Source organism: Amblyomma americanum, chromosome 3, assembly GCF_052857255.1.
Source record: "Amblyomma americanum isolate KBUSLIRL-KWMA chromosome 3, ASM5285725v1, whole genome shotgun sequence".
In the NCBI taxonomy this organism is placed as follows: domain Eukaryota; kingdom Metazoa; phylum Arthropoda; class Arachnida; order Ixodida; family Ixodidae; genus Amblyomma; species Amblyomma americanum.
In genome coordinates, this window is record NC_135499.1 from 187,006,454 (window position 1) to 187,078,280 (window position 71,827).

Genomic DNA, 71,827 nt, shown 5'->3' on the forward strand with positions numbered 1-71,827 from the left:
TAGCGTAACCCGTCAGCACGCAAATATCATGTTGTCTACATTCATGTATTTTGAATTTTTTTTTTGCGTTGTCGATGTGTTTCCTACAGTAAAATTGAGCGCTATAATCTCTGTATACAGAATGTTTAAATAACGCTTTCAGTGCATGCTTTGAATTTTGTATGCTACTTGTCCTTTGTGTTACATCGCGCGCTTACTTTGTGTTTCCGCTGTTCACCCATAGATTGTGAATTATGCCCTAGGTTTATGCATGCCTTTCTTGTTTGCATGCGACCAATGGCGCCAATGTTGGTGGATGTTGTGGGCCTCGGGAGCTTGTCAAGCTGCGGCTTTTTTTCCCGGGGCCCACTGGTCTCTGTAGCAAGAAATAAATAAACTGAAACTGAAACAACGAAAAAAAGTTAACCAGATTCAACCCGCTGCAAGAAATTAAACTCGTGCGTTGTGTGTACATCTTCGTTAATAAAAGGGGCTAAAGAAACGGAAGGGTAAAGCAGGAAGGTTCGACCGGGGTAACGTTAACGGTCACGGCGAATGCGCCTTCTCGCCTAATCGTCTCGTTGGCAATTCGCGTCCGTCCGTCTAATGCCCCCCCCCCCCCCCCCCCCCCTTCGTTCCGAGGCGCGAGCATAAAAACAAGCGCGCTCACTCCGACCTTCGAATCAGCGGCGCCTTCGGAATCACAGACTCGCTCATTCGCCCAGCGAGGCAGCATAGTGCGGGCTGAGGACCACTTTATTAAACTCTGGCCGGCGGCAATTAGCGGCGCCCAATGCGCCGCCGTTGCTAACGTCGGCAAGCTGGCCTTGCCTCGGAGTTTCCCTCACCGCCTACGGTAGGGTATGCGCGCACAGCTGGTAAACAAACACGCGGATTCGCAAAGCACGTGCCTCAGGCGCGCGCACTGCGCAGGGCTCCGAGATGAGAAGTCGTTGTGAGTCGAGCGCTCTTAATTAAAACGCCTACCCGTCAACATGGTGCTCTGCTGGCGGCTGCCGCCTCGGGTAGAGTACATAGCGCAGCACATACGTACTACGTGCTCGCGGTGTATGCGCCGTCGTGGACGGGAACAGATGGAGGCCTTTTTGTAGAATGATTTATGCCGAGCGGACTGCATCCGCCGGCCAGAACGTCTGTGCTCTCCTCTTCCTCCCATGGCTTTACAACAGCTCTAGCGCGGAGTAAATGCCTACGCGTGTGTCGAAAGACGCAGAGGGTGTTTCCTGTTGCGGATCGGTGCGGTCGCTGTCCGTTATTGTGCGGATGCATGATGCAAAGTTGGAAACGTCTCCTATCGAATGCTAATTTTGGGTTGTCTTCGGATTTTGAGTTCATCATGAAGTGTATATATATATATATATATATATATATATATATATATATATATATATATATATATATATATATATATATATATATATATATATATATATATATATATATATATATATATATATATATATATATATATATATATATATATATATATATATATATACAACAGAATACATACAAAAGAGATACAAGCATGGAAACAAATCAATATAGACGGATTATTATAGCAGTACAAGCTATAAACGTGCTCAAGGAATGGAACAGGATTTAACAATTCAGTTGAATCAGGAATATTATTCCAGTGTGATAAGGCGCGGAGAACGCCGATGAATTGAAACCCTTTGTGCGATTACAGTTCCGAGGACCAAAGGTCGTCAGTACAAATCTTTCACACGCATCAGGCTTCATTCAACTCGACTAACCATTTTGTGCGCCGAATCGTGCCTATTCGTTGCCGCCACTCCGAACCCTCTGCGCCAAACGGGTGGGCCACAATTTTGTTACCAATGGCGACACCAAAGTGGCACAAATCTTGGCACCCGCTCAGACGGTACACAAAAAGCGGAACGCCAGCATAGGGGGCAAACCGGCCGCCGTGCAGGGCCGACGACTGTGTGCGCGCGGTAACGTGATGGGGGTTACATTTTGCTGAGCTGAGATTTCCGGCTGCCATCTTGAAATCTCGGATGCACAAGAAATGTTCGAATGCGAGCAGTAAGTGTTGACGCTCTTAAAAGCATTAGTGGCGATCAGTTGCACTGATGCAGAAGAAATGCGATAGCATTTGCCTTTGAGTTATTCTTAACAATTTAATGTTTGCTAAGTCATTATTAGACCGACCTCTCCCTTCTATCTTCTAGGAGAGGAGAGTAGGATTCACTCTCTCTCCGTCTTCCAACTGTGGAAGGTGGCAGGAAATTCCTATTACACGCCACCTGCCACGGATGGAAGGCGGAGGCTACACACAGATGCTGAGCATTGAAAATACACTTCTTGCACTTACGCCTGAATACAATGTAAAGTGAGACGGTAAGCGGAACTGCCTCGAAGATCACTCTAACTGATGCACAGTCTCTCGCTTAGTTGTCCGTTGTCTGCTTGTCCGGCATTTAGTGGGTTTAGTTGGTGCAAAACATTCTTTCTCTGTTCCTCAAAATTATTTTGCTCTTCGTTTGCTAAGAGTTGGTCTCGGAAGAAATCGATAAATGTGCTACGACTAACTATGCGGCGACTGCTAAAGTGTTAGACGGTTTGCAATTCGCGCGGTCACCAAATTGAAGAAAATGCACAAGCAGATGACTACCTTTGCCGGCCCAACAGACAAATCAAAGCGACATTTGGTTGGGAAAAGAAGCAAGTTTCAAATAAGAGAGGTAAAGAACAGTTGAAGGCACTGCCTCAGCTCAGCAGCAGCCGTTCACAACCAGAGAGGCCTGTCTCCCGAGCCAGCGCTATACGCAATGCGCGGTTGCCTGGCGGCAACAGCCAGAGGCGCATCTCCGAGGCAAAATCGCGATGATGCAAATAAGCGCTTTAGAGCTTACGTCTGACTCCTAATGGATCCCTGGCAGCAACGAGAGGCAAGCAGAGAAGAGGGATGGCGATTTTCTCTTTGCATTTCCCTTCGACTAGAGTTGTCGGGATTTCAAGCACTGACGAGAGGCGAGAAAGGAGGCGGAGGGACAAAGGGCAGGGAGGGGGGTTCTGGGCGACGCGGTGCTCTTTTGAGGATGACCTCGCATTAGGGACTGCGCGTCCCCGGATTTCGGTAAGCTGGAATAAGAGGAGAGAAGACAGCAGAGACAGGGGGGAGAGAGAAGGCAGCCGTAATGGCGAGTCAAAGAGGAGCGTATGCGGGCAGTGGAGGTGGGAGCAAAAAGGATCGGGGAGAAGGCTGGCGCACTGCACTGCCCGATGTGAGTGCATGCATCAGGCCCGGACGGCAACGCTGCATGTACCGGCGAGGGACATCAGAGGAAAAGGGCACCGCGAATTTTGTAACGGCTCTGTGTTGACGCGCTATTCTTTTATGCCCCATAGCAGCAAAACATGAGGCAGGCATAGCCACGCGTGGATGCATCGTCTTTTGAAAAAAAAAAAAATTGTGGCTCCAATGCACGCTGTGAAGGTGGGTGGAAAGCGAAGCTGTAAAACGACACCCAATTACCCATTTCGACGTCACTTGAAGATTCACGCACGTGGCTCTACAACGTGTGCAACCAGAGACAAGTGAAATGTACTAGAGCTGTATGCTGTATGCCTGATTTCAAAGGTGATATGCTGTTTGCATTCAAGTTTTAGCCTGGCGTTTCTTGCTTACGAAAACGACACGAAAACGCAACCTTAATATTTACCGGGAAACACACGCGGGGAGAAGGAGCTTGCTTCGCACTGTTTGCAGGCGCTGTTATCATACATTACGCGTTTGCACTTCGCAGGAAGGTTTCGAATGACGTCAACCCCTTTCGAAGCAGCTGCAAAACGCATTTACCGGAACGCGTCGGACCGTGTTCCCATTGTTCACACGCGCCTTATCATCCATCATGTGGTTTTCATGCTTGTTTTGTGGTTTTTCTTTAGCATGGTGTTTTTTACTGACGACGACAACACCACGAAAATTTCCTTGGACGGTAGAGGTATACAGCTTCGCTGTAAAAAAAATATTTTGACCATGAGAAAGGAAAACGGGAAACTAGTGACTGCTTCGTTTGTTCTAACTGCAGCTTCGGCTGAAAGCCCCGAATAACCAGTTATTTCAGGCTTTAGGCGGCTAGATCTAGAAAGGGTTAATTAAAGTCATTGGACATTTGTTCTGCAGTGGGACCTCAATCATGTGGAGACTGGCGGCTCTGCGCACTTTTCATCTCATTTCATTTCAGTTATTAACTTTAAAGGCCCCTTTCGGGGTATTACATGAGGGGCGGGGCAATCAAAAGCTTTGTTGCATTTTGTCACGATGATATCTGAACTTCAACGTTGGCGATGAGGGATGACGGGCAGCGACAAGCCGTTCCAGTCTGACGCTGCTCGTGGAAAGGAGGAGGTGGGAAAGGTTATACGGTACAGGCGCGTGGACGAGTCACCTGGAGGGGGTTGACCAGTGCGATGGGACATGCGCGGCGGAGGTGCATGCTCGGATGCATGGTTCATGGCCGAGTGAGCTGTAATAAAATTTATGAAAAAGAGACTGGGTTGCGATGCGACGACGTCAGGACAGACTTCGTAAGTTGGACTGTGATTTCAGGGATGACACACTCACTTCGTATGAACACTGGGGGTGAGTGAAAGAGGTGGCGCGATTTTGAACGGCTTCACGTGCATCGGTTAGATATGCTTGGTGGGGGCTCCAAATGGGGGATGCGTATTCTTATGTTGGCCTTACCAATGAATTATAAGCGAGTAATTGTGTGTCAGTCATCAGCCCCACTGCGTACACTGTAGGAGAAAGACCTCTCTTACAGATCCATATACCTGTCCTGCACAAGCTTTGTCCACCTTATCCCCGCAAACTTCGTAATTTCATCTGCTTACCTGACCCTCTGCCACCCTCTGCTGCGCGGACTTTCTCTAGCAAAATACTCCGTTATCTTCAGGAACCGTCCGTTGCTTGTGTCCCGCACCACCAGGACATCATTAGGATATCATTAACTCGCGTTCGTTCTTTATCCCACTCTACTTCCTTTTGTCTTTTTAGGTTACCCCCAGCTATGATCTTCGTTTTCATAGCCGGCTGCGGGGCCCTGAATATAATTTCAAGCTTTTCCGTAAGCATCGAAGGGACGCTGCGGCCATCGGATGTTTGATAGCGCTTATTTAGAACGAAAATTATGTGCCAAATAAAAAAAAAGAAAGGTTTCCTTTCCTTTACGGTCAAGCAGGCAGCATGCTCACAAGATGACGCTGGTGTGCATGTGTGATCCTGAAAGTCTGCCTGTGCGCCGAATAAGAATAAATAATTCTTAACCCCACACCGACATCAAGTTGTAAAATATATGGAGATGCAAAGCGAGTTCTACTAAAGACGTTTTTTTTTCTCCCCAAATGACAGAGAGTGCAGTAGAGATATATCTGAACAGGTGAATGGCTATTGGAGTATAATGAAAAGCTCTGCTGTAGACGTTTTAAGGCTGCGCTATTTCAAACCAACGAGAAAAACTTGTTCGGAATCGCAAGCTTCCGGCAGACTCCACCGCGTTTAAGTAGTTGGCTCGAATGAGCTGAGACGCCGTTCAATGGTAAGCGCACACCTGGACCATAGAATACGACGACTACGTTAGAGGACCCTCTCGGAGCGCAATGTCCTCGCGAAAAAAAAAAGTTGGTAAATCATGCCATAGCTTCTTTGAAGTGTATATTATGATGCCACGACCAGCATCGCCCGCTCCACCGTATGGCTGCAAATCTCATGATCCCATCGCTCCACTTGCGTCGAGCTGCTACCAAGAACCTAATTTTGTTGGCATGTTTTCTTCCCTACAATGATGCGGGAGACACTACTATGCATGAACCACCACGTGGTATTCCCCTATGACCGCTAAATTATTTATCATCGAATTTTTCTGTCATGAAGTTTCGGTTTCAACAGCCAAACCCTGTCTGCGCTGTCAAAGTGGGCTTCCAGGTCACGTGAGCCATGAAAAACTGCAACAAAATCTCTGCTTCTACGTTCGTTCCCATTCCATCCCTTGAGGCAGGCTTGTTTCATCATTGTAGTGAAATAAAACGATGAAGCAGCGATTATATCGCATCTTCTTTCATGTCTCGCGTGACGGATAAGCACACTTTGACGTCACAGTCATCGTTCGGCTGCTGAAACCGAAACCGAAACAGCAAGAGAAAAATTCGATTATAAATTATACAATCGTCGTAGCAGATGCATCATCATCATTAGTCTGACTACACCCACTGCAGAACAAAGGGCTCTCCCATGTCTCTCCAATTAACCATGTCCTTTGCCAGCTGCGCCCACCCTATGCCTGCGAACTTCATCTCATCCGCCCACCCAACCTTCTGACGCCCCCTGTTACGCTTGCCTTCTCTTGGAATCCACTCCGTTACCCTTAGCGACCAGCGGTTATCTTGCCTTCGTATTACATGCCCTGCCCAAGCCCATTTCTTCCTCTTGATTTCGACTAGGGTGTCATTAACCCGCGTTTGTTCCCTCACCCACTATGCCCGCTTCCGGTAACTCAACGTTACACCGGTAAGATACAGCTGTTGTACACTTTTCTCTTGAGGGATATTGGTGAGCTGATCTGATCTGATATTGGTAAAATGATCTGAGAGAACATACCATATGCGCTCCACCCCATTCTTATCCTTCGACTTATTTTCCTATGACGATCTGGATCAGATGTCACTACCTGCCCTAAGAAGACGTATTCCTTTACCACTTACAGCATCTCGCTGCCAATTGTGAACTGCTGTTCCCTTGCTATACTGTTGAACATTACTTTGGTTTTCTGCATGTTACTGTTTAGGCCCACCGTTCTGCTCTGCCTGTCTGACTCATTGATCATGCTTTGCAATTCATCTCTTGAGTGACTCAGCAAGGCAATGTCATCAGCGAATCGCAGATTATTTAGGTATTCTCCATTAACAATTATCCCCAACTCTTCCCAATTCAAGCCCCGGAATACCTCCTGAAAACAGGCGGTGAATAGCATTGGCGAGATCGTGTCTCCTTGCCTGACGCCCTTTCATACAGTAATTTTATTGCTGACTTTATGGAAGACCATGGTAGTTGTGCAGTTGCTATATATATCTTCCAGTATTTTGACAATGCTCTTCTACACCCTGATTCCGCAATGCCTGTATGGCTGCTGAGGTTTCCACTGAGTTGAATGCTTTCTCGTAATCAATGAAGGCTATATATAGGGGTTGGTTATTGGTTTAGTTTGGTTTAAGGGGGTTTAACTTCCCAAAGCGACTCAGGCTATGAGAGACGCCGTAGTAAAGGGCTCCGGAAATTTCGACCACCTGGGGTTCTTTAACGTGCACTGACATCGCACAGTACACGGGCCTCTAGAATTTTGGCTCCATCGAAACTCGACCACCGCGGCCGGGATCGATCCCGCGTATTTAATGGTCAGCAGCCGAGCGCCATAACCACTGAGCCACCGCGGCGGCTATAGGGGTTGGTTAAATTCTGCACATTTCTCTATCATCTGATTGATAGTGTGAATATGATCTGTTGTGGAATATCTTTTACGAAAGCCAGCCTGGTTAATTAAAGTCTAAGGTTGCCCTAACTCTATTAGCTATTACCTTAGTAAATACCTCCTAGGCAACGGACAGTAAGCTGATCGGTCTGTAATTTTTCAAGTCCTTGGCGTCTCCTTTCTTCTGAATTAAGATAATGTTTGCGTTCTTCCAAGCTTCTGGTACGGTCGAGGTCATAAGGAATTGCGTATACAGGGTGGCTAGTTTTTTTAGCACAATTTCCCCTCCCTCCTTCAACAGATCTGCTGTCACCTGATCCTCACCAGCTGCCTTTCCCCTTTACAGTGTTCCTAAGGCTCTCTTTACTTCCTCTTTCGTTACTGGCGGGATGACGCACGGCTATGCGCTACTGTCTCTCTCATTAACGTTCTGATTACATTGGCTACTGTAGAGATTTGTGTAGAACTCTTCAGCTAATTTAACTATCTGATCGATATTGCTAACGACATTGACCTCCTTGTCTCTTAACGCGTACACTTGGTTTTTACCAATGCCTAGTTTCCTCTTCACCGCTTTCAGGCTACACCCGTTCTTTAGAGCATGCTCGATCATCTCCATATTGAACTTCCTTATGTCAGCTACCTTGCGCTTATTCGATAGTTCTGCATGGTAGTTCTATTCTGTCGGTAGGGTTAGACGGCCTCATGCTTTGGCGTTTCTTAATAAGATTTTTCGTCACCTGATATAGCTTGCCGGTATCCTGTCGAACCGTCCTACCGCCTACTTCTATAATGCGCGCTCCGTAATGATAGCTGTCCGATTATCGTTCATTGTACGAACATTAATGTAATCTTCCTGAGTTAAGGCTGAATATATGTTCTGCAGCGATATCCCGAATTTCTCGATTTTCCATCTTATCGCTAACTCTTTAATGGACTTCCTCTTCACTAGCTTCTTCCGTTACCTCTTCAAGTCTAAGCTAATTCGAGAGCTTACCATTCTGTGGTCGTTAGAGCACACCTTTCTGAGAACGACCACATCTTGAACGATGTCAGGTTGAGCGCATAGTATGAAGTCGATTACGTAGGATATTACCGCGAGGTAATCCATGTATAATGTTGCCTTACGTGTCTTTACAAAGAAGAAAACATGCACTCAAAAGTTAGGTGTCTGTACTCGTTTAGCATGGTATCTACTCTGTTACGCTGATAAGCAAGCTCTACCCTTTACTTGAGATAACACGTATACCCAGGCCACTTCTTAAGATGTACTGACACCTCCTTATCCATCATTCATCCAATATACTTAGTTGACTTTCAAGTGGTTCCAATGCTTTGCAAGTTTCTGCCCGAGGGTGTGACTACTGGCGGAATGCGCATATTATACAGTTTTCAATGGCGACATTGCTTCGCAGAATCCAAACTAATGACACCTTAAGCTTCGCGACACGCAGGCTGTACCTATTATGCTGCGTTCTTGAGCACCATATTCGAAGCAAACTATTTCATACAGAGTTGTTTTAACAAGGGAGTAATTACCCATTGGCATCCACCCAAGCGCAGCCATACGGCTACAAAGGAAAGCGAAGCAGATTTCGCAGAAACTCGTAGTTAAAAAAAATTCGTCCTTGTCCATGGTTCGAACCCGGGACTCCCACTTCACCGGAGTAATCGTATCTACCAACTGAGCTAACCTGGACGGCTAGCTTATGGTAGGGCGAGAGCGAATTTATCAATAACTCGAATTGGGAACAGTGTTGGGCAAATGTTTAGGGGAATACCCCAAGGTGGAGTAGATTAGCAATAAGAGAGTAATTACTCTTTGGCATCCACCCAAGCGCAGCCATACGGCCACAAAGAGAAGCTCAGTTGGTAGAGCGACTGCTCCGGTGAAGCGGTGGTCCCAGCCGGGCTGGAACCCCGGACCAGGACGAATTTCAGAGCGATAGCTCTACTCGATGCAGTAACCCCGCTCAACACCACGTGACGTCTCCGCTGTCTGAATTTGACTTTCAATCTAACCGAGGTGAAAATGTGCCCAGATAGAAAAAGAGACTCAGAAAAAGAAATCACACGCACGAGTGCGAGTCCAACTTGCGGCGGCGTGAGAAGACATGCTTCACCGGACGCTGCACGAGACCAATAGCCTATAGCCACAGTTTTTTCCCCCTTGTTGCATAGAAATCAATCCCACTGAGCTATCAAGTGCTTTACGTACACACATACTATTCCGCAATGCAGACACACATGCTTATGTTTTTGTACACTGCACTTTGCCTGCGCACCAAAATTCCGGGAGACATACACATGCGTCAAGAACCGGCAACCATTTGGACGGCTGGTCCTGTGCAGCATAAACCCCCCGCACCAAGGCGCACTGTTCACTGAACAGACACTTAGATGAACGAGGTGGTCCTCCGTGTCGATCCTTCGTGCGGCTCTTCCAAAGTTAAATAAATCATCATTATCAGATCGCACCGAGTCACGGAGTTTTTCAGAACAGGCAAGAACTTTATAGTGCACTGCGATATCTCTATTTCCTTTTTGATTGTCCGCTGAAGTATGCTCCAGAAAAACACTGCATCACGGCACACCACAAAGCAATGATCGATCGTCTCTTGTTGGCCGCTAAGGCGACAGTTCGCCGACCATGGCACAAAATTCCTCTTGGTGCGAACCCAGGCCTTGACGGGTAGAGTCGAAGTGTGGAGTTTAAAGAGGAATGATTTTGCAGCACATTGAATATATATTCGCTGAACTCGCTTCAACACACTCGAATCCATAGTAGTAGTAGTAGAAAACATTTATTCCAAAAAGGTTGGATAGAGAGGCGAAAATCAAGGTAAGGCTGCCGATACACGGGCACAGGGAATAGAGATGCTGCTAGTAGTTTTTTCATCTGCCTCCTTTGCAGGTCGAATAAACATTTCAACCAGAAGCAAACAGCCAGGATATCAATGGTATCAGCAACATCCTCCAGGAATCGCCGCAAAGCTCCCTCGCGGCCAAGGCCAGTCGAAGCAAACAGATAAGGCAGGCGACAACTCAGTCGCCTTCTAAGCACCGCTAGCAGAAATGGATGGCTTGCAGCTTTGAAGAAGAAAAAAACTGTGAAAAAAAGAGCTGAACAAATAAGTGAACAGAGCCAACTCCTCCAGACTCGAGAGGAAGAAACAAATTGCCTCTACGCATAGGCCCCCATTGAGAGCGACAAACAAAGGTCGCGAATAGCCTGTGCAGCGTTTGTGCCCTCCTCGCACAGTGCATCACTTGCAGCGCATAGACAAGCTTGGCAACCAAGAAGACATTGCAAATTTATGCCCGAGCAAAAATCTAAAGCTCCTGACCCACCCACGCCTGCACTTGGCGCCTCACAGAGAAAATTTGTGACTCCCAATAAGATTCACAATTCCGAACATGATAAAGAGGAACCCCAAGCTACTGTAGAGAATCGGAGTCCCAGCTTACGCCTCCGAAAAGATTAGGTTTCATACCCCCGTAACCTAACCAGAATCCTTTAGATCTTTCCAAATTTAGGGCCGCGCCAGAGACGTCATAGAGCTCCGGCGCTAAATGGAAAGCGTCATGCACAATCTTTTGTCCGCACAGAAAAGGCCGACGTCACCAGAATGGGCTAAAATCCTAATTTCCGGCTGATCAAGCGAGAATCCTTGAATAGCTTTGCATCTGATGACACTCAGGCAGAAGGGTTATAGATATAAAGCAAATAACAGCGATGATAACGGGCAACCATTCCGGACAAACGAGATTAGTGTAATCAGTTTGGTAAGTTCATAATTGACGATCAACCTTGATTGAGGCTGTTGGTAGCATAGTCTAGTGCCCTTTTATTTATTTATTAAAAAAACCCAAGGCCCTCGTCGCGAGGGTATTACATAGCTGGGTGGTAAAAATTCGCACATGAGGATACAAGAAGGAACATCTAACATGAGGAACTGAACAAAAAACAAAACAAGAAAAGCGCAATAACTGATAGTCAGCAAGTATCAAAATGTGGCGGAACAACAAAACGCACAATGAACATAATAAAAAATAAACAACGTAATAAACAGAACGACAAAACAAAACTCAAACACGTTACGGTGAGCAGAACAGAACTAGATACACATCGCGCTTTCATTTTTTAAAAGTCCATGAAATGATATCGCTCCAGTTGCGATTGTGGAAGGCAGCCGGTTCGAATCAATAATGGTTTTAGGCATGAATGATTTGGCAAAAGTTGAAATGCGACATGTGATGCGTTTGATCTTCATTAAGGATGGTCACGGCGTGGAAAAACTGTTGAGGGTGAGTGAAAGAAATCGTCGTGAAGCAACGGATGACGGTAAATTTTGTGGAAGAGAGTTAAGCCAGCGAGATTGCGACGATGGGAAAGGTTGTCAAGTCCAGCACGAGCTTTTAACGCCTTGACGCCAGTAAAACGTAAGTAGTCAAAATAAACTAAACGAGCAGCACTGTTTTGCAGGGATTCGATGTTATCTTTGATGCAGGCTTGATCCGGGTCCCATATGGCTGAAGCGCACTCAATTTTAGGTCGAATTAATGTAACATAAGCCAGTTTACGCACGTGCGCCGGAGCATGTCGAAGGTTACGTTTTAAGAGGCCAAGGGAACGGTTAGCAGCTGCTAGAATCAAGTTAATATGGTAGTTCCAGGTTAAGTCTGACTGAAGGTAAACTCCTGGGTACCTGTAAGTGGAAATTGTCTCAACTTTTATGTCATTAAGAGAGTATGTGGTTGGGATGCGATAAGAATTTCTAGTAAAGGGGACGAGCTTTGTCTCATAGGGGTTTAGGGTCATTAGCCACAACTGACTTGATCCAAGTGTTCATAGAATCGAGGTCAGGTTGTAAAGATTGTCGTTCAGAGTCATTTGTAATGGTTCGGTACACAACACAGTCGTCTGCAAACGGTCTAATTTGGGATGAAATGCGACTTCGTAAGTCATTAATAAATATTATAAAGAGTAGGGGACCAAGCACACTCCCATGGGGCACACCAGATGTGACATGGGCCATTGTAGAGTTAGAACCGTTAACAGAAGTAAACTGAACCCGAGATGAAAGGAAGTCTTCAATCCTGAGGATGAATATTAAGATGCGATAGCTCGAGAGTGATCTGTGGTGGGGAACCCGATTAAATGCCTTGGGAAATTCTGCAAACAGAGCACCGACTTGAATTCCGGCATCTAAAGAAGTAAATGAGTCGTTAGTAAATCCGGCGAGCTGAATGTCGCAAGAAAATTCCTTGCGAAAACCGTGCTGATATTTAAGTATGATGTTATGGTGTTCAAGATAATGATCTGAGTGTGTATGACGTGTTCAAGGAGCAAGTCAATGAAATGGGTTTATAGTTTAGAAGATCAGAGCGGATGCACGATTTGAAAATAGTTTAGTTTATGGGGGTTTAACGCCCCAAAGCGACTCAGGTTATGAGGGACGCCGTAGTGAAGGGCTCCGGGAATTTCGACCACCTGGGGTTCTTTAACGTGCACTGACATCGCACAGTACACGGGCCTCTAGAATTTCGCCTCCATCGAAATTCGACCGCCGCGGCCGGGATCGAACCCGCATCTTTCGGGCCAGCAGCCGAGCGCCATAACCACTCAGCCACCACGGCGGCCTGATAGAGACTGATAAAAAGTGCAGATAAGACTTGAAAAATACTCTGATATGTGTTTTTGTCTTTTTGTTAACGCCCAGTGGATCCGCGCTTGTGGTAATACCATTAAGATGAAATATTTTAGATCAAGCATCGGGATTATTGGTTAGAATCAAGTCGAGAATGTTTGCAGTGGTACCTGTGGATCTCGTGTGCTTTGTAATCAGCTGAGTTAAGTGAAAATCAAGACAAGTCTGTAGGAAAGCGTGCGCATCCTTATCACTTGGAGAAACAGATAGCGTTTCAAAATTGGCACCTGAGAAATTAAAGTCACCAAAGATAATTAGGACAGAATTTGGAAAACGCGTACACACATCAGTCAGTAAGCGACAACATTCATCAGCAAAGCAATCATACAGGTCGGGTGGACGATGCAACACACCGGCAATAACGTTTGTAGTAGTACATTTCAAGGAGACGAATATGTGGAAGGCGATCCCACATTTATTGGAGTCCCGGTAGCCGCGGCTGGTGAGCCGGTGGAGCGGGCTGTCGACGTTGCAGGCCAGGCCGGTTGCCGAAAACGCTCTGGACTGTGCGAGCCAGGTCGCGCTCCGAGCTTCGTCTTCATCAGCGCCGCCGGCGATACCAGCGCCGCTACAGATGCTCCCCCACCCCCCTAGCGCGATGCGCGATAAAGGAAAAAAAAAGAGGAGAGTTAGTTATGTACAAATCCTGTGGAGGGCCTGGGAATCAGGGTGAGCACAATGTCCAGGGAGAAGCGAAAGTCGATGATCCGAGTGGGGGCGCCGGCGTTGGGTTCAGGCCTCAGGAGGGCGGACAAGGTTGAAGGGCGGTGACAGAGGAAGAGCCACGGGGCAGTAGGATGAAATCAGAATAATGGTGTCCCAGTAGGCACGGGCGAACGGCACACTGCTCACGTGAGAAATGGCGCGCTGGGAGGTGACCGATAAAAAAATCACTGTTAAAAGCCGAAGTGTCTCAGTGTCAGCAGGTATTTGGAGACGGTAAGGAGACACTGTTGTGCGTGCGCGAAAGTGTCAGGCGAAAGGGGTGGCGCTGAGCTGGACTCAGGCACAGAGCACGGGTCATGGGAGGCAGAGCTCGGATGAAGTGGAAGCGTCTGGGCTTGCAGAAGGCCAGAGTGCTGAACTGCGCGAATGCGGCCGCTCAGGTGTCCAAGCGCAGGGAAAGCGGACGTGGGACCGAGGGCAGAAGGGCGCTGTGAGCCGAGCTCACAAGGGGACTGTGCTGGAGCGCGTGCACCGGAATGCGCTACACAGGTAGTTGAGACAACTGAGGTCGACACAGCGATCTTGGCATCGGCCGGGCGCCGGTCCCGCCAGTGGCATGATCGGCGCCCAGGTGTTCGGAGGCGTGGGATGAAACGGAAGAGTCCGAGTCGACGCCGGGGCGCACGGGGCATCCCTGGAGGCAGTGGTAGAGGAGGCGCTTGAAGGAGCTGGTGGAGCAAGCGTGGGAGAAACCATGATGCAGGATGAGGCAGCTGAGTGGAAAGGTTGGCAAGAGACCGACGCCTGCTCGCGTGGCACTTGCCGAACCATGGGGTGGGAGCTCATTCAGTGGCGGCAATAGCCGACACACCGGTGTGGGGAGCGGCTCCAGTGCATAAGCTGGCGGAGAGAAAACAGAAGCAGCTCGGATCGGGAATGCGGCCAGGGGCGGTGAGTCGAGTGGCACCGCAGCTTCTGAGTCGGGAACAGGAGTGCAGAGAGTCGACGGGAGTTCCAAGCCAAAATATGCCGTCAGGGCCTTCTTGAAGTCGGCGTAAATGTCGGGGCCAGGAGGCGGCAACCGCAGCTGTGTCAGGAGACCGGGTGGGAGTTCGCGGCTGGCGTACTGATAGCGCAGCAGCTGGCTGGACACATTGTTGACGAAAAGGTACGAGTCCAGCAGCGCCAGCCACAAAACGAGGTCCCTGGCATAGAACGCGGGCAGGCCGGGCAGCCGAGGAAGGAAGGGGAGCTGATAGGCCGTAAGGAGCTCACCGGATGTGATGGGAGGCGCGTACATGGCGATGAAAAGCTGCCGAAAGCCGGACGGGAACAGCGGGCGTGCAGCGGCAAGGCCAAGTGCAAGGGACAGGACGGGCAGGAGAGCAGAGCCTGTGGAAGCGGCGTTGCGTGCGTCGAAGCTGTCGTCCTGTGTCACCAGATGTGGAAGGCGATCGCACATGTATTGGAGCCCCGGTAGCCTTGGCTGGTGAGTCGGAGGCGCGGGCTGTCGACGTTGCAGGCCAGGCCGGTTGCCGAAAACGTTCTGGACTGCGCGAGCCAGGTCGCGCTCCGAGCTTCGTCTTCATGAGCGCCGCCGGCGATAATAATAATAATAATAATAATTGGTTTTTGGGGGAAAGGAAATGGCGCAGTATCTGTCTGATATATCGTTGGACACCTAAACCGCGCCGTAAAGGAAGGGATAAGGGAGGGAGTGAAAGAAGAAAGGAAGAGAGAGGTGCCGTAGTGGAGGGGTCCGGAATAATTTCGACCACCTGGGGATCTTTAACGTGCACTGACATCGCACAGCACACGGGCGCCTTAGCGTTTTTCCTCCATAAAAACGCAGCCGCCGCGGTCGGGTTCGAACCCGGGAACTCCGGATCAGTAGTCGAGCGCCCTAACCACTGAGCCACCGCGGCGGGGACCGCCGGCGATACCATCGCCGCTACAAACACACACTCGAGAAAAGTAGAAGCAACAATTGGTACAGAAATCAGCTCTTGCTTAATATCAATAAGCACATCACCTCCTCATCTGTTCTTTCTGTCACACCGAAAAAAAAAAATTTAAAACATGATTCGCACGAAAAGATGTCATCGTGTGAGATATAATCGGTTAGCCACATTTCTGGTAATGTTATTAACGAGGTTCCACAGGAGCCGATAAGTGAGGAGAGGGCATCAGTTTTCGCTTTAACGCTTCTGACGTTAGACTCAAATGTTATCTAAACACTTCGGTCCCAGAAAGATTGGCGGTGCACGATAGGAAGCACCGTGACGACTTGAATGTTGTCAATCGGTAGAAGGCTCAGTTAGACGCACAGCCCGATTGCCAGTAGTGTCCTAGAGATAAACATCGTCGTTTACACGAAGTTTATTAAAATACAGACGAATGCGATCCCCCTCCTTCTTTACCGTCTTAGAAAACTTCCACAGTTTACGGCGCTTATCACGAACAACCCCAGAGTAGTCGCGTGATATGCTAAAATTGGTGTTCTTTACTTTGTAGCCAAGACTAATGGCGGATTCGACTCATTTCCCATTATAGAATTTGGCAATAATGGGACGTTTCCTGTCAATCGAAAGACGCCCTATAGGCGGTGAGCTCTGGCAACGGAAGTGACTGTAATGCCAAGTTTCTCTGTGTAAAATTCCCTAGTAACCGGCTGCGAGTCTTCCCAAGGCTATGATGGATCGGAATCATCGATGTAAAAAAAAACAACACGTTCGACCGCATTGAGTGATTTTCCAAATGTCAACATTGTCTTGAACTTTTTAGAGATATCAGCATTTCACACAGGTTGACTGGAGGGTAGTGTTTCAATTTTGCATTCCAATTCATTAACTCTCTTAGTTGACTGTTCCAGGTCTTTCCCAAGGATGACGCGGAGGTTCAAGGCTTGATTTATCGATTCAAGAAGGCTTGTGTTGCTCACCTCAAGACGCTGAACGGCTAAAGCTACAGCGTCAAGCTTGCCTTCTTGCGCTTTAGTCACAGGGCCTGGGTTTACTTCCACGTCACCGCCAAGAACCAAAAGGAGCCACATGTACGACGGAGCAGCACAAACATACTTCACATAATCCACTACACCAGGTGGCCACGACACCGCTAAGAGGCAAACAATACTGTCACGATAACACTTAGTTTCAAGATAACTGACCTGTACAAGCGGCATTCGTGAGTGCGGATGCATAGCAGCAGTGCCGTGGCCCACGGGGTCAGCATGGAATGACGCCCTTTTCAAGCAGACGGATAGGTGACGGGGCCCCATGTTGCTCGACGAACTGCGAAGTGGCTTCCAGAGTTAGCGGTGAAGGGTAATGCGGCCAATCCGTAGGGAGGGAGTAGGTATCACACGGCTCTGTGAAGTAGGCTGCAGCGCCGCTCTCCCAGACGTTCATTTTGGGTCCATCTGCAGGCAATAGGGTCGACTAGGTAGCTGGCCCAGGATAAGCAGCAGTAGCAGCAGCAGCACCTGTGCAAGCGGCATTCGTGAGTACGGATGCATAGCAGCAGCAATGTCGTGGCCCCAATGTTTGCACAGCAATACATCCCCATTGTTTGCACGTTCCAAGACTGCTAACAAAAAACCATGACGCACCTTATCAAAGGCCTTCGCAAGATTAATCTGAATTAGAGCAACTGACCGGCTTCACTTGTTACTGACTCCAACGCCGAACGTGCAATATGTATACGAGCTTGGATACTTCGGCCTTCAATGCCACATGCTTGATGTGAGCCAATTAAATCCAGAGCCACAAACTGCAAACGGAAAGAAAGGATTTTTACAAATGTTTTGTAGTCCGCATTACACAACAAAATGGGCCGGTGCCTTTCGACAGCCCTCAACCTGCGCTTTTCGGAATGAGTACGGTATGCCCAGCATAAAAAGTGGGAGGTAAAAATCCAGCATCGTAAGCAACTCTGAAAACTTCCGAAAAGACAGGCGCCAAGCAAGGCGAAAACGTTTTGTAGATCCGCTACTCAAGCCATCCGGGCCAGGAGGTTTCTGGCCCTTCAGAGCGTAAATTGCCAGTTTGTCTTCGTCCAAGCAGAATGACCATCGGCTACACCTCGCTTCTCTTCGTTAAATCGAGGAAACGCACCCTAGAGGCGACTGAAGTCTGACCCATAAGTGTGTCTACAACCACCTCCAAACAAACGCGCATAATAGTCATAAAAAGCCGCGACAATTCCCGGGGTATCACTATAAGTATTTCCATCATGCTGAATGTCTACTACCTGCTTTGCAAGCTCAGCCTGCCTTTCATTACTTAATGCCCGTCGAGATGGTTGCTTAAGGAACCTACGCGTCCGAGATCAAATTAAGGCCCCCGATATTTTCCTGTGCTAAGCTGTTGAAACTGTGCTTTATTATTGTTTACGTAATCAGCATAAGCCCCCGAATTAATCGTTTCTATCTCATGCAGATCACCACGGGTCCATGTATCTCTTAAACAAGAAGTGACAGCATGCTGGTAAATTTCATCCGTCAGGAGACAATTATCCAGCTTCCATAACTCCCACCCAGACTGGAGAATACGGCGGCTGTGCTTTCCTATCTGAGCAGACACCATGCAACGATCACTAAAGAAAATCGCCCTACCCAGAAGCGATGCACATTAGAAAACATTCCTGCGCAGATATTATCTAGCCAAGCATTTCAGGGCGATTGGAAATGCGTGAAGTGAACGCTATCGCATTTTTGTCGCCCAATTTCAACAAGGTAAGCACAGCCGAACACACCTCGTGTTGAATCGCACCACACTTCCGCGCTGTACATTGCAGAGCGTCGTCACGTATACATCAACTTCCATCTGCTCCGTACGGCGGCACTGTCCGCTCATCGTCGTGTTATATGCGCAGCACATATTCGTGCTTTCGCCCTGATTAGAATGTAGTAAGCATTCTCTCTTGTTTCCAAAATTCCAAAATTTCGCCCCGCCCACATCTGATATTTCACCTTGGCCGATTTGGTTCACAATCGATGACCAACCACAATTTAGAGTGGCTTACACGATGGCGACGTCCAAATTTGGCCCTAACCGTTGCCAAAATGCTATCGCTCGACCTTTGGGTATAACCGTGGTATAATTACGAAGCTTGTGTGGAACCTGTTTAGCACAGCAAGTTTTGGGGCGAGTTGGTGACGATCTTCCATAGTTACAGCGCGAAAGACAGAACAAGTGAGGACGACAGCGCTGTGTTCCGTCGTCCTCTCTCGTCCTGCCTTCCGCGCCGCAACTAAGGAAGCTATTTAGCTTTCCTTAATAGCCGTATAACTGCGCTCGGGTGAATGACAGTGAGTAATTACTCCTTTTTATTTTAGAAATCTACTCCACCTTGAGGGATTCCCCTAAACAATTGTTTTTTTCATGTGCACCGTATGCAGTTAGAGGTGAGAGGAAGAATGCTCGTTCCGTCAGACATCTGATGCGACAATTCTTCGAATGCAGTTTCAGTCGATGATTATTTTGACGCTTTTACTCTAAGCCGAGGCTCCACTCACGCGACAGGATTTTCCTGGGGGGGGGGAAGAAGGGCACAGGGTGAGCAGCTCTCTAGCACTGCTTCCGCAGTAGAAACTACCAGTACAAACCTACAAAAAAGCCCACGTCGCTTTAACAGTAGTCTGAACGAACGCCAGAGCGCAGGCAGTATATAGCTGCGGTGTGCTCACATTCCAGAGAATAGCCAGTTTCGTTGCTCTGTTTGAATGCATGAGTGGTAGGATAACGAAACAGTTTATTTGGTTAACTTCCTTGTTCGTAATGCACGCGTTGCATGTCTATACAGCACCTGCGTAAGTAAAGTGATCAAGAAACCGTCTACCAACAAATTGGGGCTTTACGTTGCAGCTACTAGCCACGGCGTTACTATGCGTACTTAAAACAAAGTAGGGCTATACACGCACATTTCAGCTAGAAATTGCAATTAGAAGCTATCGGCTCTACGCCCCTCTCAGTCAGCCTGATGCGTCCAGCAGGCTATGAGTGCTGGATGAGTCCAAATCACCGCGGCCTTGTAAATCCAAGGTGTCATTCTCGAAAGGCTAGCATTAACTCCTCCCTGACCACTTTATTCTTTCCCGAGTCCTTTGGGCCTATCTAATGTTTGTGTACCATGCGTAACAGCCACTTTTAGAAATAAGGATTAATGCTTGCAACAAAATCCCCAGGAACATGTTATGTTTCAGGAAGATTCAGGAAGAGGTGGGAAGGGGGGAGAAATGCAGCTATATCTGGCGCACAAAAGGGGCTTACGTGCAGAGCCCCCACTTTCTACCAAACACCAGCAGCGCTCCCTAGAAAAACATGGCGCGCCCTGAAAGTGGCCACTCCCAATGTGTGGCGTTCACGACCCGATGCTGCAGTCATGAGGGAAACGCAACCGCTCTGTATAATAAAAAGATAGCAGTGAACAGCACATAAACATGTATTTTAATAGAATTCACAAACTCGTGAAGAAACCACGATTTTTTTTCAGAACAAATATTCATATATGCATATAATTGCGGGCACACACGAAAATTGACACCAAATTCTACCAAAGCAATACCAGTCCCACAATATCGGCGCTGGTTGTATCAAGACAGTGGTGAACACGAACTGAACCAAAATGTTCAGCTGCTACGTCTCCCAACAAGAACACTGTCGCGGATTGAGTGCTTGGCATAACGGAACACATTTTCGAAATTACAGCTACCTTTCTTTCATTTCTCTGACACACGTTTTTAGGCTGCTGCAGAAATTCGAACAATATGAGCCTGGCTGTGTGCTGAATTGCATTAGGTAATTGGTTGCCATCGAGGAGCAGGCAAAGGCAGGGGGGGGGGGGGGGGAGGGGGGGAGGGGGGGATAGAATGCACGCGTGTAGTCCTGAGTGCGCAAGGTGTTCAGCATAGGGCACGCCAAATGACATTCATGTCGACGGAATCTTACGCACACAATCTTGTCGATTCTGCTCTCCAAGAGGAACTTTCGGAAGGGTGGGTGATGATTTAGCTCAGGCGATAAAGAACATAGAACGATTAAACGGTATTACTTCTTAACTTGCGCAAAATTATGCTCGGCAAGGCCACAAGAGTCAAACAAAAAGTCAGCACTCGCTGTACACGTCTATTCGCAGCGTCCCGCAGGATTCCGCAGCAGAGTGGAAAATTAAGGTAATCTGCCCGTTGCCAAAGACGCGTAACGCATGCACCGATGAGCATCATGCACGAGACGGATGCCTTTGGCTAGACGCCGAACGGAGCCCTGGCGGCGGTGCTGGAACGACAGTTCGCTTTCGCAGGAGCGGCCTGCCTCGCACTGCTTTGTGGCTGCTTTTGAACGGAGCAGGCTTGGCCACAGATCACAGGTGCTTTGTGGTGAATCATGGCATTATTCCTTGTGGCGCACGGCGAACGGACTGCGCTGGCAGACAGGGCGTAATAGAAGAACACAGACACAAGCGCTGTTCTTCTCTTGCGTCCTGTCAGCGCTGTTCAGTCCGTTTCCGTCAACATGCACCAATCAGGACGACTAAGCCCTCTTCTTGAATGACTATAATGTCTTCGTTCCCCGTGCTGTAGTTTACGCAAGCTTTGAAGCATTGCTTCAAAACGAGATAGATAATTGCAAGCACAAATTGGCATCTTTAGGAAATTAAGCAGAAATGAGCCGGAAGAGTGAACTAAGTAAAAAATTCCGCCCGTAAATCCTGCGTTCACGGCAAACGGCATCCAAAAGGCTTTTCGCCAAGGAGTAGTATGTAATCGAGCGAAAAAAAGAACGCCATACAAAATGGACAGAAACGCGCAACGCAACTAAGATCAGAAGGGTAGAGGTTAGAGAAACAAAAGTGACGAGGTGGCGGCCACGGAATCAGGCGCACTGGTTGGACGCCACCATTGGGGAGCCCTTAGCGCTGCAGCCGAACGCCGCGGCGAATTCGGGCATGTGCCGCAGCGGCACGTTGCACCGGTCCCGCCGCGAGGTGCTCCCGCTGGGAGCGCCGTCGTCGACGCCGCATTGGCGGAGGCAGAAGCCGACGAAAAACGCCTGCTCGTCCGAACGCACATGCGGCACGGTGGGCGTCGCACTGCTGCTCCTGCCGCCCTTATTCCATTCCTCCCAGGACCTGCGAATGGAGGGATTAGTCCCACATGTGCGGCCATTCTCTACCTCACATCGCGGGCAGTCCTTATACCACTCCCGGCGCAGTGATGCAGCGTTTAGGCGATGCGCACTGCCTCGGCAGGTGTCTATCTCACACACAGCCACCGGGTGGAGCTTGAGAGGCCGAGCAATCATTACTTGAACTTCCCCCTGCCACATTGGGCAGGTTGCTCACACTCCGGTGGGCAGGCTGCCACCAGAAACGGTGGACAAGGTGCGATGACGTCACAAGGTGATGCGACCGAGGTGGCAGGTGGTCAACCTGCTTTCTAGCTCACAAAGCCGACAATGACGACGATGCTGAATCTTCTACACAACAGGAACCTTAACGCTTTCGCGTTGAAACGCGCTGCTCAAAAATATGGAGGGAGTATAGGCCCACAGCAGTATTCAGTAGCTCAGTAAATCTTTCAATGACAGCGAACATCATCCAGGCGTAACAACATTCCGTGCGTCTGGTTGTTGAGTTCATTATGCAAGGAAGTTGTTTTCAAAAATACGCCTCATTGAAATTAACTACCTTCAATGATTAAAAAAAATCGTTGGACGCACTTAGATATCTCTTAACTGCGGGAAGGCGAAATCCGTTTGCGACTCATTGCACTGATTTGAATTTGCCGCGCTTGAATTCATTTCACGACAGACGAGAAGAGCAGCTTGCGCGAGCGTGACAGAGGAAGCGGTGACGTCACGCTACGCATGCGCAACGCGTCGGTGATATTAAGGTCACGTGACATCACAGGGTCACGTGACCTAGGTAACGATGTAACGGACGGACGGTCACCGCGAGTATGAGCCATTAAAGGCTATCGCCTTAGTAGCAAGCTACAGCGTCTATAGTGATAAGATCTCTAGAAAGAAGCAATGCAGATGTTCCTATTGGCGCAAAGTAAAAAAGACAACTTATTTTGAATGATTCAGAGATTTGGGAATGCAGATTGTCACGGAAATTAGTGCGAACTGTTACAAAATCGCAGTTAGACCAAAAGCACAGCTCTAAACGCCTCGCGCCTGCGCCTCGCTAACTTCCCAGCGCCATTCAAATCCAGCGCGCAGGCTCCGAGATCACGTGGCAGAACGAAGCTTCCCTCTCCTGGAATTCCTGCGTAAAGTCACAGCCATTCCATTGCGGAGGCCGTATGGGGCAGCGCTCAGGGCAAGCTCAACATATACGGGACTATGCCTTCGACACAGTGCTGCTGTCTCAATAATTCGATGGGCCAGGATTGAAGAAACCTATCCGACTTCAGTCTAGACACAGGCTGCATTGTCGCTAATGACTCGACGCTTAACACAGATCAAAATGACCTTACACTTCTCGAAACAAGAGGAACGGGGTGACTTTCTTTTTTAAGTCCTAGCGGGCGCCTGTCATGTCGTTTGATTTAAACTCCATTGTGTACCAAACCGGAACAAATGGTTATAAGCCAAAATGATTGCCGCGGTTGAAATCCAGAAGTTCTTTTTTTGTTCAATTGAACATTGCAGCTTGGAAGCCTGGAATGAACTTGCGCATTAGAGTCCTGTCGTGGTAATCTGACTTTTTTTTTCCTCGCCCATACACCAATCCAAACCGCCGTTAGAGAACGGAGCCTAAAAAATTCCGCGATTGGGGGTGGCTTGATGCTCTTGCTAAAAACAAAATCAGTAACCGGGATACCTTTCTTTTCCAGAGAGATGCAGTGACTTAAGAGTAGCAAAGCAAGGGGGGCTCACTTGTACGCAACCCTGACGCCGATGAGACTGGTGAGTAGGTCGAGCGCCTCCTTCACGCTGGAGCGGGCCTTGTCCGCTGGCACGCGCTCTCGGCTCAGGCAGTCCAGAGCTTTCATGTAAGTGTTGAGGTCATCCCGAGGGTAGGACAGCTTCGATGCGACGCCGGACAGGCCCTCTGGCGTCGCGGCCCCCGCCAGCGCTTCGGCCACGTACGTGCCTAGGTGGCCGAAGTTGAACGCCGAGGGCCTGGAGCTGACGTTGAAAGGCGAGAGGAGGAGGCCGGGAAGCACGCGCAGGACGTCTTCGGAGGCGTCGTAGTAGACGCGGGCGTTGAGATCCAAGCTGTAGGAGTTGGCGGGCAGCATGTCCTGCTTCATGATCGCTTCTGCCTCGAGCAGCGAGCGCACCCTCCAGGCGTTCATCACCCAGCCCGTGAAGTCGCTGGCCTCGAACCTCAGGTCGAGGAACTTGGAGCGGATGTACACAATGTCGCTGTAGCCAGGGTCACGGCCCGGGATGATGGTGGTTGTCGAGAGTGCTTGGCGCAGCATACTTTGGGTCTTACGTTCCATGTTGGAGTAAGGATGCACTCGGGGAAATTCCTCTATGAGGGACGGGAACAAGTCTGCTGGGATGACGTCTCTTTTCTCGATCAGAAACGATCGGAAGAAGCCGAACTCGGAGAGGGTGGGCAGCAGCATCAAGGACAAGTCGGCGCAGCGCACCATGCGGTACCGATACGCTGCAGTCGGAGATATGTCGTATATGTCGGTGATGGCGCTGGTGGACGTTATCAGGACGCTTTCGGCCACCACAAAGCGGACCGTGTAGATGAATGTGTCCGGTCTCACCGTACGCAAGTACGTCGTGAGGTACTTCAGGGCCAGCCCGTCGGTGGTGAACACATGGCTGTCCTGGTCGAAGCCACGTATGGACGCTTCACTCACTGCCGCCAGAAACAGCTCGACTGGCATGCCTACGAGGAATTCGCCGATGCGCTCGGCCTTCACGAGCTGCGGCAGTCTGTCGCTCAGGCTGACGTCCTTCAGCGCACTGCGCGCTCCGCGCAGGGTAGTCACGATGCTCTGGGACACCTCCAGCGCAGATTCCCAGGAGGGCGCGCGCGAGACGTACTGGATGATGTCCTGCACTGTCCTCCTGCTGATATCCGCCTTGGGCATATCCACCTTGAGGCGCAGGGTGTTGCGCTGCTCGGTGAACGTGTTGCGCGCTACGCCGGTGCCGAGGAACACGGGGGACCCGCGCTCCAGCGACAGCGTCAGCAGGAAGCCGAGCCTAGAGCCCGCGTCCGTCTTATTGGGCACTTTCCGCCACAGGTCCGCCATTTCGTCGTCGTTTCTCAGAAGCGAGGCCAGGTATTCCTCACCGCTCTTGTACTCGGCCATGCATGATCGGTACGCCACGAGTGGGTGGTGCTCGACGCTGGACGACTTGTTGCGCTGAATTACATTGATCATGGTGCGAAACGAGCGCTTGACTCGCTTCGCGAAGGCATCCATGTAACTCACGGAAGTCGGGTAGGCGGACTCGAAGTTAGCGCATACGAAGTGGAAAAGATCTTCGCAAGGATCAGCTTCTGCCTCCATGGTGAGCAGCAGTTCTTGATTAAGGCTAAGGCAACGAGTCTCGTAGCAGGCGACGTAGTTGCTATGAATGTAGGCGGGTGCGTAAAACACGCCGATTATGCTGACTAAGGTGGCCAGTACCGTCAGTGCTATAGAAGGCAATGAAAAGAGGTCTGGGAGCTCCGGGCGTCTCTCTGCAGGGGTAATGATACCTGGGAAAGCAAAAAAAAATTCCATAAAGTGCGCCTTTAAGAGTGATTATTTTGCGCTTGACTCGGGCAATGTTAGGCCGCACGAGTTATCTTGGAAAATTACGGCATTAAAATGCGTACAACTTGCAAAGAACAGTGATGCCAGGAAAAAAAGGAATGTGAAAATGTTATGCGAAAATTGACCGAACTTGGCTCAACCACCGTCAAGCGGCCAATGCCTAAGGAATTCTCGCCGGTGAGAACGCACAAAACTGAAGCGATTTATTCGCATTACAAAACCTTAAAAACGACAATGCAAGAATAGAGGAGCATACTAAGAAACCACAACAATTTAATGCTTAAAAACTTCTTTGTCACAAAAAGTTTTCGTGTGATTGAAACCAGAGGAGTGTCGACCTAAACAACGACCAATACCTGAAAGAAAAAGTATCAACACACTAAACGGACCGCGTTATTCGCGGCGGACACCCCTATTACTGATCACACATATTTAAGCTTCAGGTCTTAAAAGAACATTTTCTGTCCTAGAAATTTACTCGAAAGTTGACATAATAAAGCTCATAGTGAAATGGTCTCACCGCATCTGAGCATTGTGCAACTCTTAAGGTAATTTATTATATCTTCAATCTCAAGAACGGTTCATGCTAAGCACAAAAACAAGAATATACACGTGAACGATGTTACAAGCCCATGTAAACGACGAGATGACCGAAGAACGTAGACTGCGTGAAAAAAATATATCAGTATGTGGTTAACTCCCTATATATTCCAAGACAAAAACGACGTATAGAAGCGCTTCCCTGGTAGAAGAGACGTACAGATTATGGCATGCCGTAAATTTCCTCAGAATTCTCAGAAACAAAAATTCGGGGAACGAAGCGGGAGGAAAACGAGAGGGTTGAGACGCCAACCCGACAGCTTTATTCCAGCCCAGGGAATGCCGGCACGAGCTCGAGACGAGTGCCAGCCGCCGCGAGCCTCACGCGGGCGCCCCACCGCGCAGCCAAGCCAAGCCACGCAGACGGCCTAGCCACTGCATGTGGCTACTGCCTACAACAGTTTCCGGTCAAAATACAAAAATAAGACTGAACTGCTCTCATGTTTTTGCCATTTGCTCGCATACTAGATGTGCGTAGAAGACATTATGAGGGGTTACGCCGATAACCACCAAGCTGGATGACTTTTGCCACAGCGGCAGGTTGATTAGAAACTCCGAATTTGCCGAGAAAATATGCCAGCAAATACTTTGGCAGAAGGAGTACAAAAGATGTTCGGACGCGGAAGGCGCGCGTTTCACGTGATTAATGCGGATTAGAAACTAAGCAGCACAGAATCTCCGTCGTGCGCTTTTGTGCTGTTTACACCATTATCCGGAATACAACCGGTCTTGGAATCGAAGCGCGTGAACGCTTAGAGCAACCTGACCTTCATGACTCTAACCACAGCGGGGCGTACACATATATACATACCTCAAGACAAAGACTCACACGCTCCTCAGTGTCCTCAAGTGCAGCCTTCGACAAAAGCAGCCTGGCAGCATGATTTGCTTCCCAGTCGTACACTGGAGCGCTTATGCCCCCTTCTAAATCTGCGTAACGTAAGGAGAACCATTGCGCCCATGTTTGAAGATTTTTTCATCTATAAGAGTCAGAAGAAAATCATGCTGCATGGCTGCTTTTGGCAAAGACGGCACATCAGTGCTGCGGCCCATATATGTCCCTCAATGCTCAGCCTACCTGCGGGTGTAGCAAGACCAACTGGGAGAGTTGCGCAGCTTATGCTGCTTTGCAATATATACAGCACGAGGAAGAGCGAGCCGAAATACACGTTATTGGTTACGGCGCTCGTGTAGGCTCCTGGTACACCGCTGCGAAAAGGAAAGAAGGGGAAATGTCGCAAACTAAAAAAATAATGAAAATTTCATTTTGGGGAAAGGAAATGGCGCAGTATCTGTCTCGCATATCTCGGCGGACACCTGAACCGCGCCGTAAGGGAAGGGATAAAGGAGGAAGTGAAAGAAGAAAGGAAGAAAGAGGTGCCGTAGTGGAGGGCTCCGGAATAATTTCGACCACCTGGGGATCTTTAACGTGCACTGACACCGCACAGCACACGGGCGCCTTAGCGTTTCGCCTCAATCGAAACGCAGCCGCCGCGGTCGGGTTCGAACCCGGGTACTCCGGCTTAGTAGCCGAGAGCCCTAACCACTGAGCAACCGCTGCGGGTCAGCAAATTGACCACGATGCGGCGCTGATCCGAGCGCATGGACAGAGACGCGAAGGCGACTTACGAGCCGTGGTGCTCATTGCTGCGGACGGTCGCGAGAACGGGAGAAGCTCTTGGGCTGCCTGACCTGCTTCTTCTTCTTCTTCACCCCAGGTATATGGACCTGCTGCTGCTTGTTGTTGTTCTTCTTCTCCTTAGTAAGCATGGCACATGCCCTCGCAGGGGGATTGGCCAAGGTTCAGTAGATAATCCCAATGAGGTATTTGCGCGGGGAAAAATAGGCGTGAGAAGACTAAATAAAGATAAAAATTGGAAAAGTCAAATGAATTAAAGAAATATGAATTACCAGGAATAGAACCGAACATTTTTGGTTGCGGCTACAGTGAACTAGAATACTATAGGTATTCTAGTTCACTATAGTTGCGACAACCACAGACGCGCGCTCTCGGCATTTCTTCTTTCTCACAGCGTGAAAGAGGGGATCATCTGTTTCGAAAGTAACTGGAGCGTTTCGACGATGTCATCGGTGTAAGGCTGGATTTGCTCTGTTGCTGCTGAAGTGCCTACGTTGCCGCAAAAAAAGACGGTCATGTTTGCGTGCGAACTCCTCTCGAAGTAACCTGAGGCGATGACAAAGTATCTTAATTTGTTTATTAATTAATTCAGTACCGGGCCGCACATTGTTGCTATACTACCAACTGACGAAGAAGAATAAGAAAAGGAACTCCTCAATTGCATAAGAGCTAACAACAACAACTGCATGACAGCTAACGCCAGATTCACTTGCTATTGCATCCAAAATTTCCGAATTTGAAAGACCTAATAACTTTCATGTACTCAATTCTCTGATCTTCTCTCCTGCTTTTTGTTTTTTTTTCTTTCCTCTTTAATTATTCTGATATATTACCCAAAGCACAACCATTAGCTTGACACCAGTTTACCTTCTTTTGGCTCTCCTCACTGAATCCTGGCCTATCCCCCGTCGTGGGTATGTGCCATGTCACTATAAGGCAACAACAACTGGCGCCTACCGTGTGCCATTCCTCCAAAGGGAACAACTAGAACAGCAGCAACCTGGCCCTGGTCTTCTTGCTGCTTCTTAGTGGTGCCTGTTTGTTTATCCCTGGTGAGGCTTTTCCATGAACGGGAGTTTTGGCTAGGCTTCAGGCTAGCTTTGTAGGTATACATGCGGTGTGAGTTTGCTTTTGCTATCTATTGAGGCATGTCTCTGACTTCCCCGAGAGAGGAGGTCATCTCTGGATACCAGATGGCCCAGTTAGTCAATTGGCTTTTATGGGGGTTTAACGTCCCAAAGCGACTCAGGCTATGAGGAATGCCGTAGTGAAGGGCTCCGGGAATTTCGACCACCTGGGGTTCTTTAACGTGCATTGACATCGCACAGTGGTGGTGGTGGTGGTGGTTGTGGTTTTATTAAGATAATAGTAAAAGGGAAGGAAAAGATTTTTGCTAGCCCCGGTGTCTGCTATCGATACTGAAGCACCTGAGCTGGGGCAGCGGAAATAAAGGACAGCAGGCAGAGTGGAGAAATGAAATGAAAGAGGTGAGGGGACAGGAATAGAGAACAGGGGGAGAAGTACACGGGCCTCTAGAATTTCGCTTGCATCGAAATTCGACCGCCGCGGTCGGGACCGAACCCACGTATTTCGGGTAAGCAGCTGAGAGCCATAACCACAACGACCGCGGCGGCCGGTAGTCAAGTGGCGTGCGTCAAAGCCACAGTACTTAAAATTGAGTTGTAGGCCAGCGTCGTGGATTCATTTCAGACAGTCTCGAGGCGGTCAGATAGAGGATAGAGAGAGCATTTTAATGAATGCAGGAGAGGTGTGCTTGCTTGCTAACTTGGCATGCCACTCCAGATGAGGGTGAAGGAAGAGGGTGTAAAACAGGGGAAGAAAATAAAAGGTGAAAATGAATGCAGGAGAGGTGTGCTTGCTTGCTAACCTGGCATGCCACTCCAGATGAGGGTGAAGGAAGAGGGTGTAAAACAGCGGAAGAAAATAAAAGGTGAAATATGCTTTATTCCACCTTTTATTTTTGTTGCCCTGTTTTACACCGTCTTCCTTCACCCTCATCTGGAGTGGCATGCCAAGTTGGCAAGCAAGCACACCTCTCCTGCATTCATTAAAATGCTCTCTCTATCCTCTATCTGACCGCCTCGAGACTGTCTGAAATGAATCCACGACGCTGGCCTACAACTCAATTTTAAGTACTGTGGCTTTGACGCACGCCACTTGACTACCGGCCGCCGCGGTGGCTCAGTGGTTATTGCGCTCGGCTGCTAACCCGAAAAACTCGCGCACTCGCCAACACATAGGAGACACGACGAGCGCAGACTATACCTGCGCTATTTTTAGTAGTCTACGCTGGTTGCCTCTTCTTCCTTCTTATTTGCCTCGTGTCGCGCCGAATTTTAAGGTGTTAGCGTCCCCACAGGCTCAACTATTTGTCTTTATGCCCGAGAGGTACGTATAGTGATAGGTATAGTTATAGCTCCTTGTTTGAGAGCCGTTCTTGAGCACCCGAGCTTCCCAGCTATGGGTCGTAATAGAATTATGTGAATTCACTTTGGCTCACGTAAAAAGAGACAATAGTTGAAATATTAAACAAAAGCATAATTTATTAGTTTAAAACGCAACACACAAGACTGGGAGCACCCACGAGACAAGTTTAAGCATTGCATGAGCAGATAACGAGCTGGTTTCCTGCTATGCATAAATGGCATAACAGTGCTATATAATGCGCTGCACTCTCCCGGCGCAATTAGGCCTGTCTTTTAGGACACATGGAGGACAGACATTCTGGTCAATAAAATGAAAAAAAAATGTGCAGACCAAATGAAACAAAAGCAAGCACTCACTGTAAGCTTAAAGTCAGAGGAAACATTTCAAACAAGCCCTTGCTTCAGGAGATTACATAGGAAGATTTCTCTAATATGAAACATTTAGAAGGGTATGAACAATCTGCATACTTCAAACTGCTGCCAAGTGCAGGCTGTTCATAGCGTTTCTCTACCACAAATGCAAATAATTCTCATGCAATGTTTCACTCAAGTCACTTAACACAAAACGTGATAATTCAGTCCTACGGCAGGTGCCAAGGAATTTACACATTTCACTACGGAACATGTGCTTCGTACAAATCACCAAGCGGTCATCTGAAAGTCACATCTGACACTTCCCTCTATGAGTTATACCTCTCTGGCTGATATAGGCATTCAGTGACAATAGCATACCACAGCACCAAGCGACTGTAACACCCACCTGTTGCAATGTGATGCCAACGAAGCAGTTCTCACTTCAACGCTTCACTAAGAACTGGTGCTCCTTAGTAAGGAGCACCAGTTCTTCGCGTTGATGTCGTTTACCTCGCTAAACATTTGGATTGGCCATGGTATGATGGTGAATTGGTTTGTTCATAGAAGGTTATGGCCAAGTACTACACCAGGCTGGGAAAACCCTGCTCTGGCAAGAGAGTGCGTTGTCGGTTCCGGTCGCCGAGATCAGTCCGCACCCAAGGCCTGGTTATGCAATTGCACCGACACGAGTAGTTTTTTTTTTTAAACCCGGCGCAGAATTGCTCGGCACCGGGATTCGAACTCCGGTACTCATGCACGCGAGGCGAACGCTCTACCTATACGCCATCGCTGTAAAGAAAGCGTTAGGAGCAATGCAAATGAGAAAAGCAGCTGCGGAGGATCAGGTAACAGCAGATTTGTTGAAGGACGGAGGGGAGATTGTGCTATAAAAACTGGCCACCCTATATACGCAATGCCTTGTGGCCTCGAGCGTACCAGAAGCTTGGTAGATCGCTAACATAGTCTTAATTCATAAAAAGGGAAACCTCAAGGACTTTGAAAAATTACAGACCGGTCAGTATACCGTCCGCTGCCTACAAGGTATTTACTAATGTAGACGCTAATAGAACCAGGACAACCTTAGACTTCAGTCAACCAAATGATCGGACAAGCTTTCGTAAAGGACACTCTACAATCGACCATATTCACACTATCAGTCAGGTGATAGAGAAATGGACAGAATATAAACGACCCTTGTACATAGCCTTCATGTATTACGAGAACGCCTTTTACTAAGTGGAAAACTCAGCAGTCATACGGGCATTGCGGAATCAGGGTGTAGAAGAGCCTTATGTCCAAATTCTGGAAGATATAGGTATATAGCAACTGCACAGCTACCATAGTCCTCCATAAAGTCAACAATGAAATTCCAATGGAAATGGTGTCAGGCTGGGAGACATGATCTCACCAATGGTATTCACCGCCTGATTACAGGAGGTATTCTGTGGCCTGAATTTGGAACAGTTGGAGATAAGAGTTAATGGAGGATACCTAAGTAATCTGCGATTCACTGATGACATTGCCTTGCTGAGTCACTCAGGAGATGAACTGCAAATCATGATCAATGAGTTAGACAGGTAGAGCAGAACGCTGGGTCTATAAATTAACATGCAGGAAACCAAAGTAATGTTCAAAAGTCTAGCAAGGGAACAGGAGTTCACAATTGGCAGCGAGGTGCTGGAAGCGGTAAACGAATACGTCTACTTAGGGCAGGTAGTGACAGCTGATCCAGATCATGAGAGGGAAACAACTAGAAGGATAAGAATGGGGTGGAGTGCATATAGCAGGTTCTCTCAGATCTTATGGCATTTTACCAATATCCCTCAGGATAAAAGTGTACAACAGATTTATCTTGCCGGTACTGACGCGGCAGAAATGTGGAGGCTAACAAAAATGGTTAGGTAAACGGAAGGAAAAGAAAAAGGGAAAGGGATAGACAAAAGATTATTTTGACATGCGGGATAATTTTTTACACAATTAACAAGATAACCTACCAGTTGCAATAATGTAATCATGAAGCTATCCACAAACCCTACATAACGCGATTTCCTTGGCGCTCGCACCGAATGAGAGAATAACCGGAAGAGACACTAGGAGTCCTAAATCCAAGAGACCTCCAGACACGTCTTTCTCTGAAATGGGAACCACCGGAAAGAGAGCAGAAAATGTTCTATTGTTTCAACTTCCCCACGTGAGTCACGAAAGTTTGTCGGAGCGAACCCGCATCTGCACCATTTACATGACCGGACATTCCAAGGTTACCTTAAGTGCTGAAAACGCACGGTATTGAGCAACGTATCACTGAAGTTGACAGAGATAATTTGAATTGCTGGAAACGGGAAGTCCCCAACAGAATAAGCTGAGGGACGGGATAAATTGCAGGGACACTCCGAGCTGACCTTGCAAATAAATCAGCCACCTCGTTTAAACAGACACCCGAATGACCACACCTAGACCAAACGGACCTCTCTCACTATGCGTGGAACTAAAAAAACCTAAGGGAACGATTCAATACAGACTTTCCCTCGCCACAGTTTTCCCTTTCGTTATGGGTAAGCGAAGTTGGTTGCACACTTCTCTCATTACGCCAGATAGGGGTGCCATGCGAGGAGGGTGCCATGTAGCAGTTGTCATATGACGTAGTACATAAGAGCAGGAGCACACTCAAGCTTGGTCTTAAAGATCACGGTGATGCATGGTGCATCTGCCACTGAGTTGAGTTGTCGAGAAATGAGTGTTAGCCTTCAGCGCTCTGTCCGTGCAGAAGCTCTCGTATATTACCCCTCTTGAAGACCGTACGCACCGGCTGTGACGTCGCAGCTGAATTCTGATGTTCCTCGTAGTTCCTCCAACGAAAGACGTTGCGAGGGGCTATGGCCCCATTCAGGCTGTTATCGTGACTGTTGTAACTCTTCTGGTTAGTGGTTCCAGACTGCGTTTGAACCAATAAGAGAGCTCTTCTGGTTAGTGGCTCCAGACTGCGCTTGAACCAATGAGAGAGCCTGTCGTACACTTAAGTGGTTCTCAGTTCCCCTGTGCGTATCATAATCACATGATGCAAGGACATCAACAGTTGCCTGCAGCCGGATACAAGTCAAGAACCATGCGTCAGTGCTTCTCGAATGCAGCCCTCCAGCCAATTCTCATGACGTCGTGGTTGGGCCTGCTAGCGAGACAACGCCATTGGCTGAAGGGCCTGCTTTGAAGGACATCTGCCGCTTAGTTGGTGAGTTGTATCCGGCTATGACTAAAAATACCTCGCATCTTTCTCGTTGCAGCAGCGGCTTAAGCATTGCAGTTTGCTTTAAAGCCCGCCCTCGTGCAGATGCCCATGATTCTCGCCCCCTTCCTGCGCCTCTTCAGCCTTTGAGTGAGCAGCTCGCAGGAAGATGCGGCAAGCCCGGCGGCCAGGCCAGCTGCCAGGCAGAAGAAGGGCAGCAAGCTCTTGCCGAGGCGCAGCGCCGTCTCGTGGTGGTCGTCCGGAGAACACTGGGGCCTGGGAAGGCCCCGGTAACGCTCGAAGCGCTCGAACTGGTCGAACAGCCCTGCCTCGAACATCCGCAAGAGGCTGTGAAGAGCGCGAAGTATACCGCTGCAGTCACACCTCCCGCAATGACTTCGCGTGCACTCTATGCTGAGGACCCATACAGCGCTGCTCAAAAGTTTCCTGCCCGTACGGTGCTTGTGGGACAGCCATGTAGTTGCGTATCCTCTCTGTACCCCTGCGGAGCCCTCGAGATTCGGGGAGTCCGTAAGTATCCCACTACTCTCAGCAACACCGAAATCTCTGGGCGAGGCTCTTTCCACAAAGGCTGAACACTGAATGTTTTCTGCACGCATTTTTGGCAACACCGATTTCGGAACTTTACTTCAGTTTGCTTCCTGAAGTTGCCAGCGTTTCTTTACGCGCGCTGTACTCAACTACTGGCGATATCCCTACGCGCATAAATGACTGGTACTATATAACACACGCAAATCGCACTTTTCTCCGCGAGCCAAACATCCTTCAAGTGCTTTCATTCGGGTGGCTTGTGCTTTCTACGCCTAGTGCTAAGGCAGTAACTAACATTCGCACGCGGGCATGAATTGCAAGCAGTCACTACGCGCCCCATGCATCGTCTATAGGCACGCTACTGACAACTACCTAGAGGCCGCTTTATAATACGCACGGGACGGCAGTTGCCACTTTCCGTTCGTCGCTGCGAGCGTGGCTGACGCTTACGGCTGTGATATTTAGTTTTTTTTTTTCAGTTTCTGTCGATTTCAATTCCGCTGTAGCATGGAGCAGTAATGGTGCGCCGTTGTAAAAAGTGAGCACGTTCACGCGGGAGCAGCCATCAGCGCGACATATATATACGTTCCCGCACACAGGCGGAACATAGCGAGTTATTCATCGCTCCCTTCGAGAGACTAATTCGTCGTTCTCTTTTTGTTGGCGTTATTTATTTTTTTACACAGCCGCGTCTCTGCACTTAAAGCATCGCTCACGCTCGCATCATGTTCCTCCTGGAGCTCGATCATGCGAGTTATTGTGCCGCCCGACGCAGCGTCGCGCAGATGGCGCTGCTTTATATGTTCCTTCTAAAGTAGAAATCGCTGAACTTTTGGAATGAGCGCTTCTGCCGGAAAATCATGAGGGAATAAGCCGCTCCAGAATGCGGAAGAATGCATAAGCGCCGATGATACGTTGCGCGGCATGTGCTGCCGCCCGCAAACTTAACACGAATGCTCGAGAGAATGGCTGACATTAGAGAGATTTAGCGCAGCGCGATCCGCGTGCTGGGGGACGCGCGCCTGCCACTGCGCGCTGGTTCCCCGCGTAAGCGGACCACGGTACCGCCGAACGCGGATCGCGCTATTATGAATCTCTCTACTAGGGCGGCTGAGCGTTGGCCGCTCGGTCCGAGACCATCCTGTACGGTGTGTTTTCGGCGGCTGACGATAGCCACCGTAGCATTGTCTCGGACCGAGCATGAACTCACGGAAGAAAACCCCAACTGATTCAGAAGCGAACAAAATTCGATTACGAAAAATTCGTTGCAGATTCTTCAGAAATAGCTGGCCGAGACTATTGTATTATACAAACGTACGGTTTATACTAGGAAGACAACGCTGCGAGTGGCGCGGACAATGAATGTATCGCGTGTGCAGCCCATTTCACAGCACCTCCCCCCCCCCCCCCCCCAACGGAGCGGAGAGTGGCGCGATTGCGAGGAGGCAGCGCGTGGGCGCGCGTGCCACCGCATACAGACCTTCCCTCCCCTACCTCCGCTCATGCAGTTGCGGCCAGCACCACTCTGGCGCCATCTATAAGGGAGCGGTGGTACTCTCGTCCGCTGGGGTACCCCGGCGACGGGGCTCAAACCACGAACGGGCGCGTAAGAGATGACCTGCCGCGGTGGTTCAGTGGTTAGGCGCTCGACTTCTGGTCCGGAGTTCCCGGGTTCAAACCCGGCCGCGGCGGCTGCGTTTTTGTGGAGGCAAGATGCTAAGGCACCCTGTGCTGTGCGATGTCAGTGCACGTTAAAGATCCCCAGGTGGTCTAAATTATTCCGGAGCCCTCCACTACGGCACCTTTTTCTTCCTTTCTTCTTTCATTCCCTCCTTTATCCCTTCCTTTACGGCGCGGTTCAGGTGTCCAACTATATGTGAGACAGATGCTGCGCCATTTCCTTTCCCCCAAAACCAATTATTATTATTATTCATAAGAGATGCACTCTAATAGCATAACACTATGAGAATAATGACTGCTGGTAAGCATGCTTCGTAACACAACTCTTAGCGTGACTTGTTCAGCCAATGTACAAGTGCCTCGGCTGCAGCACAGCGGTGCACGCTGCCAGAAAGAATTTCGGATGGGCGAGGATGATTCCAGAGCGAAAACGAGCACGAAACGAGGACGTCTCGTGTGTATACTTGCATGCTATGCAGGACCTCCTTGTACGGTGATGCCTTCGGAAGCACGTAGCCCATTGGCGTGTAGTCCTGGATGTACTCCGACGAGATCTGGACGTGGCCCTTGTGCGAGTAGACGAATCTCTCCAAGTTCTGGAAGCTGCTGAACATGACGGCCCGGCGTAGCACGGTGCGCCGCGCACACTCGTGCATTGAGGTTGTGAAGAACGGACTCCAGTCGGCCACCGTGTCATGAAGCCGCTTGACCATACGGGAGGAGGGATTCTGCAGAATGCATAGAAATACACTCAGAGTTTTCTCCTTAGTACCTCCCGAAGCGGCGACGACAGCTGAACCGTGACACCTTCCCATACTCATGAGAGAGGCCATTTGATGCCCGTATGCGCCAGTCAGACTTGGATGCCGATGTTAATGACCAGAAGGTGAAAATCGGAGCTTTATGTTATGAAATACAGAGACGACGACCCTGTTTAGTTGAGGAAAACTGCATTTACACCTATTAACTAAAGGAGGTAATTAATGTGGACAAGAAAGAAAATCGAGCAACTTCTGCGATTTCCCACCGCAGTCAGGTGTAGATAATCATTCATCTGCAAGTTTTCACTGCGCATAAAAACAGACATGAGAGCCAACTCTCCTGCTAACGAACACGTGACTTGTGCTCCATCGTGGTGGAGCTTCGAAACGCATCCAACAGATGGTGCTGTGACTTAATCTACGCTGGTGTTCATGATTTACATGATAAATACGGAAAGAAGGCTACAAAAAGTAGTCTAGGTTATAATCTATCGCACAGATCAGGCGGAACGGTTGAAGATCAGCGGCTCTCCGGTTTAATGTAAGCGGACGATACTGTGCTCGCATACTATTAGCTGATAGCCAGGAAGATTTCAGATAAATCTTGTGGAGACGAAGGAGACGCTCTAGGCGTTACTTTTAGCGCTACTAAGTCAGGTCTGGTGATTTTCAACGGTTGCACTGATCAGATTCTTAGAGTACAAGGACATGAGGGAAGCCAGAATACAAATACCTATGGAGATGGATAAACGAAGAATAGATATACACGGAAAAGCATGAACAGACTGTTATGGCGAAAGAGCGAAGGGGAACTGCGATAATGAAGCATAGGATATTATGGGAGTACAATAGGCATGACGTACTGGGAAGTATTTGGAAAATAATAATGGTGCCAGGGCCTACTTTTGACAACGCAGTTTTGTGCTAAGTGTCAGAAGTTCAGTCGGGGCTAAAAATATATAACAGAGCTGGTGGAAGATTAGCGCTAGGTGCCTACGGAAAAACCGCTAATGAGGCAGTACAGGACATGGGCTGGACATCGTTCGAAGCACGGGAAGCTCAGAGTAAAATATTATATGAAGAACGCTTGAGGAAATTGGGCGATAACAAGTGGGCAGCTAAGTTAATTAAATACTTGTGCAGAAAAAGCGTTGAATAACAGTGGCTCAAAAAGAGTAGGAAACTCACCAGGAAGTATGCAGGAAACAAGTAAGAGAAATAAAGGGATTTAAACGAGAGGTAAAGAACGTAGAAGGTAAAAACCGGATTGACTGAGAGGACAAGCAGAATGTGGAATGAATTATATAGAAATTATATCAGGCGAATCAGGAAGGAATCGTTCTGTGACAGCTCAAGAAGCAGCGCCCCACTATTTGAAGCTGTAGATCAGAGTGTCTTCGAACGCGAAGCTACAATAAGAAATTTGACCAAGAAGATGATATGTGTGCAGTGTGCGTTAAATCTGTACAAACAATGGAACATCCCATACTGGAATGTCGTAGTACCCATCCGGATGTCGATGCAGGCTTAGTCACTCTCCCTGAGAGATAACGAATTGAATGAGTCTGCGGTAGAAGTTAGCAAAACAGAGGGCGGTGACGTGAGGTTGCAAGTTCAGGATTAAAAATTCTATATTAGCAAAAATGGCGGTTTTATAGAGAATAGCGCCACGTCTGACAGGATTGCTTTAAGAGATATCGAGGGGGGATCCCAGCAAGGTGGCAACTGCCACACCTCATTTCAAATGGGACGCTCCTTCCTTCCTTCCTTCCTTCCTTCCTTCCTTCCTTCCTTCCTTCCTTCCTTCCTTCCTTCCTTCCTTCCTTCCTTCCTTCCTTCCCTCCTTCCTTCCTTCCTTCCTTCCTTCCTTCCTTCCTTCCTTCCTTCCTTCCTTCCTTCCTTCCTTCCTTCCTTCCTTCCTTCCTTCCTTCCTTCCGTCCGTCCGTCCGTCCGTCCGTCCGTCCATATATCCATCGCTCTGACCTCGCGTCCCCATTGGGTCGCTCCGAGTGACATTTGGGAGCGTTGTTTCGGCGTGAGGCATGGAGCGGGAAATGGGAGGAGAGATCGCCACGAGCAGAAGGGTGCGTAGGATGCGCCTCCGGTGCCCCGGCCTTTGCCGGAGGGCAAAGAACGCGGGTGGTTTAACGCGCGCACCTAGTGTGTATATGCTCGAGTCCAAGCCTGAACCTGAGGAGTCATGTCGCCCGCCTACATGTGCTGCGCTGACGCGCTCCGGCTTCGTGAGGGCCTGATTTGGCTGGGTCTCCGTCATCGCCGGTGACGACGCGAGATGGGCCATCGACGTGCGACCTGCGTCGTCCAAGATGCGCATTCCCGTCCTTATTCGTGTTGTGTCCCGCGCCATTTAACCCTTTGGTTGGCCGCGCGCCATGCTATCGCCATTGCTGTGCCGTCACGCGCGCGGCTCCGCGTGCCCTCTTTCGTGTGCTGCGGCTGGGCTGTACAGAGGTCCCGGGATTAGTGCAGTGCTTTGTAATGTAGCTTACTGTGTAATCAACACTTGTGCTCTCAAATAACTGCGCCTTCCTTCTTACTCCTTCGGGGCGAGGGCGCGTGGCGATCGCTGGCTGTGCCCTCAGCTTACTCTGGCCCGAACCCGCGTTATGCGGGCGAAGTGGCATTGGCTTAATTACACACCGTCACCGATGGATACCACCCGACACGCTATATGTATATTCTTTTCATCATTACCGCAGAACGGATAGCCATTTGTCGATAATAGAGACACCATAGACACGAGGTACGATAAAACCCAATCGGGCATGTAACTGAGACACAATGGTGAAAGGAAGAAATTTCCTGGATATGATGCCGGAAAAGCAACTGGTGTGCGCAAAAACAATGTTTCCCGCCTCCTGTCAAACTGATTTGAAACAATGTAGTGACTGTTGCTGAAAGGTTCGGAAGCTGCAAGCTATTTGCTGCAGTCTATTAGTAGTAATGTGCCTGCTTAATTAAATTAATGCTGTATCGAGCAGGTGGGACGACGCTTACAGCAGCATGGTCAGTGCAAACGTTTATTGAGGGCACAGCTTATAAAGGCACGTGCTTGCGCGCTTTACATAGCACACATCACTGATGCGCGTCTGCGCTGATACACAGTCAGTACACGTGTCCGGTACATCCTCCCTCGGGAACGAACAAAATTAAACACATGCATAAACATAACTATCAGTCACAGCTGGGGTACTTGATTAAAGTGTTCGTCATAACGTAACTATGAGTTGACCTTCTCACAGATCAGGGCTGCGACGGGGTGCTCGGTGGAGAATCGCGGTCTGGCAGCGTCGATCCCTCGCCGTTTCGTGAGGCCACTCCAGAGGCCTGCGCAGTTGGCTCCGCTGGTGTTTCAGGCTGCTGCGTACGGGAACCCGTACCACTATCCTCGTCGTCGTCGCGGTCACTGCTATGCCGCTCCATAAGCAGATGCCGGTGGTTTCGCCGCAGCGCACGACGATCTTGGGTTTGTACCGTGGAGCGCTTTCAGCAACGACCTGCGCCTTGCGTGGCCAACCCACAACATCCTGAAGCCGCACCTTTGTGCATCTGTGCAGTGCTGCCAAAGGCTTTTGCAGCCCTGGCTTGGGGGTGTTTCCTCACTTTGGTCCCGAAAGCCCTTCCGAACTGGCGAAGGTCAGAACGAAGCCGCCTCCCCTGAGGAAGTTCACCCGGCTAATGCCCATCTTCAAGTGGTTTAGAGCGATATGCTAGAAGACCAAGCCAGAAGTCCGCCCGGAGCCTCGAGGGTCTTTTTCAGGATGGGCTTTACGATCTCCACACCCTTTTCAGCCAGGTCGTTCGAATGCGGATAACGGGGGCTCGAGGTTATACGATGGAAGCCGTACGTTTTGGCAAACGTGGCGAATTCGTGGCTCGAGAACTGAGGTCCGTCATCCGTGCAGACTTCCACTGGTACCTCATATATACCTGGCGAACATGTCGCTAAGGGGTGCGATCGTGGTTTCCGCGGTTGTGTCTTCCAGCCTGTCGACTTCGGCAAAATTGGAACAGGCGTCATAGGCAACCACGTACGACTTTCCCGCACAAGAAAATATATCCACTCCAACCATATATATACCGAGCACATTTTGGAACAGGTCGCACTAAAAGTGGCTCCTGTGCCCGGGCAGCGATGCCGCCGTTCAGACCAAGCCAGAAAAGAAGTGTTAGAGCCCTCTCCTTACACTTTTGCAAACCGACCGCATGACCAGCAAGAATCCTCTCCAGCGTGCTTCGTCGCATACTCCTCGGTATTACAACTTCAGCACGACTCCATTAATGACAAAGTTCTTTCGAAAATGGCTTCTGTTCACCTGTCACCGGCTGCCAGCTCACCAAGCACGTCACCACAGTCTGCAGGTAGCCGTCACGAGAAGTTTCCAGCTGTAGCGACCGCTGTGTTTCGTAGGTGACCGTGTAGCCTAAGGACTGCCCCACACGAACCTCAACGTCATGTGTTGTGCCAACTTTGTCTATCCTCCGTTGACATGTAAGCGAGAATCAGCTGCTTTCCAGAATGTACTGCGAGACAGAGTCGTATTTCAGCAAACGCAAAATGAGACTTTGCACTCGCGGTGGCAAGTCAGCGATTTCTTTTCGCGCGATCGCTACCAGCGGCTTGTGGTCAGTTTCAATAAGCAGGTTTCTTCCGTACACGAACTCGTGAAACCTTTCGCAGCCAAAGCATATCCCAAGTGCCTCTTTTCCGATTTGTGCATAGCTCTTCTCTCTTTGCGTTAACACACGAGATGCGTATGCTACAGGCCGCCATTCACCACTTCAGTCTTGCATTAAGGTTGCACCGACACCGTCCTTTGATGCGTCGTAATAAATCTTAGTTTCCCTCTGCGGATCGAATATTGTCAGCAGGGGGGCTGTGGTCAAGATTTGTGTCAATTTTTGTCAATCATTGGAGCTTGGACCGAGGTTTGATAAGGCCGCGTAAAAGTTTTGTTCGCACGGACAATCGTGGCACGAATTCGCCGTAATAGGTAAGCACGCCTAACATCCGCCAGACGTAATTCTTGAACATTGGTGTCGATATTTTCACCAAACCTTTGATCAGCTTTGGGTCAGGCGATATGCCCGTTCGGCCTATGACATCACCAAGGAATTTGACTTCTTTCACCCCAAATTTGGATCCCTGAGCGTTAATCGTCAAGCCTGCTTTCTCGGCGGCTTTAAGCGTGCACCGCTATCAACCGCTCATCGTGTTGTTGCTTACTGGAACCCCATACTGAAATATCGTCAATATATGTAAGTGCGCCCGGTAGGCCATCAAATACTTGACTCATGCTTTGTTAAAATACCACCGGTGCGGAAGAAATGCCCAAGGGCAGACGAAGAAAAAGGTATCTTCCGAACGGTGAAGAAAACCTGCAGATCATGGAAGTCAGTTCATCAAGCGGTATCTGATGATAGCCCGAGTTCGCGTCAAGACAGCTGAACTACTCGGCATTGGTTACACCAGCTTCCATATCATCTCGCCTGGGAAGCGGGAAATGCTGCCGTTTTATGTACTTGTTAGCTCTGGGATCCATGCACAGCCTCCCCCCCCCCCCCCCCCCCCCCCATCGCACCATCTTTCTTCTCTGCCAAAACTAAAGGGCTGACCCAGTCGGTAGGCTCGTTCACCCTAACGATTATGCCAGCACGTCCCATTCTTTCAAGTTCCTTCTTTAGGGGTTCTTCTAGCGCCACCGGAACTCGTCGAGCTGGCAACACTACTGATACCACTTGAGGTAACAGGACCGTGCTCTATACGCTTGCTGCAAACAACCAATGCCCTGGAAGACATGCCTGAAATTTTTTAGAAGGTCGTCGTTTGAAGTCTTGTCTACGGCACACACCCTACGCTGGACTAGCCCCACAGCTTCACGTGCTTCTAGTCCGAGTTTAGGTCTGCCGTCCATTTTTCACCACAAAAAACTTAACTGCAGCAGAAGTGTTCCCATGCCGTACTTGAAGCGTCCACGCTCCAAAGCACGTTATGGCGCTACCGTTATGCGCCCGCAGGACCGAGTTAAGTCCGCTTTAGCTCTTCTGTTCCTCGCAGTTTTTGGTAAATCGGCATAGAAAACGAGCTTGCCTGCGATCCGGTGTCCACTTTAAAGCTGATCTCGCAGTTGAGAACTTGACCATTCAATCCCTCTCGCGCCTTGCAGTGGTGACCTCTAGGATGTCAGAGTCGTCGTCTTGCTGTTCCCTTACTTCGCTCACCGCGGCTGACGCACAAGCACTCGCGAAATGGTTGGGCTCGTGAAACAAACGACACAAAAAGGCTGGGCATATTGTTTAGGTTTGTTCCAGCGGTTACACTTACGACAGTGAAATTGCTCTTTAGCCCTTTCTTTTGCGGGCGCCGATCGCCTCGAAACAGCATCGACACTGTCGTCCCCACTGCGCCACACTTCGTTCCGCTCAGGTACCGTCTCCGCAGCATTTCCTCTGCTTTTTCAAGGTCGGTTGGTTATCCCGAAGCATTTTCTCCCGCAGTCGAGGATTATGCGTACCAAATACAACCTAGTCCCTTATCATCGATTCTTGCAACGTGCCTAATTTACACTGCACCGCGTCCTTTTTCAGGATGCGAACAAATTTTTCAAGCGATTCTCCCTCCGCTTGCTTTATTGAACGGAATACGTGTCTCTCGTGTTCTTCTCTGCTAACTTCGGCGCAGTATGCACCAAATTTTCTCACCACGGTGCTGTAGTCCTTCTTGTCTTCATTCAACCCGAACTGGAAGTTGATGAAGACGTCCAGAGCGTCGTCGTCCGCAGTGCTCAACAGGAGTGCTACCTTCGATGCCTCCATTTGCGGCTCATCCGTAGCCGCCGTCGCCTGCAGAAATAACTCAAATGTTTGCTTAAGAAGCTTCCAATTTTCTGTACTGTTGCCCGTCAGCCGCAATGGCTCTGGTGTCTTCAGCAGGTCTATAGCGTACAGGACGCGGGGACGATTTCCTTATGCCTCAAAGGGCCACTTCTGACAACACGTATCGGACAGGTGGGACGACGCTTACAGCAGCATGGTCAGCGCAAGAATGTAACCCACGGTTATTGAGGGCACAGCTTATAAAGGCGCGAGCTTGCGCGCTGTACATAATGCGCATCACTGATGCGCATCCGCGCTGATACAATCACTATACACGTGTACGGTACAAATACTTCGCTCACACTTGCCTGTAAAGCATGGGGCCGGAACAAAATCTTCAACTGGAGGGCGTATGCTTTTGAGTGTCTAGGTATTTCTTTTACGTTTTCGTTCTTTTTTCGGTTGGGTAGTCCGAATTAAAAGATTAAAATTTTCTCTCACACTTCCTTCACTTACCAGATACCCACAGAACTAACTCTGCACAGTATACGGCTCCTCGGAAGACGTATCGGCTTTGGAGTTTGCCGACACATCAGTACCAATTTCTTCACTCGATCGACCCATATCTTAGATCAAGACTCTCACCCAGAATTCCTCGACAACTCGAAACACTTTATCACCGACTTCGTCTGAATGCTGCATATACAAATGGCCTGCGATACCGGTTTGGACAAATGAACAGTCCGCATTGTGACAACTGTGCTTCGATAGAAACTGTGGAACATATCCTGCTTGAGTGCCCTGCGTATGCTAACGAGCGTGCGTACTATGAACATTGCATGCAGAAGCTCTGCCCAGTGCCCCTAACAATGGACAAAGTTTTAGGCCCCTTAGCCTGCTTCAGGCAACAGTGACTTGCAATGAACTTTCTTTTTACATATTTAAAAGACATTGGACATCTCGATAAGCTCTAAATTCACTTGCAGGTTACCTTCATGCATTCTACTTGCATTGAACTTCGTCAGCTCATTCGTCGGACTATGCACTCCATCATTCCATAGGTTACATCAATACTCGCCACTGCATCCTTAGTACCCATTTCATGGCTGCATTTTATCTTCGTTTTTTTTCCACCTCTTCCACGCTGCTCTCCTTCAGTCTTTATCTCCCAAATTCCCCTCCCTACGCAGAGTAGCATGCCAGCGATATTGAAACGCCGGCTAAATTCTCTGTTTCTTCATTAAAGAGTCTCTCTCTCTCTCTCTCCTCGGAAGCACCATAAAGTTTTTTTTAATTGTATATACTGCTACCCTTTCTTCGTTTTCCTCTAATTTAAGCCGTCTATTTGCCTTTACCGCGAATGTCTGCGGCGACAGTGGTGAGTGGAGCGGGTGCTTACCGCGAGTGTGACATTGATGAAGGCGTTCCTCCCGAGGCAAGGTTCGATGCGGCCGCTTTTGAGCATCTCGAACAGCTTGTCCGTCGTGTCTGGCACCGGTTCGTGGCCGCGCAGGTTCAGGAAGGAGATGTACCCGCCCGTGAACGAGTAGCTCACCATGAAGCACAGGAAGTGGAGGGTCGCCAGGAAGGAACGGACGCTCGCCTTCCGCTGCCGAGTCAGCGACGGATCTGCAAGGCGCCGTCATTCCTCGCGTGACTGCTGCATGTCGCGTCAAGTGCGGCTGACTTCCTGGGGCCCGCGCTGGCGTGCTCCCAATGACGGACGGGGAGCTCCCGTCGTTCATTGCGACAGAGAAGGTGCTGCCTGCTCCCTCTAGGGTAGCGTCGATTGAGCCAGCGCCGCTTTCGGCGCGGGAAACGAGCCACCCTATTCGCCGCGAGATCGACCTACAGGTGGCGGCACCGTCGCTACACAAGTGTGTTTGGAAAAGTGTGTTTGGATATTCGGAAAAGAGGTACCGGAGATAAAACCTTCCGCATGTTAATTTGTTGTTCAAACAAAAATCGATTGTCTCCGTATTCGTGCGACGATTAAATCTATTACTCATCGCCAAGTAAACGCCACCACGTATGAAGGGAAAGATAGTGAAGCGCGTATGACATTCAGTGATATTATATTCCACTCCATAGACTGACGTAGTACATATATTGCTCGTATCTTTCTCTTAATTTTTACTTGTCAGGAGCAATGAGCTTAGGCGGGAGAACACTTCCACCCGGGCGAGTACCAACGTTACTTGGCCAACAATGGCGTACCTTTATCTAGTTTGACTCGGTAATATTTGCTGTTTCGTTTAAGTGCTGGGCATGATGTGAATCCTCAAGCGTTTTCGCCGTTTTCTGGGGTAAAATTTTCTCACTGTTGCGATGTGGCACATGCGCAATAGCTTTAAACTTTAACAGTAATAAATAACGCATAAGCACCTTACGAAAGCGATTAACACAGCGAGACGAAAAAACTCAACTTGATCATGCAGATGGAGGGCATAAAATGTCCCATTCAAACTGCTGACGACAATGTATAATCGCTGGGCGGCTGCATTCAGTTGCATGCACGTCAGCGGTCTTTTCGTTGTGGTTTGACGGGGAACGTAACGCCACCATCGCTGTGTTAAAGACGCCGCGCGGCAAATAATCTGCAGTGCCGAAGACCGACGGAGGAAGTTGGTTGGTTTATGGAGGTTTAATGTCTCAAAGCGACTCAGGCTATGTCGGACGCCGTAGTGAAGGGCTCCGGATAATTTTGGACCACCACGGGTTCTTTAACGAGCACTGACATCGCAGAGCACACGGGCTTCTAGAACCTCGCCTCCATCGAAATTCGACCGCCGCAGCCGGGATCGAACCCGCGTCTTTCGGGTCAGCAGCCGAGCGCCATAACCACTCAGCTACCGCGGCGGCTCGACGGAGAAAGTGGTGGTCCATCATTACGTACCGGATATGAACAAATATTGTCTTTATTGGAGCGTAAGAGGCAGGCAAGTAAATAGGAGTTCCCTAAAATCTCGAGACAAACAACAGCCATGAGGAATGTCTGCCGTATGTAAGCTGGCTAGCAGACGACGCGAGCGGGCGTCCACACTACGCGTAGGGTCCGCCGCGAGGTGGCGACTTTGCTCGATCTCGCGGCAAACAGCTACCGCTGCTGCCGTGAAAACCGGTTACGGTGAACGGGGCGTTCCAGGCAGACTCCAGGGCTAGATAGCGAGAAAGGGGCTAGAGCATCGAGAGGAAGTACAGAATCTTTTGGTGCGCTATAGAGGATGTTGTTGCGAACACACTGCAGCTCCCTCATTTTACCTCCACGTGGCCTCTAGGGCCTTATAGCTAAGACAATTTCGTTTTAACACTATATGTGCGCGAAAGAATGGCACATAATTAGACTCACTGCTTCGAATAGTATTGAACTATGATTAAGCAGAATAAATTCTTCCAGCTCCATACCGGTAGTGGCCATCACTGGGCCGGTTGCAATCACGCCTTGAATTAATGCGCCTTAAATTTGGACCGCATAAGACCGGCAGTCCACCAAAAGGTCTGTAATGCAATGGCTCTTTACAGGAATAGCAAAGATTTGTAGGGAGTGCTCGGTGTACCATCGCTGCTTTCGCTCTAGAGTACACATCACAGAGCTGCTGACTACTAGATCATATTTGTTTGAGACGGCAAATGCTCGGAGTGCAAAAATTTCTATCTCGCAGTGAATGCGCTGTTCGCTCAGACGTGGCTGTTGAAGCACAATACGAGTGCTACCGGGCAGCCTACCTGTGTCCTGTCCCAAGAACAATGCCAGCACGACGAAGCCTGGATCGGACTTGCACTTGTGGACGTAGGTTAACACGCGCAGAAGAGCCGTCAGGAACAGAAGCGATGCCCCGAGAAGAGTCCACACCTGTGACAACAACGCGGGCCACAATCACAAATGCTGCGTTTTCCCTTCGCATGCTGTGCACTTGTACGGTAAACGAGCACTCCTGAGCTGATTAGCCAGTTTAGGCGGTACAGCGCTTTTCGGCGTTTAATGAGCTTAACGAAATGTTTTAGAAGGATATTACATGAACTGGGATTTCCTAAGAGTCAAGCACTTTTGGCGACGACGCTGCTACGCTTGGACGAACGATTTGCAACAAACGGAGTGTTACCAAGGCTCAACACACTGAACATTATCAATACATAGGAAACAAGGGTACGCTGGCTATACTAGTTAAGATAGCAATGCGTTATAGGGCTGATATGCTGAATATACACACATCCCAACCTGAGACAGCTAGGAACCGTGTCGCTCGAATATTACGCCACAGCACAGAAGCCTCGTTGGAGCGTGAACTCGGCGACCGCCATCGTCACACCTGCTACCTGCCAACCGCCCTTCCCTCTCCCTCTACGCCTCTTCTCTTCGCCTCTCCCCTACATCCTCTCTCACTCCTCTTGTAGGGGAGAAGGAGGACTAACAATGACTTTGCTCATATGAAAATGGCTAAGACTGACGCAGCAAAAATGAATAAAAGAAGCGATAAGAATCGGTATAGAGTCAGAATTGGAATACAGTCAGTACTGGAATAGAATTAAGAGTTGTATAGAAATCAAACTGAAATATAATCAGAATTGGAATAGCTTGGTGAGTTAAAGAAAAATGCTATCGCATTTCCTTCGCATACGTCCAATTGATCGCCCTTAAATTTTATGGGGCTTGACCAGCACTACTAGTAAATCCGCATGAGAAAACATCGCTGAACGTTAAAAAAAACGAAGAAAAAAGCAATCTGGTCAGCAAAAGAAGCATTTTTGCATGTTTCAATCAAACTGTACACTGGAAACAACACTATAGTACAGTCATAAAATCTTGGTGTACTATGTTTTAGGTTAACGTGCCAGTAAGACACGCGCCAGCAAACAGATAACACTGCGGGGAAAAGAACGAGGACAGTGATGACGTGGAGCTGCGAACTTGGTACTGTTTTGCTGCTGTAATTGGCTGTTATATGCACTGAATATGTTCTCACCCATACGGGGAGGGCCATGCAGCAGAAAATGCGCCCTGGGTGGCCAATGTGGCGCCATCTCAACCTGGCGACTTGCACTATGCAACTATTAAGTGCTGCCTCAAAGACCTATGTCCTGCGCCTCCAGCTGCGCTTCCCACTGACGCACAGCTGGAATTTCGCTAGCTGGCGCCACGGCCTAAGTTGGCTTCTCTAGCCCTGGCGCCGTCAAACACCCAGGCACATTCAAACAGACGAATATGCTTCGTGGCGAAAAATATGTTCAATTGTAAATTGGGGCGTTTAACGTTCCTAAGCGACACATGGGCCGTGAGGGACGCCACAGTGGAAAACTGCGGAGGCCACCCGGGATTCTTTAATGACCGCGAACATCGCATAGCGCGCGGGCGTCTTTCCATTTCGGTTCCATCGAAACGCGGCCGCCGCGACCTTGGAATCAGAGGGAAAATGTTTTAGTCTCTACAGCTGTTTCCATTTAACGCAGCATAGGCTAACTCTGTTTAGCTTCCATAGTTGACAACTTCTACCAACTAAAGCTATAATTGGTTTTTGGGGAAAGGAAATGGCGCAGTATGTCTCACATATCGTCGGACGTCGGACAACTGAACCGCGCCGTAAGGGAAGGGAGAGAAGAGAGAGTGAAAGAAGAAAGGAAGGAAGAGGTGCCGTAGTGGAGGACTCCGGAATAACTCCGACCGCTTGGGATCTTTAACGTGCACTGACATCGCACAGCACACGGGCGCTTTAGCGTTTTGCCTCCATCGAAACGCAGCCGCCGCGGTCGGGTTCGAACCCGGGAACTCCGGATCAGTAGCCGAGCGCCCTAACCACTGAAACACCGCGGCGGGTCCCAACTGAAGCTACCAACTCAAGTTTCTTGCCAAACCTCGAGGAAAACGCGTGGCTTGGCAGAACGCGTGCAGCGGCGTGCGGCTCCTTTGCCGACCGTCTTCCCTCCGACGTCAACCCCGCGTGGTCTCTAGTTCAAAGCTCCGTCAAACGTCTGCAGCAGCAGCAGTGCAGAGGGTGGACGAGAATAACGTTGGCACCCGACACGCAGTGGGAATATTACGATGATAAATAAAATTCAAGTGTACTAGGCGTCGCCATTTTAACGATTTCATCAACAGCGCCCTTAAATTGGCGCAGTTCGCATTAAGTGCGCACACCTTGATCCAAAATACAGACACCGGCTACAAACACTGCACCCGCCGCAGTGGATCAGTGGTTAGAGTGCTGGGCTACTGATCCGGAGTTCCCGGGTTCGAACCTGACCGCGGCGGCTGCGATTTTATGGAGGCGAAAACGCTTAGGCACCCGAGTGCTGTGCGATGTCAGTGCACGTTTAAGTTCCCCAGGTGGTCGAAATTATTCCGGTGCCCTCCACTACGGAACCTCTTAAGACCTTCCTTTCTTCTTTCACTCCCTCCTTTGTCCCTTCCCTTATGCCGCGGTTCAGGTGTCCAACGATATATGAGACAGATACTGCGGCATTTCCTTTCCCCAAAAAACCAATTATTATTACAAACATTGCGTGTATCGTTACGTTGAGGAGCGAAGGGCTGAAGGCATCGGACCAGCTCCTGGAGTTAGCTGGAAGGCAGGCTCCTACGTAATACAACCCTTGGGAGCCATCGAAGTGCCGAAATGAAGTAGTAGACTCACCGGCAAGGAAAAAATTCTCAGGGCGGCGAATCCACTCGTGTAGACCCTCGGAGACGGGAACATGTACGCGATCTTTTCGTACCGTATCGGAAAGACGAAGTCCGCGGCAAAAGCTCGGGGCTCGGTGATCACCGTGTGAAAGAAGCTGACGTCCGCTTTCTGAGGGAAGAGAACGAGTGGTTCGAAAGGTGGAGTTAGCACAACTTTATTCGGGCGGAACTGGCACCAATTTCACGTCGTTCAGACTTACTTCAACGGCTCCACTGAGGGTAAACGAAGAGCACGGAGTGCTAATTAATTATATGGCTCAGTTGTGTCCGCAAAATATGTCCACACGGTGATGTCATTCCAGATGAATGAATGAATGCGTAAAAGTTTAATGGCAATGAGTAATAAATTGATGCTGTTATATGACGTGATGAGTAATGATGTCGGTACAAATTTAATTAGTAAAGTCAATTAAGAAATTAATTAGTGCATTAAAAATAGCTGGTTATTTAGTAAAGCTGAAAGTGACGAAATAAAACGATGACGTCATCACTCATTATTTATGGAAAGAGACGCGCGGCACAAAACAGCGTCCGCCGAATCGACGACGCTGGTTCGAGCAACATATCGCAGGTGCAGATGAGATCCCAGCGATGGCATCACTGGTTGACCTCAGTGTGGTGGCAGCATTCCCGATACATTCACCAAAATTTTGAGCAACCGTTCGTCGTACAACATACTGGGTGGTCATAGCATTTCTCTTTGCACATATATAGTTTACAGGCCGTGGCGGTCTAATTTCGATGGAGGCGAAATTCTAGAGGCCCGTGTGCTGTGAGATGTCAGTGCACGTTAAATAATCCCAGGTGATCAAAATTTCTGAAGCCCTCCACTACGGCGCCCTTCATATCCTGAGACGCTTTGGGACGTTACACCCCCAGAAACCAAACCATACATAATTTACATGTTTTAGTCAAGTTGGAGGCCAGCTTGCGACAGGGGTTCGGACCAGTGACATATGCACCTTCAATTGCATGCTTTCTGAGACTTGCGACAGGGGTTTGGATCGATTACATATGCACCTTCAGTTGCATGCTTTAAGGCGCGGTTGAGGTGTCCACCGAGAGGTCGAGACCTGAGAACTACTGCGTTCTTGCCTTTCCTCAAAAACCTTTCCTTCCCTCAAAACATATGCTTTTTCAAGTCCACTTGAAGCGAAATTACACTCAAGCTGTGCAGAAAGTGCGGAGTAATAATAAAGAACTAGAAGCGATAAAGGTAGACTCGGCCATCAAAAACTAAGCAACGTGAAAGGGAGACTCCTGGTGATTTTCTGACATCTTGATGATCGCACTATATTCATCAGACCTCGAAGTCTGTTGTTAAGGGTCTAATTAAAAGTAAGTAATAAAAATAAAGTATTCGGTGTAGCAATTTCTTTTTTCGAAGCATCAACGAACAGGTTCGAAGCCGAATCAGAATCTGGTCGGAAAGGGCGCCTCGCATGACCCGTGAGTGATGTCACAAACAGTATCGGCAAAACAAGCGCCGAGGCAGTATCCATGGGCAGGCCTGAGCTTTTTGACCAAGCCAATAGCAAAACTTGCCACAGGGCCCATGTATCAAAGCCTGGGGCTCTGAGTGGTACAGAAATGAGAGATTATAATAAGTAAATGTTGCAAAATATGGCCTCTGTGATCACTGGTTCACAAGAACAAGAAGGAACAAGAACGCTTGGAAGCTAATCCGGGCTACGCCTGGGTGATGCATGTTTTTTTTTCATATAATAAGTATCATCTCGTTGCGCGTCCCTAACCGGAGCTTTAATACAGACCCATGTATTTTTCGAGGCTTTCATCTGCGCTCGTGAATGAATTAGTGTTCCTAAGTTATCAAGGTGAACTTAGGACTGTCCTGGTGTGGTGGGCTCCGACTGAAGCCCGTGTATTACAGCGCGGAGCACATTTGCGCATGTTATGACGCTTAGAGTCCGCACAGGGAAAGCTGGGGTGCATAGCAGGGGTTCATTGACCTTTTAATGCGACAGCTTTCAGGTTTTTCGTTTTATGAAAAATTTGCGGCTTCTCTGTCGCGAAATCCCCTGACTCATCAAGATGGTCGTGTCGTCAGCAAAATCTGTACCAATCGTACGGACGGCTAAATTTGAAAATAGGAGGACCAAAAACGTTGGAAGTCGGGCCACCCTTAAAAATTCTAAAACAGCTCCAAAATTTTGAAAGTAGGCCTACCCTAAAAGATAGGTTAAAGCAGATTAGTGGATCGGTTCAGGTGTACTAGTGGGTCAGATTAGCATAACCCCATAAGATAATCCAATGAATGGTACTAGAACAATCTAGAAGCTGATGACTCATGCATACCACATAAGGGCAATGTAACCGGTTACAACCGGAGTTTTGGCGGGAATACAGCAAGAAGCACATTAGGCACTCATTTTAGACACCATTGCAGGCAACCTAAATGCTTTCGCATTTTCTTCCTTGAGAATGTGGCTAAGAGGGCCCCCAAGTTGTAAGGCGAAAGCCTTTAATGGCTGATGCTCGCGTCCGTCAGCCCGTCCGTCCGTTGCGCTCTTCAACTCGATAAGAGCCTTAGCCACCACGGCGGGTAAGAAGTTTAGAGGATTGGGTTTTTTTCTTTTTAGATTGGCTTAGAAAATTGGTTTTGAGGAAGTTACCCGCCGCGGTGGCTCAGTGGTTACGGCGCTCGGCTACTGATCCGGAGTTCCCGGGTTCGCACCCGACCGCGGCGGCTGCGTTTTTATGGAGGCAAAACGCTAAGGCGCCCGTGTGCTGTGCAATGTCAGGGCACGTTAAAGATCCCCAGGTGGTCGAAATTATTGCGGAGCCCTCCACTACGGCACCTGTTTCTTCCTTTCTTCTTTCACTCCCTCCTTTATCCCTTCCCTTACGGCGCGGTTCAGGTGTCCAACGATATATGAGACAGATACTGCGCCATTTCCTCCCCCCCCCCCAAAAAAAACAATTATTATTCTTAGGTAGGGAAATGGCGCAGTAACTCTCACATATATCGGTGGACACCCGAACCGCGCCGTAAGGAAGGGATAAACGTGGTTGGGCTGAAGGTCGTTCAAGGTCATTCTCCAACCTACCCGACGACTGCTTTACCTGGCGTAGTGTAGCTTCTCGCTTCAAAAAAAGAGAGAGCGAAGTAATTCAGGTGCAAAAATCAGAAGTACGTATTCTGGTGTAAAGGTGTGGCACTCACCCCGTGTACCAAAAGTCCTGTGAGCGTGCCATCTTCGGGAAATTTCTTGTTGGGTGTGAATGGTAACGGTGCTATGGCAGCTCTCAAATGCCTAGAAATGACGAAAAAAAAACGATCAGTTCTCTAAACAGCCGCAGGCGCTGAACACAAAGTCGGTCTCAATTACAACAAGACAATGTCTAAGGTGGTTCTTGGTGAAAATAAGCGTATTAAGACATTTTCAGTATTTTACAGAAAGAGGCGCCGCCGCGGCGGCTCAGTGGTTATGGTGCTCGGCTGCTGACCCGAAAGACGCGGGTTCGTTCCCGGCCGTGGCGGTCGAATTTCAATGGAGGCGAAATTCTAGAGGCCCGTGTACTGTGCGATGTCAGTGCGCGTTGAAAAACTCCAGAAGGTCGAAATTTCCGGAGCCCTTCACTACGGCGTCCCTCATTGCCTGAATCGCATTGCGACTTTAAACCCCCATAAACTATTTGCAGAAAGTAGTCCTTACTATTTATTCGAAAATCACAGCATTGCCGCATTTGTGGAGAAAAAGCGATTGAAATGCAGTTGAAGTGCTATCTAATCTAAAGAACATGCGCAATTTTTGCTTAATGTATGGAAATCTAAATTGTGATGAAACTGTGCACACATTTGCGAAAAAAAAATAGAAGCCACAGAAAAGACCCCTTTCTCTGCTGCTATCAATTCTACACTAAAAGCGTTGTTTTGTGTCCATCGTTCCATTCTTTACTCGGCGCAAAAAACTTACGTGATGTTCAAGTACCGGACGATCATCCGAAGCCCCTCTAATTCACCTGGTCGAATGAACCTAAGCTGAAGTGAGAGAGAAAAAAGAAAATGCTCAGACTAAGTCAAAATAGACCATCAACAACGTTCAGCCTCCATTCCTTCCGACTGTTTCGAACTTCAGCAATTACTGCGACAGCACCCCTGTCATTCCAACTTGGTGTCAAGAACTAATCTTCGAATTACCTTGATCCATCTCAAAGCAGGGTGTAAATTATTCGTTTAAAGTAGCACTTTTGCAATGAAGCTGCGACCTTTATGGCATACAGTTTAATGAAACACGCCACCCTCTCAGGCCCTTTTGCTTCCCAACGCTTCGTCGTCAATTTCCGAGAGCTGTTTGTTCAAGCCACAGCTATCGCAGGGACAGCTACCTCGCCCATTCTTCGCCTCGCAGGGAGGAAAATGTGCTAGCCGCCTTTACGCTCAACATGAAGACGACGTTAGGGTTAGCAGCGAGCACAAATTGCACAGCATAAAACGTACATGCTTCTGACCGTCCACCTTGGTTTCCGAGCACGCCAGAAAAAGCTCGTTCGACCGCTCCTCCGTGGCCGGTGGACGGACGACAACCGAGGTCGCATTGCCGGTGACGGGCCACTTTGCTAGGGTCGTCACTCCAGTGCATTTCGCTCTTGTGGCCGACTTAGGTCCCAGAAGCTCAAATTCCTGGGTGCAGTGCAAGAGAGCGCAATAACATTTTTGTTCGCCAGCAGCATTCAAAGAAAACTAGACAAATATAGCGTTTGAAGCTGTAAACTCACCTTCCTACCAGAAAATCAAATCAAATCAAATCAAAATTTATTCGTCTGTATGCGTACATATTCATACATTCTGATCTGCCTAAGCACATTTTGCTTGTTGGCTGATCAGGCAGCAGGTGAAAAAGTAACTCTGTATGAATACATTTCTTTTCTAAACAGTCATGCTAACACAGAGAAAAAAGTCTGAACACAAAATAGCAGATATGAAACAACTCAAGCTATATACAAGGCAATACATCTGCACACCAATTTCTTATGTCCTTCATCATCCTATGCTTTTTATTTGCAACACATAGATCATCGGGAATTTTATTGAATACAGCTGGTACATAATAATTGCGCATCTTTTTACCATAGTTTGTATAAACCCGTGGCTTAACAAAGCGTTCCGTTTTTCTCAAGGTGACATTTTTTTTTTACGGGAGTCTTATATTCATTTGAATAATAATACCGCGTTAACACAACAAAGTGGAAGAGTTCACGAATATGAAGGATTCCTAACTTATCGTATTTCCCTTTCATACAAACCGAGTGTAGTCTGGTGGCGTAAGATATAGTGTTCACTATTCTTTTTAGGATAACATTTAATGCTTCTTTCTTATATTCGGAGCAGCTACCATATACAGTAATGCCGTACTTTAAAACATGTTCTACTAATGCTGTATAGATCAATCGTCTAAGATGAAGCGGAGATTTTCCACGAAGGTGATACATCATAGTCGCAATGGCCCTTATCTTTCTAGAGAGGTAGACGATGTGGTCGCTCCATGTGAGGTGTTGGTCAAAGTGGATGACCAGATAGAGAACTGTTCTCTCCATTTGCATAGCTTTACAATTACGCTGGTAACAATGGGATGCGTGAAGATACAGTTGTTGGTTTAAAATAATTTTATGAGGTTTTTTTTAAAGCATATCAGTTTTGTTTTGTTAACGTTTAAAAAAATGAAATTTTGCGAGAACCAGTCAAACACTCCACTTATATCTGCGGTCATATAAATGCGGTCATATTACCTCCTACTGAAGTATTTTTCAGTTTGGACCGCGAAAATTACTTTTTATTTTTTATTTTTCTTCGCTCCAAGAAAGGGAGCACGCGTGAAAAAGCTCCTTCTAAAGGGCGGTTCACATCCAAGCGAATTGGCGAACAGAGCGAACAGCGCCGCGGCGCTGCGAAGCGGTTCGCGAGCTTTCGTTTCACATGCATCGCCGCTGTGCGTTTCGCACCGCTGCGAAAACCAACGTTGCTGGCAACGTTGGTTTTGCCTTCGGGCAGTGCGTTCACTACGGGTAGTGCCCCTATAGTGCGTGGTCCCTGTGTTTAAACCACAGCGTGTTTGATGGCTGGCGGTGCGAGAGGCGTTTGGAAGCAGCACCTTATGACCCACGTCTCACACGCCGACGGCAAAGGTTGCGCGAAGCGCGAGGTTCGGAGTGCGTGCAGGGGGTGGTCCCGTGATCATGAGTGAGCGGCCACTCCTCTCTTGAAGACGACGAAGGTATACCGATACCTTCGTCGTTTTGTGATGCTAGAACGTTTATGATGCGAATGATCAACTCCTGCCCTGATATTATGCTGGGATGTGTGTCATCCTGCTTTATCATGTCCAGCTTTCCTGGACATTGGCAACTAGCGTCACCGGCACGAGTACCGCGCAACTCAATGGGGATATATTTCAAACTTAAGAAAACAAGCGAGTTCCGAGGGACTCCGCGTGCATATAGAGTGGTTGTCATGGCCGACCCTTCGTTTTCGCTATTTCCGACGGCCATTTAAATTAAATGGTATGCATTCAACATTCCACATTACCATGGTTGAGCGCCACGCAGCATGCGGTGGTCGGCATGCAAACTAGAAGAGTTTGTTCAGATTTTCTGTGTTTGTGCTATGCTGATCCGTTATGTTATCCTCCTGCTTTCAGGCAACGAGGGTTATTTACCTGTCCCACTTTTGACAGAAGGTAGAAGGTGCACGGTCTTTGTTTCAGCGCATACTCAGCACTTCGTGTCTTGTAGTCGAGGATCACCCAGCGGCTGTGCACCAGGTGAGTCCAGACGGTTCTTATCTGCCAGGATGAATGTAGCACAAATGTGATGTCAGTCACAGCAGCCAAAACTCGTGTGAACGCAAACCTGTGATACCCCACAAGCGAGCTGGATCTAATGGTTCGAACGTTCTCTGACTTGCAGTTTTTTCTTGTACAAACGCGAGCAACGTGGCAGCTCCGCGCACCGTTGTTAGAATTTCTTTTAATCGCGCTTTTACCTCGGTGGCAAGAAAATGACGTTACGAGTCTTCCTGGAATGCATCACGGACGACTTGCCTTGCGCGATTAATAACTGGACGCCCCACTCCAGTTGTAGCCAACACAGTGCTGTGCGCGTGTGTTTTAATTCCTCTAAAATGAACTAATCACGCGCACAACCTGGACACATATCGTATTGTGTAAATAGTTTTTATATATTACTTCTCCCCCTATCCTATGTTCCTGTCCCCTCACCTCTTTCATTTCATTTCTCCATTCAGCCTGCTATCCTTTATTTCCGCTGCCCCAGCTCAGGTGCTTCAGTATCGATGGCAGATGCCGGGGCTAGCAAACATCTTTTCCTTCCTTTTCGTTATTATTTTAATAAAATAAACCACTACCATCACCACCGCGTTGTTGGCGTTTCTTTCCATTGGGATAGTACAAGTATGCCGCAAAGGCTCGACGGAACAACTTGCAAGAGAAAAGCGAAGAATGTAGAATTAGTAATAAAATTTATTTGGCTGAAAAATTAAGCGCTAAGGAGGTCGACGAAAAATGTTATGCAGCTAGTTAGGGCTCGTTTAATATGCTGTAACAAAACATCATTCCAAACCGCTTTTTGGGGCTCTAAGCTTCAGCAGTAACAAATGCAAAAAAGAACTTTCACCATATTACTGTGTATACGCACCATCAACCGCTTTGCAAGGTAAGGAAAATTACTGATGCAAGCTGCCTCAAATCAGAAAACATGGCGCATTTTATCACCCTTACAGAGAGAGGGACGTACACTCACTTGTTTTGAAATACTTGCTTTAAAGGTCCTCTCCGAGAGCAAGCAGATGACGTGGACCATCGAGTTTGTCCCCATGCCGTGTATGACGCGCTCCAAGAGAACTTTGACTGCCATTCCGGAGCGAGCGTCAATGTTTCTCACGGTGACGTTGAACTCATGGAGCTTTGACGTAACTTCATAAGCGAGGACAGCTGAAGTCAGAGCCACGAACGGAGCAGGTATGGAAGGAAAAAATGCATTTGGGAAAAAAATTATAATAGTTGACTGCACAAAAATGCTCAATATCATTAACCTTACGTTGCACGGATCTCGCTGTGTTTACCGATGGCTCCAGAAAAGCAGGATATGGTAGCTTCCGAGACTAAGTGCAAGTAAATGTAAGACGATGCAACGTTTAAATAGGTCGTTTGATCATCATCGTGACTGTTTGATGATCACTGAGTATTATTAAGTTTGCGTTGTACGACTCTCGGTATGGTTGCTAATGGTTGCATAAAAATAGCCAGAAAGCTTTCGTGGCCGAATGTAAGAATAATTTGGCTAGTCTACACTTAGAGTACTTATTGACGCCTCGCAGTGATGAGAAGCAAGCACATGAGAACAAGCATACGGCACTCAGCAGGTTAAGCACGAGAAGATACGAGTACGTAGACACTAAAGAAAAAATCGCTTCCTGTAACGAACCTATGTTGTGCTATCAGAAAAATAAATTCGCATCTGTTGTTGCCAGAGATTGTACCTAATCTACGTGCAGAGATATAGCACGTAAGGATAACATTTTTCCGAATGTGACAAAAGTAACATCGAAAAAAATTGGAGGGGACAGTTATACTCCGCCTTATAAGTGTGTGACGCGGCAGCGTTAATGAGCCTATATACGCGGAATTGGTGATTATCTACGCTACATTCGCAGATCCATAGGGGTCCTCATAGCATTTCTGGCACAGAGGTACAGTGGTTAAGCAGTGCGCCACTGGGACGGCAGGTGCTGCCACCGGTGGAATTTGTGCGATCCAGGTTGCTCTCCCTGACCAACCCCGTTCAGCCAATGATTAATTCAGCTGCCTCCTGTGACGGTGGTCAGTTTGCTCACAATCCGGTGGGCAGGTTGTGGTGACGTCACAAGGTCACATGACCGGGAATTTTTCGCTCACAACGCCGACTACGACGGCGCCAGATTTTGCGCAGAACCGCGGAAGCCTTGACGCTGACGCGTTGAAGAAAATTTTGGATTCGTGCACAAAATACGAACTACCTTTTAACTGCCTCGATTCATACACATTGTCACTGACGTAGTAAAGTTTAATTTGTATTACCGGTATTGTCCTCCGTGAGAAGATCCACGCTTGACGGTCTGAAGAGTTCGACTGTCGACGATGCGACAAAGCCTGTCGAAAGATGTCGTAGCCACCCAGCTGTTTATCGTTGTCATTGATTACATGCTGGCAGTATAGTGACAATGAACACTACTTCAACATTTGCAATCTAATTTGCATTACGACCATAAGCATGCACTCAATGCAGTTCCTTTACGAAAAATTTCTTTAGACATTCTATGGCCTGTCCATAAACTTCTGTCTATAAAGTCCATAGACTCTCTATACACAAACCCTAGAGAACAGTCTACATAGGCAATACAAATGCTCTATACAGTCTATGGACCATCTACATATTTATGGCCGTACACTTTTAGTAGAATTTTGTCTGTAGACAGTCTATAGACTATGAATAGACAAAAAGAAATATCTATAGGAAGGCAATAGAGTCTATAAGAATTCTATAGTCTGTCTATAGACCATTTCTGCGAGGGTTCTTCGGGCACAGGGTTCGGTTCTGAATGGAATGTCTCTCGCGCATTGGGAGAGCCGTGAAGGTGAACACTGTCCGGCGGCGACGTCTGCAGGAAGCCTCCACACGGCAGCCGTGGTGTTTACGGGATTTCCCTCTCCCGACAACCGGAGGCGAAAAAATGGGCACAGTAAAAAGTGACCACTAGCTGAAATGAAGAACTTCTCAGCAATATAGACAGCCTCCCAAAGAACTATCTGAGCAAAAATGAAGCGTGCGGGAGCTATTTCTTCGCCGCAATCGCTTCTCAGCATTGTGAGAACCGATTACGAATAGCAATGGAATACGAAAGAATAGAATCGGAATCGGAATGGAAACGGAATTCGAATAGAATGACGAAAGACAATTGACTCGGAATAAAAATCGAATCTGAATTGGAATAGAATCAGAACTGAAAAAAAAAAACAATGAGGCGTAAAAGAAGAATGCTATCGCATTTCTTCCGCATCAATTCAGTTATCGCCCCTAAACGTTTTTCGATGGGTTGTATGGTAAACATCTTAAGTAAAACTTCTCCCTCATAGACTGAGCGGCGACGGAAAAGCAGCGCTCATGCTGCACTGAATTACGACGCTTTAGCGCAGGCTGTCGAAGCTTGCTTCCTTCAAGGACAAGCTCCACCACCGCTGTTCGGAACATGCAAAGAAGCACAAAGTTTCGCGTGCTTTTGGCTGCGCTCAAAACTTCAGTACGCATTGCAGGTAAAGAAATGTGTCTATCAATAAATGCGCTTTGGATATTCGTTGAACAAGGTATCTAAACTAATAAGAACGTATCGTCCAAGTTTGATCACGATGTATGCAGTTCAAAGTGTGAAAAAGTAAGTTTTTCTCCCTTGAAACTGGCTGCGCCCAAAAACGTTGTTCCCAAAGCGCATTGTGGAGACAGTAAGGCATATCGTAGCTTTTTTTTTTTTGCCCTTTACGGCCTGTTTAGGCGCTCTGTTAGGTCCGGAATAGATATTATAAAAAACGCAAGCAGAAGCTGTATAACAGTAGCCTTGCGAGCTGTAATTAGCGGAAAATAACAAAACTAAGCCTGTGGTTAATTGTATCGCATGACCTTTAAACACAGCTATCTAGCCTTATTTTTCACGGATATTGGTTTTATTGTGGCATACGCCGCTAACCTTTGGTGGTAAGCTCATCTGCATGATTATTCGAGCACGAGCAAGGTGGCTTCAAGTCGAAGTTTAAAAAAAATAATAGATAAAAACTGCATCTGAGCAGTACCGCATCGAAGAAGAATGTCCTCTCTGGGCATCAAGTACATTCAATTTAGAAAAGAAGCTTGTCAAATACATCTGCAGCTGCTCAAATCTCTCAACTCGTTTTTCTCAGTACGCATTGTGATGCGACACTTCCCATTTAAAAGCTGTAGTTGTAACAAGCAGAAAAAAAAATCCTTTGAAGGTGCCTTCTTGGCCAAAATCTTTTGCGGAATAAGAGAAGGCAGCTGTCATGATCACTTGTTAGATTTTCATGACAAAAATTCAAAATTAGTAAAATTAGCGAACAGAAATTGTCAAAAGTTAAAATTAGTGACGGAAAAAAAATGCTATTAAACGGCGTGGTTTTTAGAAAATGTGGCCTCATAACAACAATCTCTTCTACTCATCCAGTTCAAGGAGCTTTTCTGTGCTCACCACATGCTGAAAAAGTGAATCACCTAAAAGCATTTTTAAATTATAGTTTTCCTAAACTGATAGGCTCATTAGCACAATGGGATGGCAACAACAGTTTTCAAACTCGATATGAAATATTGAGATTTTGCTCATGTTCAAATGGCATAAGGATGCTTATCCCTGAGTGTGTAATCAAAATTGACGTAGCGGTTCAAAAGGTCGACCCAACATCCACGTGGCCAACCTCAATAATCGGCACCTATGTTGTATTTCTTGTCAGTCAAAAGAGCAGTAATTGATTTCAGCTGATAATGCGATTGTCCTAAATTAAAGTTACGTTTGATTGCGCGAATGAAGAAAATGATGCGTATGTTTGACAGCTACTTCGTCCCGGCCAGCGCTGAGTGCGTCACCCGGTAAATCCGCATAGACGCCGACCACGTTCCGTTAGTGACAGCGAAATTCGTTTTCTCGTAGTCTACCCAACCGTGCCTTGTTCAAATCATCAAGGCGCCGAAGGTACAAGTGAGAGTTCAACACATTTCGATAGATATAAAATTCACGCAAGACGTATACCCGCCAACGTCATCGCTTGGGCCTCGCACGAAATCAGCACTGGAAACTGCGAAGCCATCAGCGTCGCTATCACCAACAGCCCCGTCCTTTGAAGCAGCCAAACCATTCTGCGCCAGAGAGAGCGTCCTCACTCAGCGCACGTCGAAAGTGCATCTGACTTCTAAACCATCCAGGGAACAGTTCGAACGCATGCCGTTACTCGGTGAGAAGGGCGCTACGTCGGAGCTGACAAGGACGAAAAGTAAATCGCGACAGCACATACAAAACTAAAATGTCCCAGCCCGCACCACGAGGTATAACGGGCTCGGGAAACACGACGACGTGAAGCTTGTGAGGACCGGGAGTTATGTCACTCTTATTTGAGGCCAACCAACCAACCACACGGGTGGCGAAGTTTGATAGCAGCCATTCCTGCTGTCGGCTGCGCCTTCGAGTCTTCTTGAAGGCGCGCACGAATAAGCGAGAGCATTGCGCCGATCAGCCAACATCAATCTCCGAGAGTACTCTGACTGATTGTCTTCAGTCGCATACGCGCGCCGACAAACAACGTGCGCGCCACCTGCAGGGGCACTCGGCTACCAAAATAAGTGCAGCACGACACATTTTTTTCAGTCAGAATGTCTGTCCATACAGGCAGAAAGTATGGTGGGGCAGCCAAAAAAGAATGTAAACCAATAGGCCTAACATGAGCGACGTACTTTGTGAAAAAAATCAATGGATGGCGATCGCAGTGCAGTGCCCGAGAAGACATGGTGCAACAAGGGGTGAGCGGCCGGAAAGTCGTGGGTTGGCTGACTTGTGTACCGTGCACAAATAAGCGAGCACCTTTTGACGATGCAGCCAGGTACGCACCTGACCAGACCGCAGGCACGTCGATGCGCCGCCGCGCGGACTGGATTCTCGGCGCTCGTGCACTACGTGCCGAGATGTTTGGACGGACAAAGCTGCGATCGAGTGGCTCAGTGTTGTCTGGACCGGGCAGACAAGCAGATACGCTTGACTAGAAACTGTACATACACGTTTTATTTTTTAGTGCTTTCAGGTTCATCATATCGGCGTTTCTCTGTATCATCACAGAGGTCCATCGCAATGCCTAACCGGCGGTGTGTGCCATTCGATGGTTTTCATCAGTTCAGGAACCATATCCGTGGGTGCCGTTGCTAACACTCCTGAGACAAGTCGTAGCTTTAGTAACCAAGAAACAACAACTGCATACTTTACCGTTAATGACAAGTTCTTAGTTGCTGGCAAGTTAGTAGCAGCCACACAAAAATGCAATAGCAGCAGCTAGCTTCGCGCATAAGATGTATATACAAACCAAAGCACCGCAGTGAAAGCAACTACCAAGCACTCCCAGCAAATTTCCAACACTTGTGCGTATAAAATCTTCGTCACATCAGCCCTCTGGAACGCTGCGCATTCCTCTCACTGTTTATTTTTTTTCTGTAATGGTACCCCTTGCGATACCCACTATATAAAAAAGTGCGTAGCTTTCGTTTGTGCTCGCCCCCTTGCATCATTTATTCATAGCGTAGCACGAGTCTTGTTACTCGATGTGTTTACTAGTGCCAGATATGCGGGGGGCCTGCTGAGAGTTCATTAAAAGCAAAACCTAACCCTAACGACAAAACAGCGTAAATGGTATGTGGGTGTACAGCTGCGCAGGGAAGCTTTGCTATTGGTTTATCTTAAGCTCGGGTGCACGAGGACCGGGGTTCCAATCCCGCCGGGGCTACGCTCTCCACCGGGTTTGAAAAAAAAACACCTCATTAGAACAGGATTTGGCCAACCTGGTGTAGTACTTGGCCACAACCTTCTATGAACAAACCAATTAAACCTTGGCCCCCAGTCCCCAGCGGCTGCGGAGCCAACTGAGCAAGGCGGCGGTCAGACCTGTGACGCAGCGGAGGGTGCCAAGTATCTTGGGCTCCGGACAGGCCGCCATTGGAATCTGAACCTGGCAACGTTAAACGCTAGAACTTTGTCTAGTGAGGCTAGCCTAGCAGTGCTGTTCGAGGAACTAGCGGGAATTAAATGGGATGCCATACGGCTTAGTGAAGTTAGGAGGACAGGTGAGGCGTATACAGTGCTAAAAGACAGGCACACACTATGCTATCGCGTATTAGCGGATAGACAAGAATTAGTTGTGGGATTCCTCATTAATCAGGATATAGCTGGCAATGTGGAAGAGTTCTATAGTATTAACGAAAGGGTGGCAGCTATCGCAATTAGGCTTAATAAGAGGTACAAACTGAAGGTGGTGCAGGCCTACGTGCCTACATCCAGGCATGATAACCAGACCGTTGAAAGCTTCTATGAAGACATGGAATCGGCAATGAATAAAGTAAAATCACACTACACTGTATTGATGGGCGACTTCAATGAGAAAGTGGGCAAGAACCAGGCTAGCGACCAGGCGGTAGGCGACTATGGGATAGGTTCTAGGAATAGCAGGGGAGAGTTATTAGTCGAATTCGCAGATATAAATAATTTACGGATCATGAATACCTTCTTCCGCAAACGAGAAAACAGGAAGTGGACCTGGAAGATCCCCAATGGTGAGACTAAAAATGAAGTCGACTTACTTTATGCTCAGCCTGGCATTGTGCGGGATGTGGAGATCGTCGGAAAGGTGCGTTGTAGCGACCACAGAATGTTAAGGTCTCGAATTAGCTTAGACTTGAAAAGGGAACGGAAGAATATAGTGAAGCGGAAGCCCATTAACGAGTTAGCGGTTTCATGTAAAGTAGAGAAATTTAGGATATCGTTGCAAAACAGATATTCAGCGACTGAGGAGGACGACCTTAATGTTCGTATATAACGAACGATAATCTCACTGCTATCATTACGGAATGCGCTGTAGAACTGATATATATATGGAACCCACGACCTCCGAATATCGGATACCACCGGCGGCATGGTTGTTTTTTCTGCTGCTTTATAAGTAATTTTCTTTAAGCGATAGATTAATCTAAGTATTATTATCCCACTGATAAGCACAACACATAAAAAAAATTAAACATTCCTCTATGCACCTTGGTTTCGGTGACTGTTGGCTCCCTTCATAAGTTTGTCAAACGATCGAGTTCTTCATTTCCTTTACCTTCTTAAGAGTGTGTGTGTATATATATATATATATATATATATATATATATATATATATATATATATATATATATATATATATATATATATATATATACCAGTACTCAGTGGCGCATGGGCAGTGCCAATTCACGAGGTCACAAAGAGGAGAAAAAAACAGACAGCGGCGTGATAGAAAAAAAAATGCAGAGGAAGGCGGCAAGAGAGCCAACCGGCCAACCAGTCCCGGCGTCCATTCATTTGCCTTTCAAGGGCCCTCGCGGTCGACAGCGATGACGCGGAATGATTAGCCTCTCCCCTTTGCCGGACCAGCAGCTGATTCATCCTCCCAATAGGATTGGGCGCTGCTCCCGTATTCCATTTTAATGCTCCACCTGTTCTTTCTTTTCCCGCGTGTCGCATGGCTTCTCGCGGGCGCGATTTTATTCCTAACTTGCTTCGGCGCTTTGATCACCTTCCCCTTAATTTCGAAGCCAGCCGAATTTGGTCCCTTCGCCTGTTTGAACTCCTCATCGGTGTGCTTATAACAGGGCTGCTTCTCTGGCTAACGAGGCCTCGCCGCTGATCGAATCGACGCGAGCGGCGGTGCCGTCGTTACATCCGCTGCGATGGACTCGTCGAAATTGGTTTTAGAAGTGGAGGTGTAGCGGTTCCCGCCATACTCGACTGCTCCGCCACGCTTCTCAAGTGCCTTGAACGTGCCGCGAACGGTGCGGGAAGCGAGCGCTGCCGGCAAGTTGGCTGCCGCGACGCCCGGTGTCGGCGCCGGCGCTCGAGTGGCTGTCGACAGGGACGCCTTCCCAGCGCCCCGCGAAGAAGCTGCGGAGAGTCCTCGTCGGCTAGCGGTGTCCCGGGAGAGGGGAAGGCACTCGGGACGTGGAGCTTTTTAAGCCGCTTTGAGCCAATAAAGTGGGATAACCTCCTTTCTTTTTTTTTTAATCTTTGGCACTAAGCCTAGAAATTCTCACGCTTCGACGCCTCGTCCGATGAAGTCGGCGACGGCCCATCTCGCCGTGAGCCCGTGTCACCAGCGTACGTCACCAAGTGCCTGGTGGCGTGGAGATCGAAGCCCTTCCGTCCCGCGTTGGAGGAAGCGGACTGTGCGGTACTCCATCCGACTGATCACTGCGTTGGAATGAACTAAACTGATTTATTTATTGAGTGATTCAGTGGTTGATTTTTAGGGTGGACCTCTCTTGGCCACTAACCAGGTTCGACAACGTTGTCACCATCGCAGCACCGCTTACGTCAAGGTCGTTCTCCTGACTGCCTCCCACCGCCCCTCAGTGACGTGACTGTTGCGTCTTTTGTCTTCTTTTTAGCGATGCCCCTGAGCAAAGGCGACCGCCTAATGTCAACGGAGCTTACAAAAGCGACATCGCGCGGGAAAGGGGGCGGGGGGGGGAGAGATTCTTTGCGAAGGGAGCATGCTCCCTCAGAGTTCTCCCCCCTCTCCCTCCACGCATGTGCCGCATCTCCCTGCGCTCTCCGTGATGAGCTACGTGAACCGAAAATTCCGCGCCTCCTCAAGTGAGGAAAAAAATGGCTGGAAAAGCAGCCAGAAAAACTGCGGTTCATCTCGAAGTACGTGGAGCATGAAGAATGTTTCAGCCGCGGCTGAATGGAGGTGAATACGCGAGCGCACGGAGTGGCTGCCTCCTCACGTTACGCTTGCAGAGATGCCCAAATATAGAAAGCTCGCTGTAATACGGAAATCCATCTCACATACACGAATTCAAATAGAATATCCAACGCGTGATTCGGTTTACAATTACAGCGTAATAAACGTTTGCTGATTCCAATATTCCTTCGTGTATTGAATTTCTGTTTTCTTCCCATAAGGCTTGCCGTAGACTTTACGCTATAGCCCCATAGAGAAAGTAAGATCACTACTGCTGATTTACTCAGGCGTAACGCCTTCAGGTCTTTTTGATTACACAGTTTTAATTGTTGAGGTCTTTGCCGCTTTTATCGCGTAATACGCTATTGTGTTTTGGGAAGGGAAGCGTGCGCAATCCTGTGTCTTCCTTCCCCTCAAAAGAGGTTGAAAGGACGAAAGCAACCTTTGTTTGGCAAAGCCTTCATTCGTATAAGAAAAAAAAAACTATGGTCTCGAAAAATTCTGCTTTGAACTGTCGACAATGTGTGGACACTCGGACTCGGCATGCAGCCTATAATGCTGACGAAGTTCGAGCGTATAAAAAGGCCTTGTGATAAGATCTCGGCTACTGAAAATAATGCAACGTCTTTGGTTCCGCCTGCTTAGTAGAGATGCGGTTATTTTATGTGTAAAAATTCAACACAGCTGCGTATTTCCTTACTTATTCATTCAGTACCTGCAGCACACAGTTGAGCATTATTGTACAGGGAAAGGCGTAAACAATGGGGAAAGTGATAGCGGTACACGCGTGCCACAATTCAAATCGCTTGTGAAGCGGAAGAGAAGGCTGTCCAATGCGTGGCTCGTCTGCATGCAAGTCACACACACACTACCACAGCTGATTGCGCAAACAATTGGAGCGCTCTGCGCTCCTTAAACTTTGCCCGTTACATCCGCCTTCGTTACGCCTCCACCAATGTGTAATCGTTTTCTTTTTTGTTTGTAAGTATTAGCGTGGGGCCGCAATAACGCACACAGGACCCCAGTTCGTCCTGTATGCCCGTCTTGACTCAGGGCCAAATCTTTATAGCTGGCATGCGCGAAGGCTGCTTTTTCTGCGCTCCTGAGCTTTACGACGAAGCAAACTTGCGGAAAGCTCAATATTAAGCACGGGCTTAGTGATCCTGTGGTTAGATTTGATATTTTTGCAAGTTTGCTCCGTCATAAGCAGCAGGAGCGCTGAAAAAGCAGCCGTCACGCATGTCAGCTAAAGATTTGGCCCGCTGTACCATGAGATACACCGTTCAAGTAGCCCGCATTTCTGCCTGAACAAATGTTTGGCTTGGTTTCATGAAGTTTAACGTCCCAAAGAGACTCAGGCTATGAGGGACGCCGTAGTGAAGGGCTCCGGATAATTTCGACCACCTGGGATTCTGACATCGCCCAATACACGGGCGTCTAGCATTTCGCCTCCATCGAAATGCGACCTCCATGTGCACGGCCGGGATCGAACCCGCGTCTTTCGCGTCAGCAGCCGAGCACCCCGACCACTGAGCCACCGCAGTGGCTTCTCAACAAATGTGCTTGCCTTTCCTTCCTAAACTCTCCAGCCGGTGTGTCATCGTTTTCCGCGAGCCGTCCACTCCGTGCGTGTCCGACGCCGCCGCAAAATAGTGGCGCAGACCCGCGCATCATTTCGCGCGCGCGGGCGTCGACGGCACGCCGGGAATGCCGCGTCCCGGGGTCCAGGCCAGGGCTTCCGCCCGCAACCCGCACCCCGCGGGCGGCGCGCTGACAAAAATCCGGCTGTTCACGCCTCTCCTCCGTGGTCGGTCGCATCGAGGACGCCAGGGAAAATAACAAGAACCGCAGCGAGCAGGGACGAGAGGCGCGCGCGCACTGGAATTAGCCGGTCATCAATTATTTTCCCCGGGCGCTGCTGCTGCCCTGAAGAATGCGGCGCCGACCACGGGCATCATTTGTGTTTACGGGGAGGGGGTGGGGGCAAAGGGGAACGGCGACTCGCGGGCGCCCAGAGACCGGCCACTGTGCGGGATGAGGAGGGGGAGGATGTGGTGGAGTAAGACTCGACAGCGTATGTAGAAGCGAAGAGCGGTGGAAAATTGTTTTTGTGGCATGTGAGCGAACGATTGGGCGAGGAGCATACCGAGGCCGCTGCTGGGAAAGACGACTTGCCGCAGCTTGCAGTCTTGTCCTTTAGGACACTGCAGCGCACACAGCTCGGGCGGAGCCGAATGTGCTGTCTGTGCCGTCACAGGTAGCAGTAGCAGCGGGATGCTGTTAGCAGAATGTTCGTGCAAGCGGTAGTTTTATGGACCCTAAAAAGTGACTCAGGCAATGAGGGACGCCGTAGTGAAGGGCTCCGGAAATTTCGACCACCTGGGGTTCTTTAACGCGCTCTGACATCGCACAGTACACGGGCCCCTAGCATTTCGCCTCCGACGAAACGAGACAGCCGTGGACGGTTTCGAACCCCCGTCTTTCGGGTCAGCAGCCGTGCACCGTAACCACTGAGCCTCTCAAGCAGTAGCGCTCTGCCTCTTGAGTTATCGTTGAGCGATTTCTTCCGTATTTGCCTCTCCCAATTTCTATATAGTTCTACGGCCTAATTCTTTTCCATCGAATTAATCCACTTTTTACCTTCTCCGTTTTTTACTTGCCTCGTAAAGGCCTCTATTTCCCTGTCCTTGTTTCCTGCATAGTTACTGGTTAGTTTCGCAGTACTTTTCTGCCACTGTAAGTCAATGCTCTTTGTGTATAAGTATTTAACTACCTTAATGTAGACAATTTTCGCAGCATGAATAAAACGCACACCGAAGACAAGGAACAAACAAGACAGGACTGTGCTGAGTTTGTGCTGTGCTGTGCTGGACTGGGTTTGTTCCTTGTCTTCTGTGTGCGTTTTATTCATGCTGCGAAAATTGTCTACATTATGAATAGCAACCAACTAGCCCAAACCACCGTGTTACTTAAACTACCTTAGATGCCCACCTGTTATCGCCCAATTTCCTCAGGCGTTCTTCACATAATATTTTACCCGTGCTCCGAACGATGCCCAGCCCATGTCCCCCTGTACTGCCTCATTTATGGCTTTGCCGTGGGCACCAATCCTCAACAGATCTCTGATTTATTTCTAGTCCAGACTGAACTTCTCCCTTAGGCACAAAACTGCATTCCCAAAGTAAGCCCTGGCACCATTATTCCTTTCCAAATACATCTCACTACTTCCTACTTGTACCTACATAATGCCTTATACTTCATTATCGCCGCAACTTTTCGCCTTTCAATAGCCCGTTCATGCTTTCTGACGTGTATCTGTACTTCGTTTACCCATGCATACCTCGAGACACTGTCAGACCAGGCAGACAAATGCTCGTGCCATGGTGACCAAGAAATGACCCCTTTCAATGATTTCTAGTAAAACTCCTTTTTGGGCTAGTTGGTGCATTTTGAACCTAGGAAAAGGAGCAGCGCCAAAGCACGCAACCACACACGAAGAAAGGATGCGCCTGTGTCTTGTCCTTTGTTCGTCTGTGGTTGCATGCTTTGGCGCTTCTCTTTTTCCTAGGTTTTATGTTCCGTCGCGCAGTATATACAGCCAGAATGGTCACGTGACTTTTTTAAGAACTGGGTGAAGAAAATGGGAAATACAGCCTATCTCAGCGCGCATCGGTAGGACGGCCACGCACACAGTGCGTATCAGAATGACGTCACAAATACTTGTAATGTGTCAGTGCAGGCATCATGGCCTTGTATCGTAATCACCTGGTACGGAATCGTTGGAAATCATCATTTCTCACTTAATTGGGCTAAAATTGAAGCCTAAAGTGTCTCATTCGTCCCCACAAGGATTAGCCGGAGTGTGTAAATCTTCCTGGCTATCAGCTAATACAGTCGAGCCCACTTAGAGCGGTCGTAGTTACAGCGAACGCTTGCTTATTGCGAAAGAAGACGGTCCTACACACTGTCAAAGTATGTATGAGGGCAATGGCATCGCGTCTCAGATACAACGAACACTTGTGACTGCACAACTCGGTTCTAACGAACGAGGAGGCGCTGTAAACTCGGCACCGCAGTCGAAAGCCACCGCTTCTTGCAGAAGCGCCCCGCCGCGGTGGCTCAGTGGTTAGGGCGCTCGGCTACTGAGCCGGAGTTCCCGGTTTCAAACCGGACCGCGGCGGCTGCGTTTTTATGGAGGCAAAACGCTAAGGCGCCCGTGTGATGTGCGATGTCAGTGCACGTTAAAGATCCCCAGGTGATCGGAATTATTCTGGAGCCCTCCACTACGACACGTCTTTCTTCATTTCTTCTCTCACTCCCTCTTTTCTCCCTTCCCTTACGGCGCGGTTCAGGTGTCCAGCGATATAAGAGACAGATACTGCGCCATTTCCTAAGCGGCGAGTGTCTCCATGTCACCTCCCGCTTCCTACGGAAATATTGCAGCGACCCAAGCAATAAAAAAGAATACTAAAAATTAATAACAAATAAGAAATACGGCATGTATGGAATGCCGACAAAACTTTTCATCAGATGCGGCCGTCAAACACGCGTGCCTCGAAGGGCGACGCGTACGTAGCGCTAGTGGAAAGTGCGGTAACCTTTGCGTTAGTGGCCTTCTGTGCACGAGCGCGAAAGGCCGCGACCGGACTCGGCAGGCGCAGTGCTTGGGAAGCTGCGTTCTCGTACGCTACATGCACGACACAACGTTCTGAATGAAGTGCGACTTTCTTTTTTCTTTTAATCGACGAGTGCGGAAATTAAGAGAGCATCAGGCGAAACGCAAAGGCCCCCGTGTGCTGTGCGATGTCAGTGCACGTTAAAGAAAACGTTAAAGTTTTCAAGAGACGCGCCATAATACAAAGCATTTGTTTTAGTTCTTTCTTTTTCATCTACAT

At 48.5% G+C, this 71,827-nt stretch overlaps 2 protein-coding genes across 2 annotated transcripts; both read right to left on the bottom strand.

Annotated features, from left to right (window-relative positions):
- Nucleotides 1-20,746: 20,746 nt before the first annotated feature.
- On the bottom strand, nucleotides 20,747-45,139 carry LOC144125639 (uncharacterized). Its single transcript, XM_077659211.1, has 3 exons — nucleotides 45,100-45,139; nucleotides 23,755-25,552; nucleotides 20,747-22,000 (listed from the first exon to the last, which is right to left on the bottom strand). The coding sequence occupies exons 2-3, from the start codon at nucleotides 25,359-25,361 to the stop codon at nucleotides 21,745-21,747; spliced, it is 1,863 nt and encodes a 620-aa protein (XP_077515337.1). The 5' UTR covers nucleotides 25,362-25,552; nucleotides 45,100-45,139; the 3' UTR covers nucleotides 20,747-21,744.
- Nucleotides 45,140-45,528: 389 nt separating this feature from the next.
- LOC144124312 (uncharacterized) lies at nucleotides 45,529-58,340 on the bottom strand. Its single transcript, XM_077656947.1, has 7 exons — nucleotides 58,159-58,340; nucleotides 54,842-55,024; nucleotides 54,318-54,382; nucleotides 53,564-53,654; nucleotides 50,330-50,488; nucleotides 47,427-47,553; nucleotides 45,529-45,569 (listed from the first exon to the last, which is right to left on the bottom strand). The coding sequence occupies exons 1-7, from the start codon at nucleotides 58,270-58,272 to the stop codon at nucleotides 45,529-45,531; spliced, it is 780 nt and encodes a 259-aa protein (XP_077513073.1). The 5' UTR covers nucleotides 58,273-58,340.
- Between the last annotated feature and the right edge of the window lie 13,487 nt (nucleotides 58,341-71,827).

Excerpts from the sequence above, each read along its gene's own strand:
- LOC144124312 (XM_077656947.1), bottom strand. The coding sequence starts at position 58,272 with ATGGCAGTCAAAGTTCTCTTGGAGCGCGTCATACACGGCATGGGGACA. Across the intron at positions 47,554-50,329 it reads TGAGAATTTTTTCCTTGCCG|GTGTGGACTCTTCTCGGGGC; the intron begins GTGAGTCTACTA and ends TTGTTGTCACAG. Across the intron at positions 45,570-47,426 it reads GTTCTTGGGACAGGACACAG|CGACGGTGCCGCCACCTGTA; the intron begins GTAGGCTGCCCG and ends ACACTTGTGTAG.
- LOC144125639 (XM_077659211.1), bottom strand. The coding sequence starts at position 25,361 with ATGGAGGCAGAAGCTGATCCTTGCGAAGATCTTTTCCACTTCGTATGC. Across the intron at positions 22,001-23,754 it reads GGCGTCAGGGTTGCGTACAA|GTCCTGGGAGGAATGGAATA; the intron begins GTGAGCCCCCCT and ends CTCCATTCGCAG.